General features: G+C 42.8%; 1 protein-coding gene across 4 annotated transcripts; it reads right to left on the bottom strand.

Moving 5' to 3' along the window:
• Nucleotides 1-24,018: 24,018 nt before the first annotated feature.
• Nucleotides 24,019-70,910, bottom strand: LOC137373756 (uncharacterized). 4 transcript variants are annotated; one of them, XM_068039070.1, is made up of 7 exons: nt 70,617-70,910; nt 70,248-70,355; nt 64,098-65,486; nt 50,401-50,552; nt 42,140-42,266; nt 35,558-35,680; nt 24,019-25,129 (listed from the first exon to the last, which is right to left on the bottom strand). In XM_068039070.1, the coding sequence occupies exons 3-7, from the start codon at nt 65,088-65,090 to the stop codon at nt 24,992-24,994; spliced, it is 1,533 nt and encodes a 510-aa protein (XP_067895171.1). In that variant the 5' UTR covers nt 65,091-65,486; nt 70,248-70,355; nt 70,617-70,910; the 3' UTR covers nt 24,019-24,991. The 4 variants fall into 4 exon arrangements, with proteins under 4 accessions (XP_067895171.1, XP_067895168.1, XP_067895169.1 ...); XM_068039067.1 differs by lacking the exon at nt 70,248-70,355 and having other exon boundaries at nt 70,448-70,910; XM_068039068.1 differs by lacking the exon at nt 70,248-70,355 and having other exon boundaries at nt 70,454-70,910.
• Nucleotides 70,911-72,089: the final 1,179 nt, after the last annotated feature.

Raw genomic sequence — 72,089 nt, 5'->3', positions numbered from 1 at the left:
GAAATCAACCGCAGCCTATCCAATCTTTCCTCATAGCTAAAATTTTCCAGTCCCAGCAACGTCCTTGTAAATTTCATTTGCACCCTCGACAGTGCAATCACATCTTTCCTGTAATATGGTGACCAGAAGTGTAAGCAGTGCTCAAGTTGTGGTCTAACTAGTGTTGTATACAGTTCTAGCATAACTTCCCTGCTCTTATATTCTATGTCGGCTAATACATGAAAAAAAGCCACATGCCTTCCCAACCACCTTATCGACTCATCCTGCTATCTTTAAGGATCTGTGGATGTACTTACACCTGTAGATACAAACATACAAATTAGGAGCAGGAGTAGGCCATTCGGCCCCTCGAGCCTCCACCATTTGATAAAATCATGGCTGATCTGATTGTGGCCTAACTACTTTTCTGTCTACCCCCTATACCCTTTGACTCCCTTGTCAATCAAGAATCTATCTAACTCAGCCTTATAAATGTTCCTTGATCCTGCCTCCACTGCTGTCTGGGGAAGAGAATTCCACAGACTAACGACCCTCAGAAAAAAATTCTCCTCATCTCCGTCTTTCATGGGAGACCCCTTATTTTTAAACTGTGTCCCCTAGTACTAGTTTCTCCCACATGGGGCAACATCCTCTCAGCATGCACCCTGTCAAGTCCCATCAGGATCTTATATGTTTCAATAAGATCACCTTTCATTGTTCTGAACTCTTAATGGATACAGGCCCAACCTGGCCAACCTTTCCTCATAAGATAACCCCTCATCCCTGGAATCAGTTACGTGAACTTTCTCTGAACTTCTAATGCAATTATATCCTTCCTTAAGTAAGGCAACCAAAACTGTACAGTGTACTCCAGATATGGTCTCATCAACGCCCTGTACAACTGTAGCAAAATTCCCAACTTTTAGACTCGGTTCTCCTTGCAATAAATGGCAACATTCTATTTGCATTCCTGATCATTTGCTGCACTTGCATACTAACTTTTTGTGATTCATGTACCAGGACACTCTGTAACGCAGAGTTCTGCAGTCTCTCACCATTTAAATAATATGCTGCTTTTCTATTCTTCCTGTCAAAATGCTCAAGTACACATTTTCCCGTATTATACTCCATCTGCCAAATTTGTGCCCACTCTATTTATATCCCTTTGCAGACTTTTTATGTCCTCTTCACAACTAAATCTCCTACCTATCATTGTGACATCAGCAAATTTAGCAACCATACGTTCTGTCCCTTCATCCAAGTCATTGAGATAGATTGTAGATAGTTGAGGCCCCAGCACTGTTCCTGTGGCACTCCACTAGTTACAGCTTGCCAACCCAAAAATGCTCCATTTATCCCTACTCTTTGCTTCCTGTTAGCTAACCACTCCTCTATCCATGTTAATATGTTAGCCCCTACATCATGAGCTCTTATATTGTATAGTAACCTTTGATGTGACACCTTATCAAATGCCTTTCGGAAATTCAAGTACACCACATCAACAGGTTCCCCTTTATCCATCTTGCTTGTTATTTCTTCAAAGAACTCTAATAAATTAGTCAAAAACGATTTACCCTTCACAAAACCATGTTGACTGTGCCTGATTGCATTAAGATTTTCTAAGTGCCCTTCTATAACCTCCTTAATAATAGATTCTAGCATTTCCCTATGACAAATGTTAAGCTAACTGGCCTATAGTTTCCTGCTTTCTGTCTCCATCCTTTTTGGAATAGAGGTGTTACATTAGCTATTTTCCAATCTGATGTGACCTTTCTAGAATCGAGAGAATTTTGGAAAATTACAACCAATGCATCTACTATCTCAGCAGCCACTCCTTTTAAGACCTTAGGACGGAGGCCATCAGGTCCTGGGGACTTGTCAGCCTTTAGTTCTAATAGTTTTCTCAGTATCCTTTCGCTGGTGGTTGTAATTGTTTTAAGTTCCTCTCATAAGATCATAAGATCATAAGAACTAGGAGCAGGAGTAGGCCGTCCGGCCCCTCGAGCCTGCTCCGCCATTCAATAAGATCATGGCTGATCTTTTCGTGGACTCAGATCCACTTACCCGCGCTCCCACCGTATCCCTTAATTCCTTTATTGTTCAAAAAGATATCTACCTTAGCTTTAAAGACGTTTACTGAAGAAGCGTCAACTACTTCACTGGGCAAGGAATTCCATAGATTAACAACCCTCTGGGTGAAGAAGTTCCTTCTTAATTCAGTCCTAATTCTGCTCCCTCTAATCTTGAGGCTATGCCCTCTTGTCCCAGCTTCACCTGCCAGTGGAAACATCCTCTCTACTTGTATCTTATCTATTCCCTTCATGATTTTATATGTTTCTATAAGATCCCCCCTCATTCTTCTGAACTCCAATGAATATAATCCCAATCTACTCAGTCTCTCCTCATAAGCCAACCCCCTCAACTCCGGAATCAACCTAGTGAACCTCCTCTGCACCCTCTCCAGTGCCAGTATATCCTTCCTCAAGTAAGAAGACCAAAACTGCACACAGTACTCCAGGTGTGGCCTCACCAGTACCTTATACAGCTGCAACATAACCTCTCTGCTTTTAAACTCAATCCTTTTAGCAATGAAGGACAAAATTCCATTTGCCTTCCTAATTACTTGCTGTACCTGCAGACCAACCTTCTGCGATTCATGCACAAGGACACCTAGGTCCCTCTGCATGCTGCAACTTTTTACCATTCAAGTAATAATCCTTTTTACTGTTACTCTTGCCGAAATGAATGACTTCACATTTGTTAACATTGTATTCCATCTGCCAGACCTTTGCCCACTCACTCAATGTATCTATGTTCCTCTGCAAAGTTTCACAGTCATCTGCACATTTTGCTCTGCCACTCATCTTAGTGTCATCTGCAAACTTTGACACCCTACACGTGGTCCCAAACTCCAAATCATCTATATAAATTGTAAATAATTGCGGTCCCAACACCGATCCCTGAGGCACACCACTAGTGACTGATTGCCACCCAGAATAGCACTCATTTATCCCCACTCTCTGCTTCCTGTCTATCCATGCTAATACTTTACCCCTAACGCCATACCTCCTTATCTTATGCAGCAGCCTCTTGTGCGGCACCTTGTCGAAGGCCTTTTGGAAATCTAGGTACACCACATCCACTAGGTCCCCATTGTCCACCTTGCTCGTAATGTCATCATAGAATTCCAAAAGATTTGTCAAGCATGACCTGCCCTTCATGAACCCATGCTGCGTCTGCCTAACGGGACAATTTCTATCGAGATGCCCTGCTATTTCTTCCTTGATAATAGACTCAAGCATCTTCCCCACTACAGAGGTTAAGCTAACTGGTCTATAATTCCCCATCTTTTGTCTACCTCCCTTTTTAAACAGTGGCGTCACATCTGCTGTTTTCCAATCTGCTGGGACTACCCCAGAGTCCAGCGAATTTTGGAAAATTACTGTCAGTGCACCTGCTATTTCTCCTGCCATCTCTTTTAGTACCCTGGAATGCATTCCATCAGGGCCAGGAGACTTATCAATCCTTAGCTCCATTAGCTTGCCCAACACTACCTCTTCCGTAATAGTGATTGTTTCCAGGTCCTCACCTACGTTCGTCTCTTTGTCAATTACTGGCATGTTATTAATGTCCTCCACTGTGAAGACCGATACAAAATACCTGTTCAATGCCTCGGCCATTTCATCATATCCCATAACTAAATTCCCCTTCTCATCCTCTAAAGGACCAATGTTTACTTTAGCCACTCTTTTTCATTTTATATATTTATAGAAACTTTTGCTATCTGTCTTTATATTCTGTGCTAGTTTTTTCTCATGTTCTATCTTACTTTTCTTTATAGCTCTTTTTGTAGCTTTCTGTTGACCTTTAAAGTTTTCCCAATCTTCCCAAAGCAGTTTCATGCTGCTTTTGGCCACTTTGTATGCCTTTTTCAATTTGATAGCCTCCCTTATTTCCTTGGACACCCATGGCAGATTACCCCTTTTCTTCCAGTCCTTCCTTTTCACTGGAATATACTTTTGCTGAGCTCTTTGAAAAATTGCTTTGAAAGTCCTCCACTCCTCGTCAACTGTCCCACCGTAAAATCTTTGTTTCCAGTCCACTTTAGCCAAGTCCACCCTCACTCTGTTGTAGTCCCCCTTGTTCAAGCACAGGACTCTGGTATTGGATTTTATCTTCACACTCAACATCTGTATTCTAAATTCAACCATACTGTGATCACTCCTTCCAAAAGGATCCCTAACTATGAGGTCATTAATTATTCCTGTCTCATTACACAGGACTAGATCTAGGATAGCTTGCTCCCTCGTCGGTTCCATTACATACTGTTCAAGAAAACTATCACGGATACACTCAACGAATTCCTCCTCAGGGTTACCCTGACTGATTTACATGATTTACAATATTTCTGGGATGTTATTTGTGTCTTCTACGGTGAAGACAGATACATAATATCTGTTCAACGCTTCTGCCATTTCCTTATTTCCCATTATTAATTCCCCAGTCTCACTGTCTAACGTGCCAATACTCACTTTAGTTACTAATTTCTTTTTAAAATACTTGGAGAAACTCTTCCTATCTGTTCTTATATTTCTAGCTAGCTTTCTCTCATACTCTAATTTCTCTCTCTTTTTTTAGTCATTCTTAGCTGGTTTTAAAATTCTGTCCAATCTTCTGATCTATCACAAGTCTTCGCAGAATTGTCGTATTTTTCTTTCAATTTGATACTACCTTTAACTTCCTTAGCTAACCACGGATGGTGCATTCTTCTCCTAGAGTCTTTCTTTCTCACTGGAATGTATCTTTGCTGAGTGATATTGGGATGCTCGCGTAAAGTGCAGTGATTGAAACTACAAGAACTCAACCTGAAGAGTTGTAAAAAAAATGGACTTGTCCTACAAAAAAAGTAGACAATGTACTTCGAATATGGCTGCTGAAGGTCAAAAGACCTGACCTTTGTATATTCAAACTGTCTACTGTCTGGTACAAGCAAAGGAATGCATTCTAATCTAAGAGTTGTCAATTCCACTCATCCTGAACCCATCAAGAGACACTTTTGAATTGAATGGGTTCTTGTGAAACAAGGAAGGTGTGAAATAGCCACATCCTGGTCCATTGTCGGTCACCCTAGGGAAGATCTATGTCTCCCAACAAAGGCAAAAGTGTAAACCATTTTTGACCTTAAAAGTAGCTCTCTGGGGAGAGACAGAGAGACCCAGGAAAAAGTATCACCAAAACTTGTCAAGCTGAGAGCTGGGAGAAAATCCAACAAGACAAAAGGGTATCGCCCTGCTGTGAATTATACATTTCAGTTCTGCAGCAGTAAACTGGAAGTGATCCCCTGTCTTCAAACTGAACTTTCAACCAACAGAGAAATCTACAAACACCTCAGGCCTGCAAACTAAAGAGAACTTGACTTCAGAAAATTCAACAGGTTTACTGTGAACTCCTAAACCCTACCTCACTTCAAACCACTTACCCTTTTCCTCTCTATCTGCCTCTTGTATGTGTGTGTTTGTGTCTGTGTGTGGTTGCAACAATTTTGGGATAAGGAATGTTGCTCAATAAATAATTATCTTCTATTTTAAACCTACAAGAAAACCTGTCGCTCTCTGTTTATTTGACAAATAAAACACAAATGGGTTACACCCTAATTATTAAAACAAACACTTGCTGCGGTAAAGTGGGAGTTGAACCATGGGAACCAACCAAACCCCTCACCATGTGATGGTAACAGTTATGAAATATCTCCTTAAATGTCTACCACTGCATCTCTACTGTCCTACCCTTTAACCTAATTTCTGAGTTCACTTTAGCCAGCTCTCCCTTCATACCCTTGTAATTGCCTTCATTTAAGTTTAAAACACTAGTGTCAGACTGAATCTTCTCACCCTCAAACTGAATGCAAAATGTAACCATGTTATGATCACTGCTACCTAGAAGCTTCTTCACTTTGGGGTCATTAATTAATCCTGTCTCATTGTACATTACCAGGTCTAAAATAGCTTGCTCACTGGTTGGTTCTAGAATGTGCTGTTCTAAGAAATTGTCCTGAAAACACTCTATGAACTCATCTTCTAAGCTACCTTTGCCAATCCAATTCATCCAATCTATACCTAGATTAAATTCACCTATGTAAAGAGGACATAAAGAGGCTACAAAGGGATATAGATAGGTTAAGTGAGTGGGCAAAGATCTGGCAAATGGAGTATAATGTGGGAAAATGTGAAATTGTCTATTTTGGCAGGAAGAATAAAAAAGGAAGCATATTTTTTAAATGGTGAGAGATTGCAGAGCTCTGAGATGCAGAAGGATCTGGGTGTCCTTGTGCCTGAATCACAAAAGGTTAGTATGCAGGTACAGCAGGTAATTAGGAAAGCTAATAGAATGTTATTGTTTATTGCAAGGGAAATTGAATACAAAAGTAGGGTATTGGTGAGACCACATCTGGAGTACTGTGTACAGTATTGGTCTCCTTATTTAAAGAAGGATGTAAATGCATTGGAAACAGTTCAGTGAAGGTATACTAGACTAATACCTGGAATGGGCGGGTTGCCTTATGAGGAAAGGTTGGACAGGCGAGGCTTGTATCCGCTGGAGTTTAGAAGAGTAAGAGGCGACTTGATTGAAGCATATAAGATCCTGAGGGGTCTTGACAGGGTGGATGTGGAAAGGACTGTGGGGCAGCACAGTGGCACAGCGGTTAGCACCGCAGCCTCACAGCTCCAGCGACCTGGGTTCAGTTCTGGGTACTGCCTGTGTGGAGTTTGCAAGTTCTCCCTGTGACTGCGTGGGTTTCCACTGGGTGCTCTGGTTTCCTCCACAGCCAAAGACTGGCAGGTTGATAGGTAAATTGGCCATTGTAAATTGCCTCTAGTGTAGGTAGGTGGTAGGAGAATGGTGAGGATGTGGTTGGGATTAATGTAGGATTAGTATAAATGGGTGGTTGTTGGTCAGCACAGACTCGGTGGGCCGAAGGGCCTGTATCTGACTATAACTCTATGATATTTCCCCGTGTGGGAGAATCTAGAACTAAGGTCACTGTTAAAAAATAAGGGGTCGCCTAATTGAGACGAGGAGACATTTTTTCTCTCAGAGTCATGAGTTTTTGGAACTCTTTTCCTCAAAAGGCATTGGAAGCAGAGTCTTTGAATATTTTTAAGGCAGAGGTAGATTCTTAATAAGCAAGGAAGTGAAAGGTTATTGGGGGTCGATGGGAATGTGGAGTTGAGGTTACAATCAGATCAGCCATGATCTTGTTGAATGGAGGAGTAGGCTTGAGGGGCCGAGTGGCCTACTACTGCTCCTAATATGTATGTTCATATGTTCTTATGATTATGCAGTACCTTTCTTACAAGCTCCCATATTTCTTCCTGTATGCTGCATCCTACAGTGTAGTTAGTTAGGGGACCTATAAACTACTCCCACAATTGACTTCTTACCTTCGCTATTTCTTATCTCTACCCAAACTGATTCTATATCTTGATCTTTAGAACTAAGGTAATTTCTCACTAATGCACTAATATACTAATGTCATCCTTAATTAAAAGAGCTACCCAACCACCTTTTTCTAGCTTCCTGTCCTTCCAAAATGTCAAGTACTGTTGAATATTAGGTCCCAGCTGTAATGAGTTCTTTTATGTTGTCTAATGCAACATAAATGAGAGGCGTGGAGTCCAGTTGGTTGAAGATCTCAAACAGGTTTATTCATCAGCTAAACTATTATACAATACAGAACTAACTATTTACAGAACTTGCCTCTAGGTGTTACAGTTGCAGAGTGACTCTGACTCTGAGTCACATGACTGTGTCCTGGTACTTAGCTCATTAGCATACTAAGATCTTAAAGGGACATCACTCTTAAAGGCAATCATATAACATCCCCTTTCTTCCCAAAGATAATTCTCATATGCTAAAAGTAAAAACACATAACATTAGATAACATCAAAATTATTTACACAGGTACAGAGATTGTGAAATTTAGAAATATAGAGGCTTAAAAGTCCATATATTGTCTTGATGGTTTGACAACTCTTGCTTGGGGAATTTGCATCTCATCTGTTGTTTTTTTTTCTGAATTTTCTCCCTCTCTGCATTTAGTTTCTGTTGCTCTGCCTTTAGCTTGCTAACATACTCTATTGCTTTTCTCATGATGACCACCGTTGAGGCCTTGTCATTCTTGGAAGGTTTCGGCACCTCATCTCGAAGAGTCAATAGATAATGCTTCAACTCATTCCTCCTCTGCCTTTTCAGGACATTGCGTGTCCTTTGCCTCTCCTTATCCTCTGCATTTGAAGGCTTGGGACTCAAGGTCCAGGACTTGTTGGGGAAGGAGTACTTGGTCTCATGGAGATACCTGTCCATTTTGGCTCTTTGTAGTGCTGAAGGTTTTCTAGAGAGCAGAAGTGAAGGTGCAGCATAGTTGTGCTGTTGCTGGGTTTCCAGATTGCACCGTTTGATGCTGGCCGGAGTCTGTGAGCAAGTTCCGGTCCTTGGAGATTTCCCCTTGGCAATGCTGTCGTGGGTAGTTACGATGTTGAGGTCCTTACACGCTAGTAGTCCTGCCATTTTGGTTCGCTCGTGCCTACTAGGTAGAATGTTTATGGTTTCCAAACTGACTTGCCACAGCTGCATTGCATTGTTAGAGTGCCACTGCAAGGGATAGGTGACCCGTTTTATGCCGATAACTTGGCAGTTGTCGGTTGTATCATTGATTTTCAATGACTCTGGTACATATCTTTCAGGATTCAGACTGGTAGGATATTTGCACTAATGCCAGTGTCAATCTTGACCCTGAATATATGTTTGCCAGCATGTGATGTTAATACTGGCAAAAGCTTCCAGTTGTTTGACTTCATCAACATGATGTGTCAGGTTCACAATGTGGAATGCCTTCTCGTCTTTTGACTGAGAATTGCTTCCCTCTGAGTCTTGTCTCAGGTCTGTTTCACTTTGGGTCTCGTATATTGGCTTGCATTCATGCAGGTCTCATGCACTTTCCTTGCTGCTGTTGCCCTGTATTCTGTTTGCTCGTGTTCGACCGTGACTTCTGGCTGTGTCTTTTGGGCCAGATTTGTCGCATAGTTGGGCCCAGTGTCCTTTTGCAATGCATGCCTTTCACAGGTCTAGAAATGCGGGACAACTTTGCCGTGAGTGGGACCAACCACACTTACCACACAGCTTACTTGCTCTTTTCGACCTGGTTATCATGCTGATACTATTGGATGCCCCTAGTGTTTGCAGATGCTGTGGTCCAGCTACTATAGCTTCGTATTTCCTGCCATCTTCTAGTAGTGCATCAATGCTGTAACCTTTCTTTTTCTCCAAGAGGTCTTTCTGAAACATTTCAATGGGCGTTGATACAATCACCAACTCCATTATTCAGTCCAACAGCTCAGTTTCTGAGAAGTTGCCCTTACTATGGCACCTGCTGATGAACTGGACTATTGATTCCCTGGCTGTTGTCTGTAGGACATCAATTCCAGGTGGTGAATTATAAAATTCACTTGATATCGGAGTTGATCTTCTAGCACTTTCCATATCTTTGTGGGATCTTTCTGGTCCTCTTCAGATAAGCCAGAGGTCTTGATTTTGTGCAATCCCTCATTTCCAACTGCTGTTAGTATTTTTAAATCCTGTTTTTCTGCTTCTGCAATTACTTGGTCTGTAAAGCATAATTGCATTCTTTGTTGGAACAATCGGAACTCAGATAGGATATCCATGGCCTCCAGTTCATGCTGGGAAATTTGGTATCCATCTTTCTGCTGTTCTTTTGCTTAAAACTTGCTTTAAGACTTGTTCTATGACTCTGCACTATTTCCCCTTTAAGAAACTGTCTGTTGTTTAGACTAGCTGCTTTGATTGACAGGGGCAGGTGTTTGCTAGTGTTTATCTTGCTTCTAGCACTTAAGTTTGTGTGTTTATACAGCTGTTCAATAGGCAGTGCAGTTGCTTTTTTAAGGAGTTTTTTTAACAGCACTTAAGCCTGTTCTGTTTACACAGCTGTTCACTAGGCAGTTCAATAGCCATTTTTAAAGAGTTTGTTTATGTTCTTTCATGCTCCAGTAGTTTTAATGTTTTTTTTACAGTGGCTTCATGAATGGAAGCTCTTCTTCACACCCGAGTAGTTTAATGTTTTTTCTTAAACTTTGGCTGCATGGATGAAGGTCTGCAGAGATCAGGATTTTCCTGCGTTTTTTCGAATGGATGCCTCCCGTAATAGTGCCAACCTTGATCAGCCTGGGAGAGGCGTTGGGTCTTCCCTTTTTTTTAAACACAGAGCTTTTGAAAGGAGATCAATTTTTAAGCACATCAAGGATTTTTTTAAGGTGGCCACTGCTGGCACTGCAGCCCAGCCGACCACATAGGAAGAGATGGAGCTGGGATTTAAGATGAGTTTTGGTTGTCTTGCCGGGGGTAATCAGTCGCGCCCCGGCGAGGCAAGGGTGGTCACTGGGGGAAGGGGGGCATGTTGGGTCCTGGGGCCGGTTGGGGAAGCGGGAGGGGGCGGCCCTCCATCGGGCACCCTGTGCCCGATTATTAGGGCCCACCCCCGGGGCGCTGAGAAGCTGCCTGCTTTTCCCAGGCATCTTTTCCCAGCTCCAGGGTGCCCATTTGCCAAGCATAAAATCTGCATGGAGGCGGGCGAAGGCCCTTAAGTGCTCGTTAAATGGTAACTTAAGGGGTTTGATTGGCCTGGGACAGGCGGACAGTTTTTCGCCCCTCCCCGCCCTATGTAAAGTGGGGGGGGGGGGGCGGAGGCAGGAGTCGGTCGGGAAAGCCTCCCGGTGCATCCCGCTCCATTTTATGCCACCATCCGGCTTGTTGGGGTGGCATAAAATTCCAGCCCATGTCATAGGCAGCAGACAGGTCGAGAAGGATGAGGAGGAACAATTTACCAAGGTCACAGTCACATAGGATGTCATTTGTGTGTTTGATAGGGGCCATTTCAGTACTGTGACCACAGTGCACTGGTGGTAAAGGGAGTGGATGGTCACAAACTCAGGCAGTGATTGACAGTCTAATGGGGATTATACTACCTACATCTCTTCCCAGGCGCTATCTGACCTGCTGAGTATTGCCAGTACTTTCTGTTTTTAATCAAGAAAACCTCTCTGCCCTGGATAGTTTTGAGCTCCTTCAGTATTGTTACAGCTGCACCTGTCCAAACAAGTGGTAAATATTCCATCACCACACTCCTGATGAGCCTTGCAGATCCTAATGGATAGCGGGAGATGACATTGGACACAGAGGATAACAGTGTCTTATCGCACTCTCTTTTTTGCTTGCAGGAGAAACGGGCATACAATGTCCAGGAGAGGGCCAAATGGGGGGAGCCCAAACGGGGGAAGGGTGCAGTTCTTCTACCACATCACATCAATAGAGCAGGCAACAAGGGAGATAGCCAGGATAGTGGAAGAGGAGGCAGTCCGGTATAAGATTTTAGGGGTTTATGCCCCTTTCTAAGGCAGGAACAGACTTGGCAGCAAAGCTTTCTTGTGAATTGACTTTATTGAGACAAAGTTAGGACAAGTTTATTAAGTTTTCAGATAAACTATGGTCACAAACTCAGGCAGTGATTAACAGTCTAACCGGGATTATACTACCTATATCAAGAACTGGACGGTAGGGCACATGATTGGTTTCTCTTGCACCTTTTGGTTTTCAAGCTTTCTCTCTCTCTCTCTCTCTCTCTCATCTTGTTTGTTCACAGAGTCTCTCAGCCATACAGAGACAAAAACAAGTCATCTTTTATCCTGGCTGCCATCCAATTAATCCTTCCCTTTCCCCAATCGTCTTTAGTCTTGTGGTAAAGCATGCTTTCCTTAACCAACTAAGAATGATTTGTTGGCTGTTGTTAGCTTATACATTTAAGTAAGTAATACTCTTTGTATTCACTACTGTATCTCCATGCTTTTGCATTCCATGGTTCCTTATCTTGTTGGGAGACACATCTGCATACAGTTCTCACGCAAGCTGTTTCTCACCGACTGCCTTCAAGGTCTCACCCTTATTGCTGCAAGTAAATGTTTTAAAATTTGACATAATTGCCTAGAATCCCTCTACCTTGGCATCTTTTCTATACTGTGTCCTATTTCCTAAGTTTTCCCACTTTAACATACTACAAAGAAAAGTTCTAATAAAGTTAAATGTTAGTTTAAAATAATACATTAGTTGTTAGTTTATAGTAGATAGATTTAAACAATTAGTATTCTGGTTCGTAACCTAATAATCTTATGCAGGCGTAGTGAGTTGGGAGCTCATGGTGGACCTGGTGATTATAGAGGGCAATGTGGTTATTAAATGGGAGCAGGACACTCCACCTCATCTGATAGTGTGCGTTGCGCTGAGTAACATGGGGTAGACTCAGCACTGCAGCAGTTTCTACTCTTGAAAGCTAGCTCAAATCATCTCTTTTTGTACAGATATCTAAAGCATGACAGTTTCTTCCCCTCCCTCCGCAGGCCCAGAGCAGCATGAAGGAAATGAAGAAGCACTGTCACACCTTACAAGTGCACCATCCACCAGCACAGATATTCTCATCTCGGTGGGGCCTCTCATGCATGTAGATAGGGTTACACAGGGTGACGATCACAGCACTAGTGTGCAGGAGGAGCTGCCAGAGGCAGAGGCAGCTGTGGGCAGTTCCCCTCAGAGGAGGAGGGAGGACAGGCACAGCCCTGCTCAGCAAAGCAAAGATGCAGGGCCTCAGGAGTCATAAGAAAAAAGGCTCTAACTTGAACAGCAGCAGAAGATGTGGTCCCACTTGTCGGAGTTTCCTGACGTAGTGCGGGGTCTTGGACAGAGGACAGAGGAGTCCATCCAACTCATGTGCGCCACAATGTCTCAGAGCTATGAGCGCATGAGCTTCTTCATAGGGAGAGGGGCCAAAGGCTTGGAGGGCCAAATGCACCAACACTTGGAGTGCATGCAGGAACTCCTCACTGACATCCACAGGAAGCATGAGATACTGTGTAGCATGGACAGATGAGCACAAATGTCGGTGATCATCAGCCTGGAGACTCGCAGTCTCCTGTGACATTAGTTCTCGATCATCTCCAGGTAGCTCCGTCTTCGGTGGTAGATGCTGTGTTGAGGGTTTGGTCTCCATTACCTTCCTGCCCCTCTCTCCTCTCCCATGCTCTCCTGCTGCTTAGGGTTCCGCCCTTCCTGTGGAGGGCATTGCCCCTCATCGCCACTGGGTCCAAAATCTGACACGTGCCCCCATTGTCAGTTACAGCCTTTCTTCTGGACAGGTGGCCACCCTATTGTTATTGACAGCCTTTCCTCCTGCTCTTCTGCCCCACAATGCGGGGGGAGGGGGCAGTGGGGGGGGGGTGTGTGGTGGCTCACTGCATTCAATGCCTGAGCACTGAGTGCCCACCCTGCCTTCCATCTGTGCAGTGCCAAAGGCACATCCTCTCCAAATGCCAAGTTCCCCTTTGCCCCTCTGACCCTCATAGGGCTGGGGTAATTCCCTGGTGCAGTCATGACTGTCTCCCCACTCTGCACCTGCCTCTCTTCACCTTGTCAGCAATGGACAGCGCATGAAACCTGGGCACCCCCCTTCAAAATTTGAACCTCCACCTCTAACAAGCTCTTAATAAGCTGTTCAGCAACTTCAATTAGCCTCATTCAGGAGGCAAACAGGGTCACTGGTCCGCCCTCCCTCTGCAATGGTGAATATTGCTGCCGCCGGTGACAGTGTCTTGAAACTGACACACCGGCCAGCACTGGTATTTTCAGGCTGCACAATTATGGGGTTATGGGCAAAACGTTTGTGTGTGAGACTAAATTGGTCAGCTCCTTCAAAGAGTCGGCACAGATCCAACAGACCAGATCAAAGATCTGCAGTCGTGCCACATTCAGTCCTGAATGGTGGTGGACAATTAAACAACTAACCGGAGGAGCAACCACCACAAACATCCCCATCCTCAATGAAAGAGGAGTCCAGCATGTCAGTGCAAAAGACAAGGCTAGAGCATTTGCAACCATCTTCAGCCAGGCTTGCCAAGTGCATGATCTAATTCGGCCTCTTCCTGAGGTCCCCAGTATCGCAGATGTCAGTCTTCAGCCAATTCGATTCACTCCACGTGACGATGTCAAGAAACGGCTGAAGGCACTGGATACTGCAAAGGCTATGGTCCCTGACAACATCCCAGCTGTAGTACTGAAAATGTGTGCTCCAGAGCTCGCCGCAACTTGAGCCAAGCTGTTCCAGTACAGCTATAACCCTGGCACCCACCCAACAATGAGGAAAATTGCCCAGGTACGTCCTGTACAGAGAAAGCAGGACAAATCCAACCCGGCCAATTACTGGCCCTCAGTCTGCTCTCGATCATCAGCAAAGTGATGGCAGGTGTCGTGGATGGTGCTATCAAGCAGCACTTACACAGCAATAACCTGCTCGCTGATAATCAGTTTGGGTTCCATCAAGACCACTCAGCTCCTGACCTCATTATAGCCTTGGTCAAAACATGAACAATAGAGCTGAATTCTAGAGGGGAGGTGAGAGTGACTGCCCTTGACCAATGTATGGCATTAAGGAACCCTAGCAAAACTGGAGTCAATGGGAATCAAGTTGAAAGCTGGTTGGAGTCACACCTAGCACAAAGGAAAATGGTTGTGGCTGTTGGAGGCCAATCATCTCAGCCTCAGGACATCGCTGCAGGAGTTCCTCAGGGCAGTGTCCTCGGCCCAACCATCTTCAGCTGCTTCATCAATGACCTCCCCTTCATCGCAAGTGCCAGGCAATGAACATCTCCAACAAAGAGAGAATCTACCCATCTGCCCTTGACATTCAACTGCATTATCATTGCTGAATCCACCACCATCAACATCCTGGGAGCCACCATTGAACAGAAACTTAACTGGACCATGCATATAAATGCTGTGCTGCAAGATCAGGTCAGAGGCTAGGAATTCTGCGGTGAGTAACTCAACACCTGACTCCCTAAAGCCTGTCCACCATCTACAAGGCACAAGTCAGGAGTGTGATGGAATACTCTCTACTTGCCTGGATCAATGCAGCTGTAACAACACTCAAGAAACTCAACACCATCCAGGACAAAGCAGTCCACTTGATCAGCACCCCATCCACCACCTTAAATGCTCACTCCCTCCACCACTAGCGCACAGTGGCAGCATTGTGTACCATCTACAAGATGCACTGCAGCAACTTGCCAAGGCTCCTTTGAAAGCACCTTCTGAACCCAAGATCTCTACCACCTAGAAGGATAAGGTCACCAGATGTATGGGAACACCACCACCTCCAAGTTCCCCTCCAAGCCACACACACTGACCTGACTTGTAACTATATCGCTGTTCCTTCACTGTCCCTGGGTCAAAAGCCTGGTACTCCCTGCCTAACAGCACTGTGGGAGTACCTGCACCACATGGACTGCAATGGTTCAAGGCGACTGCACGCCACCACATTCTCTAGGGAAAATAGGGCTAGGGAACAAATGCTGGCCTTGCCAGCAATGCTCACATCCCATGAAAGAATTACAAATAAACATAACCAGCCAAACAACCTCCTTCTGTGTTGTAAGATACTAATTTATCATGGTGGGATTTGATCTCTGTATTGCTAGTCCAATACCAGAACCACTATATTATCGTATCCTAGTCTGTTCCATCAATTTAACTGAATGTGCAATGGCATGAAGTCGTAGATGTGGAGTTAAAACTATACATCCCCATAGGAAAAGTTTATTTTTCTCAAGTTCCCTGGGGAAGATCATAAGATAATCAAAACTGGCAGCTGGTGGCCTTCATCTGCTCTTACTCAATAAATGGTTATCCAGGAGAGGTTGGGTCGGGTGGGACAAGCAGGGCTGGGAGAATTTCCTGCATAAAGGAACTACATGGGCAAATAGAGACCACTGGCCTCGAGGTTGTCAGGCCTTAAAGATCATTTCATCCCAAGAACAAGTCATCCATCAATCGAGCAATGCTCAGTGCAGCAGGATTAGTGCTCAACATCATACCTTCTCTGTGGCAAGATAGCTGTATCTTTCATGTTTCTTGCTTAAGGGAAGGACATATGAAAGTAACATTATTAACTGGGAACAGAGTTAATTTCTTGTGTGGATTAAATGCTTCAGCTAGGCAATAATCAAACAAGCAGAGGTAGGAAACAAAGGATAATGGTTGACGGTTGTTTTTGCAATTGAAAGACTGTTACCAGTGGGGATCCACAGAGCTCAGTACTCAGTCCCTTGCTTTTTGTAGTTCATATTAATAATTTAGACTCAAATGTGGGGGTCATGATACAAAAATTGGCCTTGTAGTTGACAGTGAGGAGGAAAGCTTTAGACTGCAGGAAGATATAGATGGTGTGGTCAGATGGCAGAAAAGTGGAAAATGGAATTCAATCTGGAGAAGTATGAAGTAATGCATTTTGGGAGGTGCAACAAGGCAAGGGAATACACAATAAAGGGGAGGATACTGAGTACTGTGTAGGAACAGAAGGATCTTAGAGTGAATTGGCACAAGTACTGGGGAAAGGGGGGCCTGTATCATTGGGATGGTCTTCACCTGAACTGTGCTGGGACCAGTGTACTGGCAAGTCATATAAATAGGGCAGTCGAGAGGGTTTAAACTAAATAGTGGGGGAAGGGATCAAGTGATGGGAGATGTGGTGAATTAAAGGGAAAGGATAGGCAATAGTACAAGGTAGTGACATAGATAATGATAACCAAAGTGTGACAGGAAGGGACAGAGCGTACAAACTTAAGAGTGCACCAGCAGAGAAGGCCAGAATTTACAGAAGTGGTAAAAAGACAGAATTAAAGGCTCTGTATCAGAATGCATGTAGAATTGGTAGCAAAACAGATGAATTGACAGCTCAAATAGAAACAAATAGGCATGACCTGATAGCCATTACAGAGACGTGGCTGCAAGGTGACCACGGCTGGTGTTGTATGATTGCCTTTAAGAGGGATGTCCCTTTAAGATATTAGTATACTAATGAGCTAAGTACCAGGACATAGTCATGTGACTCAGCCAGAGTCACTCTGCAACTGTAACACCTAGAGGCAAGTTCTGTAAATCGTTAGCTCTTTACTGTATAATTGTTTAGCTGTTGAATAAACCTGTTTGAGATCTTCAACCAACTGGACTCCACACATCTCATTTATGTAGCATCAGACAACATAAAAGAACTCATTATACGGTGGCAGCTGTGGTGAGAAAACAAAGTCTAGGTTTGAAGACCACAGGGAAAGCAGCTCTGAAAATGACTTTCCTACAGCCATCGGAGAGAAAGTTCAACAAATACTGGCTCAAACAGCAAAAAAAAGGAACTTACCTCAAGCTATAGAAGAACAGAGCTCAGAACAACAGGCTGCAAGTAAATCAGGTGAGTCACTGTGCTGACGGTCAAGGGATACTGCTTTTAAAAAAACAGTGACGTTGCTGGGACTAAGAGCTGTCGGCCCGCTGATTGGCTGGCAGCTCAATGAAACGGGACTTCCTCCCTCAAGTGGGTGGAAGTCCCGCCTCGGAACAATTAAAGCCTGGGGACCTGTAAAATGCGGGACGGATCCTCAGGCGAGGCGGAAGTGGGTTCGCCACCGACTTTTACGTCGGTGGTCAGCTCCCGTCTGCCCAACGTAAAATCCAACCCATGGTTGACCATGCCATCCTCCTCCAATGCCTCCACTCTGGTTTCCAGCTGGTTGGGACTGCCCTTGCCCAGTTTCATCTTTATCCATCGAGTCGTAGCCAATCACCTGCAAAGGCTTCTCTTCCCACCCCCGCACTGTTACCTCTGAAGTCTATCCTGGGCTTCCTCCTAGTTCTCATCTACATGATGTTCCTCAATCATAAAACACATCAGGTTCCATGTGTACACTGAAGACACCCTCTTCAACCTCACCCCCACCCCTCTCAACTCCTCCACCCTCTCTGATTTATCAAACTGCTTATCTGACATCCAGCACTGGGAAGCAGAAACTTCCTCCAATTAAATATTGGGAGGACCGAAGCCATAGTCTTCACTCCTCACTACAAACCCCTTTCCCTAGCTATCAAATCCCTGAGAGTGAACCAGACTGTTCTCAACCTTGGAGTGCTATTTGACTCTGAGATGAGTCTCTGAACACATATCTGCTCCATTACCAAGATCGCCCACCTCTGTCCCTGCCTTAGCTCAGCTGCTGCTGAAACCCTCATCCATGCCTTTATTACCTATAGATGATTATTGCAATGCTTTCCAGGCTGGACTCCAATCTTTCACCCTCTATAAAATTGAGCTCATTCAAAACGGCGGCCCTTATCCTATTCATCCATTATGCCTGTGCTCGCTGACCTACATTGGCCCCTGCTTCAGCAATGCCTCGATTTTTAAAATTCTCATCCTTTCTTTCAAATCCTCAATGGCCTCACTTCGCTTTATCTCTGTATTCTCCTTCAGCACTACAACCCATTGAGATCTCTGCACTCCTTCAATTCTGGCCTCTTGTGCACACCATTGTGGTTGTGCCTTCAGCTGCCTAGGGCCTAGGCTCTGGAATTCCCTCCCTAAGCCTCTCCCATCTCTCCTTTTAAGAAGCTCGTTAAACCCTACTTCATCAGCTGTCTAGCAGCCTTGGAACCTTTTGCTACATTAAGGGCACAATATAAATGCAAGTTGTTTGTTGTATGATCTACAGGTTGCAGTGCAGCAACTTACCATGGTTACTTCGATTCCCTCTCCCTGCCCTGTGAGTTTTATCATCAAGAAGGACAAGAGTAGCCATGTCTTGGGCACCCTATCATCTTGAAGTTCCCCTCCAAGTCATATACCATCCTGATCTGGACATACATCACTGTTCTCTCAATATTGCTAGTCAATATCAGAGAATTACCTAATGAATGCCATCACCTCAAGATGCAGTCTTGCCATTCCTGTCTACTTGTTCACAGAAATAAATAACAATGGAAAAAGACCCCAGCAACTTGCAGGGTCAATTTAACATTTGTTAGTCCTCTGCAAAAAAAAAAAAAAAATCCTAGGTCTCTTAAAGCAGCAAAGTCACAGGCTGATTTATTTAGTTCTTTATAGTAGAAACACATTTAAGAAGTAACTGAAATAAACCTTTTTATCTCAATATCTGGGAGAAATACCCACACAACCTGCTCAGTGATGCTCAGTTTGGGTTCCGCCAGGGCCATTCAGCTCCTGACCTCATTACAGCCTTGGTTCAAACATGGACAAAAGAGCTGAACTCAAGAGGTGAGGTGAGAGTGCCTGCCCTTGACATCAGGGCTGCATTTGACTGAGTATGGCATCAAGGAGCCGCAGCAAAACTGGAGTCAATGGGAATCGGGGAAAACGCTCCATCATTATTTATTTTTGTGAACATGTAGACAGGGATGGCAAGACTACTGGTTGGAGTCATACCTAGTAGAAAGGAAGTTGTTAGTGGAGGTCAATCATCTCAGCTCCAGGACATCACTGCAGGAGTTCCTCAGGGTAGTGTCCTAGGCCCAACCATCTCAGTTGCTTCATCAATGACCTTCCTGCAATCATAAGGTCAGAAGTGGGGATGTTCGCTGATGATTGCACAATGTTCAGCACCATTCACGACTTCTTAAGATACTGAAGTGGTCCATGTAGAAATGCAGTAAGACCTGGACAATATCCAGGCTTGGGCTGATAAGTGGCAAGTAACATTCTGCCACACAAGTGCCAAGCAATGACTATATCAAACAAGAGAGAATCTAATCACCTCTCCTTGACATTCAATGGTATTACAATTGCAGAATCCCACTCTATCAACATCCTCGGGGTTACCATTGACCAGAAACTGAACTGGAGTAGCCATATAAATACCGTGGCAACAAGAGCAGGTCAGAGGCTAGGAATCCTGCGGCGTATAACTCACCTCCTGTCTCCCCAAAGCCTGTCCACCATCTACAAGGCACAAGTCAGGGGTGTGATGGAATACTCTCCACTTGCCTGGATGGGTGCAGCTCCAACAACACTCAAGAAGCTCGACACCATCCAGGACCAAGCACCTCATCCACAAACATTCACTTCCTTCACCAACGATGCACAGTGGCAGCAGTGTGTACCATCTACAAGATGCACTGCAGCAATACACCAAGGCTCCTTCGACAGCACCTTCCACACACACAACCTATACCACCTAGAAGGATAAGGGCAGCAGATGCATGGGAATGCCACAACCTGCAAGTTCCCCTCCAAGCCACACAGCATCCTAACTTGGAAGTATATTGCCATTCCTTCACTGTCACTGGGTCAAAATCCTGGAACTCCCTTCCTAACAGCACTGTGGATGTACCTACCTCACATGGACTGCAGCGGTTCGAGAAGGCAGCTCACCACCACCTTCTGAAGAGCAATTAGGGATGGGCAGTAAATGCTGTCCTAGCCAGCAACGCCCACATCCCATGAACGAGTAAAAAAAAATTCAAAATTCCACTGCACATACCCATTTGTTATACTCTTAAGAATGGACATTGAAAAGGTTAGCCAAACATAATGGCCGGAATTTTAGGTCACCCCCCGTCCTGGGAGCAGGCTGGAGGCGGGCTGTACCATTCCCATCACCTTCCCACCCCTGCTGCAATTTTGTGAGTGGCAGGGGAGGTGACAAACAGCCTGCCACCCCAGGCCAATTAAGGCCCTTAAGTGGTCAATCAATTGCCACTTAAGGGCCTCCTCCCACCATCGCTGGTATATTACCAGCGGCAGGTGGGCACTTTGTCAGCTGAGGAGGCCACCCAGTTAAACTTGGCGGCCTCCTTGTGGGCTGGGAGAGGGGCTCTCCTGATCAGGCACCCTGTGCCCCATGGAATGCCTCCCCCCGCAGCAGCACAAGGCACCCCTGCTGGAGCACCTCTGCCCCCCACACCCGTGACTGACCCCACCACCACGCAGCGGCCCAGTTGATCGTCCCCAGTGAGATCCCTCACGCTTACCCCAATTCCGGGGCTTCCTTCATTCCTACTCCTCTCGGTGGGTGCAGTCCCAGCAGGCGCCACCACTCCCGGTGGTGCTGTGGAGACCGAAGAGCTGCAGGCCATCAGCTCTTGATGGCGGAGGGGTGCAAGTCCCAACAGAGGCCAATTCAGGGCCTGGGCTATGTAAAATTATGGCATGGCTTCCAGGCCCAGTGCAGGCAGGCTCACCCCTGACTTTTTGGCCTGTGGGCAGGGCCTCCGCCCTGACTAAAATACCGGCCAATGTCTTGAAGTAATAGTGACAAACTCATCAACATATAAAGACAACAGACAGGAAAAGACCTGCTGGTTCAACAAGCCTGTCCAATACTGTCATGGTGCAACATTTGTGCGCCGTTTGTGCTTGCGCATGACCTGACAGCTAATTTGGCTTTGTTTTACAATGTTCCCTTTTAACTCTAGGGTTGTACACGGCTTCCTTTTCCCCTCTCACTGTGGATTTCAGGTTTCAAAACCAACCTAAGGGCAGAACTGACTTCTGTTGTGGCACTCCTGTCAAATAATTCCTAATAAGTAGTAATTGCAACAAGTGGCAAAGTTGCTCAATGTGAAGATTTGAACAAAGCCACTAAAAAAAATTTAAAAGCTTTTTTTATTATTAAATGTACCAAATTTCAATTCCTGCTCCCATTAATCTCAGAAGTGATTTAGTTTGCTATTTTTGAAAATGTGGGTTTAAACTGCAAAAATGTAGCAGAAACAATATCTTCGATAAAGAAAAACAAAAGATGTAAATATTCTGTCAATACCCCATGTAAATGTATTAAAATTTTGTTTTTACTTGGAATTGTATTGAAGCAAGAGAATTCTCTCTCCATTTTAGAACTGCAGTCATTCCTAATTTTAACTAAATGCACGTCAAAATGTGAATGTCAACTTGAAGTATTTTCATTCTTCATTATTCCTTATCAGGCCTACGCAGGAGGATACAGTAAAATCATGGTAGTTTTAATTTTACAAGCTAGCTAAATAAAGTCACATCCAGAATACAGGATCAGATTTAACAACAACATCCAGTTACATTATGCCTTTAATGTTGAAAAATGTCCCAAGGCAGTTAGAGGAGAAAAAGCAAAGGCATCTAGCTTTGTAGGAGACTTCAGAGAAGTGTTTCAATGAGGTAGCTGATGCAGTAGAAGGAGGGAGGGATGTACAGAAAGCCAGAGTGAGAGGGGTGGAAAGCTGGTGAAGGTTGCAGTACTAGTTTGGGGCAAGGCAATGAAAGGATTTCTTGGCATGATTTTCAATTTGATCTATTGAAGGATGGAAAGCCAATGTAGGTCAGCAAGGATGAAAGTAATGGGCAGTTGGGGGGCTAGGGGAGATGGGTGGAGGTGTTTGGTGTATAGTACAGGACAAAATACAGGAGTTGTTGTTTTTGGATGATTTGTATAGATGGAGGGTGGAAGTTGAAGAAATCATTTAGAGGTAAAGAGGGCGAAAATAGGGAATTCTTCAGCAGTGTGGACAAGGGTGGAGGGGAACAGTCCTGTGGAAGCAAACAGTTCCAAATTCCATTCAAAGTCAGTTGGTGTGCCTCAATTAGTAGTGTGCCTTACAGAAAAAACAAAAAGGATTTGAGCAGATGCTGGTCTGTAAATATTTACGAAACCAGTTGTTCTCTCCTTGGTGATGTGCCCCCTTCTTGAACCGGTGCAGTCATTGTGGTGTAGTGAATGGTTAGGTAGGGAGTTCCAAGATTTTGACCAAGTGATGATTGAGGAATTGTGATATATTTCCAAAGCAAGATGGCGTGTGGCATGGAGGTGATCTTGCAGGTAGTGTTCCTATGCACCTGCTGCCCTTGTTCTTCTAAGCAGTAGAGAATTTGGAAGGTGCTGTTGAAGAAGCCTTGGCGAGTTGCTACAGTGTATCGTGTTGCTGGTACACACTACAGCCATGGTGCGTTGGTGCTGGAGGGAATGAATATGTAAAGTGGAGGATGGGGTGTCAATCAAATGGTCCGGTTTGTCCTGGATGGGTCAAGCTTCTTGAGTGTTGTAGGAACTGCACTTATCCAGGAAAGTGGAGAGTATTCCATCACACTCCTGACTTGTGCCTTGTGGATGGCGGAAAGGTTTTGGGGAGCCAGGAGATGAGTTACTTGCCGCAGAATTCCCAACCTCTGACCTGCCCTTGTAGCTGTGATATTGATATGGCTGTTTCAGTTAAACCTCTGAATTACTAGACCAGTAACATAACCACTATGCAACCATTCCCCATAATGGAATAATACGTAATTCTATTCTACATAGTGTGTCAATTTAGGAGGGCACTTTCATATGTAAATAATTCAAAATTTCTTCCCCAAATGCCGCAAATAAATGCCTAGAGGTGAAAGTGTCACTTCACTGTACATCATCACATTTCTAATGTTAGAAATAAGCCAGCAGTCCAATTGGTTCTTTAACAGACATTTCAATACCAATGTCAACAATTGAGCAGTTTAATATATGTGTTTAAGTAGAATTGTGCAGCGATGTTTTACCTACTTAGAAAGCTGTAGTAACACTGGCTACCTACTCACACCCTTATAAAGTATGTACTCATGTCAAGAATTAAAATGGAAATTTGAAAAGTACAAATATTACAGCAAAAGATAGATTAGACACAGATGGAAACAGTACATGTAGAAGTGATTCAATGACATTATACAAAAATTTCAAGTTTTTAGTACAAATTCTAGGCCAGAAATGTAATCAGTCAATATTTACAAAATTTGAGGACAGCAAGATGTCCAGGTACATCTAATGTATTTAAGCAGAATTTAGATCAGCAGGCATGGACACGGACTGAACGGCCTCCTTCTGTGCTGTAAATATGTCATTTCTGTGAAATCAGTATCAGGAGATTCAAAACTAATTCATAATGACCTACACAAACAATATAATCACAGAAAAATAACTACATGCATTGTGTAACTATTGAATCAGAATTCAGATGTTTATCAAATATGTGTATTCCAACAATAGCTATGGTTCAGGAACTTTCCCATTACATGTAGAAGCCTACTAGATCAGCACTCCTGATTTTATTTCTATTGCATGAAGTGACTTTACATGGTAATCATTGTGATTACAAACTTTTATTAGTGCAGCAGTAACACAAACCAAAATATAGGAAATGCCTGCAATTACTCACTGCTTGAAGCTCCTATATTTTGAAGCAGCTACAAAAGGTCGACACCGATAAAAGAATGAAACTGCACTTTGGTCCATTAAGGTTGGAGTTACACCACACTGTGTAAACTCAAATCCTTGAAATGTCACCTTCCCCAGAGGCAGCCTCATACCTCACAGCTTGATTGTATTCTCCTGAGTTTTTCTGCTAATTTTGCATTGATATGCACTTTTCATTGATTAAAAACATAGCAGTACATCATCTACAATCTCCACATTAAAATTGCAAATGGGTAGTCATATATTTAATGATGCCCTAAGACATTATGGGAGTACAGTAGTGTAGTGGTTATGTTATTTAACCACCCATACTGAACTAATAACTCTGCAAACATGAGACCAAATCTCACCATAGCAGTGGAGAATTTGAATCCAGTTTTAAAAAATCTGGAAATAAATATCAATAAAAGTGACCATTCAGCAGTGGATTGTTGGTGAAAACACAACCAGTTCACTGATGTCCTTTAGCCTATGTGTGACTCCAGTCCCACATCAACATTGACAATTCGCTACCCTCGGGAGTGGCCTAGTAAGTTGGTCAGTAGTATAAAACTGCTTTCGCGGTTCAAGAAAATGGTCCACCACCTATTCAGGGTAGCTAGGGATGGACAATAAAGGGCAGCTATGCAAGTGACTCCCACAACCCACGAATGAAAGTTTAAAAAAATATTAAATATAAATATAGGCAATGTTAAATTATACTTGCTTAAAATATTTGTGAATAAATTCCAAAATGCAAAGTATACTGAATGATCATGCCATATAAAAAGTTAAAAATTTAGATAAACATTTTGAAACTAATCTGTGTTAGTGAAGAACGCGAGAGAAAAATAAAAACTATGAATGTTTTAAATTTTGTATCACAAAAACAATGAATTTCTCTTGATCCTTGGGGCTTCTCGGACTCTATTTCCATTCATCTGTAGCAAATGGACAAATACGGTCTCCAATCGATGAGTAAAACTTCGAACAGTTCTTTGGGAAGTGCTTACAGAGATCTACAATCAAACAGAATAAAAACTGATGGATATAATTTAACAGGAACTTTACAACGTACAATAATGAAATGTTGACATTTACTCATTTACTACAAGTTCAACTTTAACCTTTGGAGAAGCAAAATACTGCAGAGGTTGGAAATCTGAAATAAAAACAGAAAGTGCTGGAAATACTCAGCAGATCTGGCAACATCTGTGGAGAGAGAAACAGAGTTAATGTTTCAGGTCTGTGACCTTTCTGAACTGATGAACGATCACAGACCTGAAACATTGGGCTGAATTTTACTAGTGTGCCGCAATTCACGGCTGCAAGCTTTGAAGTCGGGGGTCCGCCCGCATGGAGCGGCCGTCAATCAGCCTCCGCAACATTTCACGTGGAGGCTCATTTAAATGGAGGGGGCAGAGCGGCCGCCCCCAATGACGTAGAGGGGGTGGCTGCTCTGTCCCCATCAAGGCTGTCAGGCGCCGCTGCCATTTTTAAAGGGCGTCACGCTCTTCAGGTAGATTAAAATTTTTTTTAAAAGGTGCCGCCAAACTGAAATTAGAAATAAAATTTTAGTTAAACTTTCAATTCCGTCTACCACCCCCGCACTGAGTTCTCAATAAATAAAATAACCTATCCCGCAGAAAACTAATTTTGTAAATGATGAACTTTCACCCCCCAACTTCAGCACCTTTGACCCTCAAACTCTTCCCACCAATCCCACAACCAGTCGGAACAGTTTTCTCCGCTCCCCCACCGCCCCCCCCACCCCCCGCCCTGCAAATTTCACTTCTCCCCCCTTCCCCCACCAGTGTCACGCCTCGGACCTCCGTATGGAGATCCGAAGGTGGGGGAGTTCTGGCCACTGGCCGGAATACCGGCGTGGAATGGCTGTCACTACCAGGTAAGTGTTCATTTTAATTTCATTAGCATATTCGGGGTAGGCGGTGGCATAGTGGTATTATCACTGGACTAGTAACCCAGAGACCCAGGGTATTTCTCTGGGGACATGGTTTCAAATCCCACCACAGCAGAAGGTGGAATTTGAATTTAATTAATAAATCTGGAATTAAAAGCGAGTCTAATGATGGCCATGAAACCATTGTCGATAGTTGTAAAAACCCATCTGGTTCACTAATGTCCTTTAGGGAAGGAAATCTGCTGTCCTTACCTGGTCTGGCCTACATGTGACTCCAGACCCACAGCAATGTGGTTACCTCGTACATGCCCTCTGAAATGGCCTAGCAAGCCACTCAGTTGTACCTAACTGCTACGAAGTCAATAAAAAGGAATGAAACCTGACGGACCACCCGGCATTGACCTTGGCATCGGAAACGATAACGGCAAACCCAGCCCTGTCGACCCTGCAAAGTCCTCCTTACTAACATCTGGGGGCTTGTGCCAAAGTTGGGAGAGCTGTCCCACAGACTAGTCAAGCAACAGCCTGACATAGTCATACTCACGGAATCATACCTTACAGACAATGTCCCAGACACTGCAATCACTATCCCTGGCTATGTCCTGTTCCACCGGCAGGAAAGACCCAGCAGAGGTGGTGGCACAGTGGTATACAGTAGGGAGGGAGTTGCCCTGGGAGTCCTCAACATCATCTCCGGACCCCATGAAGTCTCATGGCACCAGGTCAAACATGGGCAAGGTAACCTCCTACTGATTACGACCTACCGCCCTCCCTCAGCTGATGACTCAGTACTCCACCATGTTGAACACCACTTGGAGGAAGCACTGAGGGTGGCAAAGGCACAAAATGTACTCTGGGTGGGGGACTTCAATGTCCATCACCAAGAGTGGCTCAGTAACACCACTACTGACCGAGCTGGCCGAGTCCTAAAGGACATAGCTGCTCGACTGGGTCTGCGGCAGGTGGTGGGGGAATCAACACGAGGGAAAAACATACTTGACCTCGTCCTCACCAATCTGCCTGCCGCAGATGCTTCTGTCCATGACTGTATTGGTAGGAGTGACCACCGCACAGTCCTTGTGGAGACTTCACATTGAGGATACCGTCCATCGTGTTGTGTGGCACTATGACCATGCTAAATGGGATAGATTTCGAACAGATCTAGCAATGCAAAACTGGGCATCCATGAGGCGCTGTGGGCAATCAACAGCAGCAGAATTGTACTCAACCACAATCTGTAACCTCGTGGCCCAGCATATCCCCCACTCTACCATTACCATCAAGCCAGGAGACCAACCCTGGTTCAATGAAGAGTGCAGGAGGGCATGCCAGGAGCAGCACCAGGCATACCTCAAAATGAGGTGTCAACCTGGTGAAGCTACAACACAGGACTATCTGCATGCCAAACTGCGTATGCAGCATACGATAGGCAGAGCTAAGCGATCCCATAACCAACGGATCAGATCTAAGCGCTGTAGTCCTGCCACATCCAGCGGTGAATGGTGGTGGACAATTAAACAACTAACTGGAGGAGGTGGCTCCACAAATATCCCCATTCTCAATGAAGGGGGAGCCCAGCACATCAGTGCGAAAGATAAGGCTGAAGCATTTGCAACAATCTTCAGCCAGAAGTGCCGAGTTGATGATCCATCTCGGCCTCCTCCTGAAGTCCCCAGCATCACAGATGCCAGACTTCAGCCAATTTGATTCACTCCTTGTGATATCAAGAAACGACTGAAGGCACTGGATACTGCAAAGGCTATGGGCCCTGACAATATTCCGGCAATAGTACTGAAGACCTGTGCTCCAGAGCTTGCTGTGTCCCCAGCCAAGCTGTTCCAGTACAGCTACAACACTGGCATCTACCCTGCAGTGGGCAAAATTACCCAGGTATGTCCTGTACACAAAAAGCAGGACAAATCCAACCCGGCCAATTACCGCCCCATCAGCCTACTCTCGATCATCAGTAAAGTGATGGAAGGTGTCATCAACAGTGCCATCAAGCGGCACTTGCTTAGCAATAACCTGCTCAGTGACGCTCAGTTTGGGTTCCGCCAGGGCCACTCAGCTCCTGACCTCATTACAACCTTGGTTCAAACATGGACGAAAGAGCTGAACTCAAGAGGTGAGGTGAGAGTGACTGCCCTTGACATCAAGGCAGCATTTGACCGAGTATGGCATCAAGGAGCCCTAGCAAAACTGAGGTCAATGGGAATCAGGGGGAAAACCCTCCACTGGCTGGAGTCATACCTAACGCAAAGGAAGATGGTTGTGGTTGTTGGAGGTCAATCATCTGAGCTCCAGGACATCACTGTAGGAGTTCCTCAGAGTAGTGTCGTAGGCCCAACCATCTTCAGCTGCTTCATCAATGACCTTCCTTCAATCATAAGGTCAGAAGTGGGGATGTTCGCGGATGATTACACAATGTTCAGCACCATTCGTGACTCCTCAGATACTGAAGCAGTCCGTGTACGAATGCAGCAAGACCTGGACAATATCCAGGCTTGGGCTGATAAGTGGCAAGTAACATTCGCGCCACACAAGTGCCAGGCAATGACCATCTCCAACAAGAGAGAATCTAACCATCTCCCCTTGACATTCAATGGCATTACCATCGCTGAATCCCCCACTATCAACATCCTCGGGGTTACCATTGACCAGAATCTGAACTGGAGTTGCCATATAAATACCGTGGCTACAAGAGCAGGTCAGAGGCTAGGAATCCTGCGGCGAGTAACTCACCACCTGACTCCTCAAAGCCTGTCCACCACCATCATCTACAAGGCACAAGTCAGGAGTGTGATGCAATACTCTCCACTTGCCTGGATGGGTGCAGCTCCAATAACACTCAAGAAGCTTGACACCATCCAGGACAAAGCAGCCCGCTTGATTGGCACCCCATCTACAAACATTCACTCCCTCCACCACCGACGCACAGTGGCAGCAGTGTGTACCATCTACAAGATGCACTGCAGCAATGCACCAAGGCTCCTTAGACAGCACCTTCCAAACTTGCGACCTCTACCAACTAGAAGGACAAGGGCAGCAAATACATGGGAACACCAACACCTGCAAGTTCCCCTCCAAGTCTCACACCATCCTGACTTGGAACTATATCGCCATTCCTTCACTGTCGCTGGGTCAAATTCCTGGAACTCCCTTCCTTACAGCACTGTGGGTTTACCTACCCCAAATGGACTGCAGCGGTTCAAGAAGGCAGATCACCACCACCTTCTCAAGGGCAATTAGGGATGGGCAATAAATGCTGGCCTGGCCAGTGACCCCCACATCCCATGAATGAATTTTTTAAAAATGTAGATTAAGGGTGCGCCACCAAGCAGCAGGGGGCTGCACCGAGGCCTTGCTGCCACCGGTAAAATGCAGCAGCGCCTTCTTGGCAGCGTGGATCGTGGTGGGTGTTTCCCAGAAGAATTTTCCAGGCCCCCTCTGCCATGACCCCCGACGTTGGAGGGCTAGTAAAATTCAGCCCATTAACTGTTTCTCCACAGATGCTGCCAGACCTGCTGAGTATTTCCAGCATTTTGGCCGGAATTTCACATCCCACTCCCACCCCGCCCCCGCAAAGGGATGGTGGCGGGGTGGGGATGTAAAATGGAGTGGGAGGCTTGCGGGGCTGGGAGGGAAACCCTTCCTGACCTGCTCCCGCCTTCATTTATTTTACACGGGGTGGCGAGAAATGGCCCACCCGCTCCCGGCTAATCAAAACCCTTAAGTAGTGAATAAATAGCCACTTAAGGTCTCCGCACTGCCACTGGAATTTTACAGTCGGTAGGCGGGTGACCAAGTCCTCAGAAAAGCCACTTGATAAAAGCAGGCAGACTTCGGATGGTCTGGGGGTGGGGTGGGGGGGGGGGTGGCGGGGTCCTCCTGATTGGGCACCCTGTGCGAGGCCCCAAAAACTCACCTGCTATCCGGTGCTCCCCAACATCTTCATTCTTTAGCTGACTTGCAGTCCCAGCAGTGGCCACCGCTCCCAGTGACGCTGCTGGGACTAAGAGCTGCTGGCCCGCTGAATGGCCAGCAGATCCATTTGGCGGGACTTCCTGCCTCAATAAGTTGGAAGTCCTGCCTTCGACCAATTAAGGGTCTGGGGACCGTAAAACCCAGTCTGGATCCCCAGGCCCGGTGGAGGCGGGATAGTCACCAACTTTTCAGTTAGCAGATGGCTCCCCTCCTGCCACCGTAAAATTCCAGCCTTTGTTTTTATTTTAACTTTTTAGATATGGCAATTCATTTTTCAAACAAATATACATTGACAGAATTCTCCCTTTCACCTCGCCCCAAAATCATCACTATTTGATTTCTTCATTCAGGAATTTCTTCCCTCCCTTCCAGGAGATGCCTCATCTAATTAGCATGAGCAAAGTCAGGAACTTACCACCTAGTATTTTACCGATGGACAGGAAATCAACTAAAAAAAACCTGGCATGTTCAGTGTTATAGGAATGCAGTTTCTAGTCCATTTAAATGAATTAGAAAAAGAAGTGCAATGAAATGTTCAATATAGCAGTGAAATAACTTACATTCATGCACTCAATACAGTCGAGGGGTTTTAACTGGAAGATGGGAAAGTCAACCAAATGAGACAGGGGCAATATCCTTCTCTATATGAGGGTAAATCCCTTTCTATATTCTCTCCTTTTCATGGATTACCTGCAAATTGGCAGGAAATCTACTCCCAGATCTCGTCTAAAATTGTTCAGGGATGTCTATTGAGTGGAAGGAAACAATGAGATAACCTATTTCTCTACCCTTCCCCACTGAATGGGGACCATGCAAGCCTCCTTTTGCCATCTCTTGTGCAGCCAAGTTTTGGAACTCAGTGGAACTCTTGTGATACCATTGCTACCACCAACCCACCCAATATCGAACAAAATTTTAAAAAGTTAGACATACTTGAATGGTTCAGACGATGTCGACAGCCAACATTTTCAGTCAAATAAATGAATATATTGCCTGTTTGTGTGGAAATTTGATGCGTGTGCTACAATGAGTACAGGATTTTAAACAGCTCAGCCTAAACTCTTTAATGTACACTTATAGCCATACAAGTCTTTTAATGTCTTTCCTGTGAGGGGCCAAAACATACAGTCTGAACAGTCAACATTAAATTCAAAGTAAAGGAAGTAAAAGACTCCAAAGTGTAAGAGGCCACACCTAACAATGTGGACCAATGTGGTGACAGTGTTGAATTCTCAGGCAGCCAGAAAGAACGTGAAGCAATCTCCTCTGTCATGGCTAAAATTAGAGGCAACTGAGACCATGATTAACAAGTTGTTCAAAAGCAGAAATAGCCTGACTGCAAGGACCAAAATGAAATAGGTCATAAAGTATCTGAATAATCAGCCTTTGAGGGCTTGGGTAAAGCCATCCTACAGAGATCAAATGAAAAATAATCTTCTCTCTGGAGGTATCAAAATTGAATGAATGTACAGATAATTGTTGCCAGAACTAAGCATTTCCAGCTTGCCTGTTTTGAATATCTTAAATTCTGGAAAAGTTGGTTTACTTTTAATGGAAGTTTATAGACCAAGGCACTTTAAATTGTGTAAGCAGCCCATCCAGACATCATTACAAAGTCATCCAAAATCTATCATGAGTACACCAGCTAAGTGATAGTGAGACAGTTAGATGTTCCTGTCTGTCTGAAATCTCTTGCTTAAGGTTTAAGCAGTGAAAAATGCACTGGCTGACTATCCTTCATTTCTTCACCCCTCCCTATCTCTGTAATATCCTTCAATGATACAACCCTCCAAGATATCTGTGTTCCCCCAATTCTGGCCTTTTGAACACCCCTGATTTTAATTGCTCCACCATTTGCTGCCTTCAACTGGCAAGGTGTTAAGCTCTGGAATTCACCCCCACTGCCTCCACCCCCCCCCCCCCCCCCCACCCCACACACCTCTCTGCCTTCTTTAAGATGCTCTTTAAAACCTAGCTCTTAGGCCAAGCTTTGATCACTTGACCTAATATCTTGTTATGTGGCTCAGTGTGAAATTTTGTTTGACAACTCTCCTGTGAAGTGCCTTAGGGGTGTTTAATGATATTAAAGGTGCTATATAAATACAAGTTGTTGTTGTGCCCTTTTAGTTGGATGGACAAAAACTGCTGACAGATGAGCAGAGGTATTCTCCTGGTATTCTGGCCACCATCATCACTAAAGAACAAGTTACTTGAGAGGTACTTCATTGGCTGTAAAGCACTCTGGGATATTCTGAGGTGGTGAAAGGCACCACATAAATCCACACTCTTTCCTTCTTTACCTTTCTTGACCTCTCCACTGTCTATCAGACTGCTTGTCCAACATCCTGTCTTGAATGAGTTGCAATTCTTTGAGTTAAATACTGGGAAGACCAAAGCCATTGTCTTCAGCCCTGCCATAAACTCTATATTGCCACCGATTCCATTCCCTTTCCAGGCCACGGTATCAGGTTGAGCTAGACCAGGGTTGTCCAACCTTTTCGCGTGGGGGGCCACATAACAATTTTTGTCTTACATAGGGGGCCGGTGAGACAAGTTTGGAAAAATAAAAGTATGAAAACTTTATCTTACTATTAATCAAAACAAGAACAAATGTGCATTTTTGTGAAGAAGCTTCAAATGAGATTAATTTATTGACTTACTTGCTCATCACTATGTTGGACACATTTAGTGAGATACCTGGCATTTTTTTTGCTTGCACAAATAATCAATGTTTGCCCGCACAATTGTAGCAATGTGGAGTATTCCAGATAGATGTCCATCTGTCAGGAGTGATCATGCTCATTCACTCACTCTCTCTGTCTGTCTCTCCCTGTGTTCACCCCTCTTCGTGTTGTTCCCCGCCGCTGTGTCATCCTTGCTGTGTTCCCCCCATCCCCCTACCCCTCTGCCTGCCCCTATCCCTCTCGGTCTCTCTCTCTGTCCTCCATCTCTCCCCCCCTCATGTGCTCCTCTCCCTCTGTCTTCTGTCTCTCTTCATCTCTCTCGCTCTCTGTCTGTCCTCCATCTCTCAGTCTCTCTCTCTCTACCCTCCCCCTGTGTCCCCCCTCCCTGGGACCTCGGTGTCCTCTCTCTCGCTGTCCTCCCCACCCACTCTGTCTCTGCCACTCTGTCCCCCCTCCTCTCTCCTTCCCCCCTCAGTTTTCCCGCCTTTCTCTCCCACTCTGTCCCCCTCCCTCTCTCCTGCTCCCACTGTCCCCCTCCCTCTCTCCTGCTACCCCTCCCACTCTGTCCCCCTCCCTCTCTCCTGCTACCGCTCCCACTCTGTCCCCCTCCCTCTCTCCTGCTACCGCTCCCACTCTGTCCCTCTCTACCTCCCTCTCTCCCGCTCCCACTCTGTCCCCTTCCCCCTCTCCCGCTCCCACTCTGTCCCCCTCTCTCCCGCTCCCTCTCTCCCGCTCCCACCCTGTCCCCCTCCCTCTCCCTCTCTCCCGCTCCCACCCTGTCCCCCTCTCTCCCGCTCCCACTCTGTCCCCCTCTCTCCCGCTCCCACTCTGTCCCCCTCCCTCTCTCCCGCTCCCACTCTGTCCCCCCCTCTCTCTCACTCTGTCCACCCCTCCCTCACTCTGTCCCCCTCCCCCTCTCCCACTCTCACTCTGTCCCCCTCCCCCTCTCCCGCTCTCACTCTGTCCCCCTCCCCCGCTCTCACTCTGTCCCCCTCCCCCGCTCTCACTCTGTCCCCCTCCCCCGCTCTCACTCTCATGCTGCCCCCCTCCCTCTCTCTGACATTTGCAGAGAGCAGGAACGCTCAATAGATTGATCAGTTTAAAAAAAAAAAATCACAAGACAGTTTCACAGCTGACATTGGGAACAGCAGTTTCCTAACTTTGGACAGATTCAGTGTTTTCCAGTGGGCTTTTTAAAAAAAGTCAGAACCCTCTGGAAAACCCAGAATCTGTCTGAAGTTGGGAAACGGCTGTTCCCAATGTCAGGACATGTCAGCTGTGAAACTGACTTGCGATGTTTTTAAAAATCTGGTCTGAAAGACAACGACAATGGAAAATTTCTCATCTCCAGTCACAGACCCCTAGTGAGGATGAGGAATAGCCCTGGGTACAGTTTACACCCACAGGCCAAATGGAAACTTGTGGCGGGTCGGATCCTGGCCTGCGGGCCGTATGTTGGACAACCCTGATCTAGACTGTTCAAAACCTTGGCCTCCTATTCTGGTTCTTGTCTCCATATTACAAAAAAAATATTGAAACACTGGAGAAAGTGCAAACAAGATTTACAAGGATGATACTAGAACTGAGAGCACATAGCTATCAGGAAGGACTGAACAGGCTTGGGTTCTTTTCTCTGGTATGCCCCTGGACCCCAACACCCCACCCCCAGAAATTAAAGTTTGTGCCTTCAGTGTTTGCATCTCTTTCTTGTAGTCAAGTTTTTATTCCCCTCCAATACGGGTGAAGCAATATCATATAATCTATAGATCCCACCATGGCTGAAGCACCAGGACAAGTTATAGAAAATGGCCTTCCCTAGATTGAGGAAAACCACACTGGTCGTTGTCAGGTAGTAGAGGAAAGGGTTGGGAACAGTGAGAAAGGACAAAGCCAAGGGGAAGCAACCAATAGCTCAATTGGAAGGGGTGAAAGATAGGCATGGGTGATGGGGGCAAAAACAATTACCAGTTGATAAGAGGAAAAGGACATCCTTCTCTCAAATTCCCACCATCACTGCCCCCACCAAAATGGCATATGCTTCTTATACTGTTGCCGCCCTTCGCTACTTGCTAACCAAAAGTTCCAACAAGCCTCATCTGACACAGGACTTCTCACCTTACCTACAAGAACAATTAACATCTCACTCAGATCGAAGGAGAAGCGGCTACATTTTAGAAAGAGATACAGAATACAGGAACTGACACTATAAGAAACCTATTGCCCTGGATTCTCCCAATGATTACCTTGCTATGTCTATATGTACCTGATTTGACCTATTGCAGACAAATATGTACACAATGTTACTATGTGGAGAAAGGTGTAGACCGTATGCGAATATGTGCAAAGGTCCCAGACCCTATTACACAAGTGGGAGTTGATGACTGAGGCCTACTAACACCAGCAGATATCCTGATGAACAGAGCTCTCACATACCCTACAGCCAGCTGAGCAGACCAGGGCAAAGGGACAGGCTAAGCATCAGCTAGTCCCTTCCCACTACAGGATTCACCCACATCGGGCAAAGAAAAGTCCTAGGGGAATAGGCAAAAGAATCTATAAAAGCCATGAATAATTACCAGGGATTACATCTGCAGAAACACATAGACAGCCACTATATGTTATCTCTCTCAACATAGTTGGCAAGATTTTGACATCGTGGTTGTTAACTATAATGAACCACATTTAAAATAAAACATTTCAAAATCTTGTGCAACAATGGCCCATGGGCAAACATCAAATATCTCACAAAGAAAATACAACTCAATATACTATTGCCTGGCACAAGAATTTTAAATTTAAAATACATTAAAAAAAAAGACAAGTTTCCAAATCTAATAACTGCTATACTTCTCTTTTACCCTGGTTTGGATTAGTGCCTTGGTGCCATTTTTAGTAACTTCTGGCAGTGCTCCAATCTTCTCCAGGCCTGAACAGCAGTCCATAGTGTCCTCCGGAAACTGGAGGCCAGCTTGTCCAACATCCTATACAGCAGATACAAGGTGAAAAAGCATAAGTCAATCTGTACAAAAATAAAATTAAATGTTTAAAATCAGTACTAGTTGTAGGGCAACAGATTTAGGGTTATGATTCTAGGATAGTAACTTGCCTATAGAGTTACATTATTTTATTAAAAAAATAAAGATTTTCCACAAGAGTTTACAACTTTGGAAAAAAGAAATAAAGCAATTGTCAAATTCATATCGTCACATAGCAATATATAATATTGAGATAAATATGCTGGAAAGTAAAATACATTTTAAAAACGTTACACCGAAAGTACTTTTATCATTTTATTGGCCGACAAGGAAAACTCAGTTTCACAAATTAAGATCAATACTTTGAAGACAGCATTTCAAAGTTAAAATGAAACTGGGAATATGAACAACTTTTGAACAAACTTCAAACAGTACGAAAAAGATTGTTTAAATAATCCAACAATAGTCAAAATGTGATGAAAACATAGAATCATACAGCACAGGAGGAGGCCATTTGGCCTATTATCCCTGTGCTGACTCTCTGAAGGAGCTATCTAATTAGTCTCACACCCCCCTGCTCTTTTCCTATAGCCCTGCAAATTTTTCCCCTTCAAGTATTTATCCAACTTTCCTTTTGAAAGTTATTCTTGTATCTGCTTCCATCACCCTTTCGGGCAGTGCATTCTAGATCACAACAACCCGCTGTGTAAAAAGTGTCATCACCCCTTTGGTTCTTTTGCCAATTACCTTAAATCTATGCCCTCTGGTTACTGACCCACCTGCCAGTGGAAGCAGTTTCTTCCCAGTTACACTGTCAATGCCCCTCATAATTTTGAATACCTCTATTAAATCTCCCCTTAACCTTCTCTAGTCTTGCCACATAACCGAAGTCCCTCATCTCTAATACCATTCTAGTAAATCTCCTCTGCATCCTCTCCAAGGTCTCAATATCCTTCCTAAAGTGTGGTACCCAGAACTGAAGACAATATTCCAGCTGAGGCCTAACCAGTAATTTATAAAGTTTTAGCATTACTTCCTTGCTTTTGTACTCTATAAAGCCAAGGATTAGTAAGCACTTTTTAAACAGTTTTATCAACTTGTTCTGCCACCTTCACAGACTTGTGGATATAAATCCCCAAGTCTCTCTGTTCCTGCACCTCCTTTAAAATTGTACTATTTTGTTTATATTGCCTCTCATCTTTCCTTCCAAATCCAAAATTCTTGCATTAACCAACCATTTTAAATTCTACGTTGCCATTAACAAAGTTTCAAGACAAAATTGCAATGATTGTGTTCTCAAATAAAAGTTTCTACAAGCAGATCAGGTCTCCTGCAACACAAGTCTTATGTTGAACTTGTTAACCTTGTGCTGTGACGTCTCAGCCAACTTTGGTACTGGTGACAAAGTATTATATATAGTATTAATAACAAGCAGTTATATCCTATTGTATATTTATGAACAAAGGCTTGTTAATCTCAGTTGTTAATACAACACTTCTACAAAGGATTTTAGTGAACTACTGGCTACTAATAAAATTAAAGTGAATGAGCAGTACACAATAGTTAATTGTGGTCATTAACCTGTACTATGAGACTTCATTGAGTGAAGGCAAGGTTCTTTGACTTTTTATGGGGGTTTGCACGGCAAGTTGCTGTCAGCGGGACATCCAAATGGTGTGGCGCTTTCTACAGGGCTTCTAGGATCTGTGCGAACAGGGCAAGCAACTGTATCTCTCCTCAAGCAATCAGATTGAAGAATCGTTAATGAGCAGGGCAGAATTTGAACCGAGAAGTGCCAATTAGAATAGTGAAGTCAATGTTGAATCGAATATAGAAAGTAAAAGAAAGAGGGAGCATGAAAGATTGGATTAAGAGAGAGGGAGAGATAAATTACAAATAATTTGTTTTAAACTCTCCAACAATAATTAAAAGATGAAGGAATGAGATTTCACACTTGTAAAAGTTCATTTTCAGCACCAGAGAGATTGTTTGGCAGTAATTATGATGTACTGCATTGTTAATAGGGTACTTAGACTGGAATGGTCAAATCCTAACTTTCTGTAGTGAGATTAGTCCATATCTCTGTCAGTACAGGAACGTCATGTTGTGCAATACATTTGAATGGGGAGCCAGATGGGGAGGTGCAGTTTTTGGAGGGGCAACGTATTGCGGACAGCAACTTCAGGATTTTTGCATTTAGTTGCACTTGTGCATTAACAGATGTTGCTGTCCAATTTGTACATAAGTAATGGCGAGTGCAATTAGCCTCACCACTGGTTCCACAGCAAAGTCTAAAATCAACTGCCTAGAAATCCTTAACTCAACAGATACTGCATACAACTAGCATAATATCCACATCACTAAAACATTTTGTTATTATCTCATTGCTGTTTGTGGGACCTTTTGGGGGAAGGGGAAGACCAAGGAATGGGATCTCCATTTCACAAGATAAGTTTTTATGTAATATGCACAGAAACCTAAATCCATTTCCTGGTTTTGCATTGAGTTAGATCTCACATATCTGTAAGAGGAAATCCTGCATGAGGGGCATGCTCTCTGTTCTTGAGTACTTGAATGTTTTGGTAATGTTTTGAAAGTTGTTGGGTTGTTCACTACATAGAGTAATATGTTATCAGCATATGAAGAAATGTTCTGCACAGTCGCCCTGGTTTGTATTCGGTGGATGTCCAGATTTGCTCTGGCAAGTTTTGCCAGGGACTCTGCAGCTAGAGCAGTGAGCAGATATTATAGACTTTCGATGGAAGGGGAATGCAGTGGACTCAAGGCAATTAGTAAAATGTGAACACAGGATTTTAATTTACCTCTTGAATATATTGTTAAAAGACATTCTCTTAAGTGTCTTGAGGAGGAATGTCCACTCTTATTAGCTGAATTCCTTATTGGTGCCCAGGGAAACAATCAGAGCAGGAACATTGGTCCTACTGCAGTGTGAATTACACCAAATAACTACTTGGTATAATCCTTCAAAGCAACTTGTATAAAGCTTATTTGATTTACATGGACCAAGTGAACTCAACCTGGAAGCCAAGATCTTAGTCAATAATTAGTGGTCCGCATTGAGGACTGATATTGGTATATGTGACCAGCATTAGGTGGGGTCTTACCTTAATTACATATTAGTGTGATTGCCTATGGGAAGGCATTTGTCACAAGCACACAGTGGAGGAGTTTCAGCAGGAGAGGGATGAGCATGGAGATTGAAGCCTTGTAAAATTTGTCAAAGTAGCTATCAGGTTCTGGGACTTTCCTAGAATACGGGTTTTTCGTGGTCTGTTGGATCTAGCTGGCTGAGTTTGGTGCAGCGAGCAATTATATGCTTTCCCGGGAGTCGAGAGAGCCAGGTTACTTAGTTATTATACAGTTTCTTGTTACATGAACTGGCACTTGTGTTTATTTGTAACTACGCTGCTGTTCTCGGCATGCTCAGAATTGCATACGAGAAGTTGCTTAGTTGGTGACCCTCTTAATATTTGGCTCTGGTATACCACGGAAGCTTTTCAGTGCCCCGATAACAGGCCATTTAGTTCTTCTCTAGTCAATATCAGGACTGCTTCAGTGTTCTCTGGTAGTCTCATGAAAAAGTAAACTTTGATTAAATAGTGGAACATGAAAATTATATGTAAAAGGAACACTGTTTATATTATGCTTGCAATTAATCCTTGGATCCTACTTCAAAAAAGTGCAAAGAACTACTTCACAGTTACTTGTAGCTCAAATACTTATTAAATCAAATCTTAAAAGTGTGCTGTATATCAAATCACATTAAATAGCATTGTTTTAGCAATATGAACTTGTTATATTTGAATTCCTACTTCATTTGTAGATCTCTTTTGTTTCCTTTAACTCTTAATAATCAACAATAAGACCATTTATATAGAGATGCTTACAGTAACATCTTGGTTCACCTCAGGTGATAAATCTCTAGCAGTGCTGAAGAGCACCACCTAGTGGAAATAATTTTATGAAAGCGATTCAGTATTTCACTGCAACAAGAATCTGATTTTGAAAACATGTCATATTAAAATTAAGACAGTTACAAAATAAAGCAAGTATATTTAACTAAAGAAACAAAGCCAAATGCCTGAAAATTGATTTTTCAGTGAACATGTGTAGATTAAATAGGATGTGCAGGTCAAATGTTGAATTACAATTCAATGCATTGGGTTAAATTAAAGCTACTTTTCATTCCGTCTACAGTATACTTTTAATTCAAAGTTGGCCAATTCAAAATATCAGACAGCTCATATGTTTTAGGACAGCATTCTTATTTTGCTGCTTTCTTTGTATTGCCTGCCTTCTCACTCCCACCCAACTACTGTGAGAGATTCCCATGGGTCAATCTTTGGCCCATTCTTTGTCCTCATCCACATGCTATCCAGGGCACTGTCATCTGTAGATATTGGGCCAGCATCCTACCAAACAACTCTCTAATAATCTCTTGACCTTTCAACTGATTCTGTGTTGTCAGACTGCTTGTCTGACAATCAAACTTGGGTAGCCTGCAGTTTCCTCCTTCTAAACATTGCAAAAGCTGAGCCATTGTCTTTGCCCCGACCACAGATACTCAACTCTCATCAACCCCAACTCCCTCCCGAGCTATTGTCCCAGTGTAAACTAGACTAGGTAGAACTGCAATGTCTTACTAATTCTCAGATGAGCTTCCAACCCCATAACCTCTCCATCAGGATGACTACCTGCTTCTAATCCATATTTTCAGCCCATTTTCATTATTTTCTCCACCCATCTTCCACTATCACCTCCAGACTCAACTATTCCAGTGCCCTCCTGGTAACCTTCATTCCTCCCTATTCAGTAAAATTCTCCAAACTTTGATACCCATATTCAATCCTGCAACAATACCACTCACAAGCCCATCATCCCTGTCCTCACTTACCCACATTGCCTCCCAATGTTCTGGCATCTTAGATTTAAAATTCTCAATTCTGTATTTAAATTACTCCATGGCCTTATCCTTCCCAATCTCCAAATTCCTCAAATCCTACAATCTGGCTATTTCTCTGCCTATTGTGCACTGCTTCACCCCTGCATCCCCCCCCACCCCACCACTTTAACCCACCTTTGGTAGCTGAACCTTGCTGTCATATCCAGCTGTCCCAGAATTAGTCTTTGCTGATCACACAAACTAATGCCTTTGTTTGTGCTGAATCCTGTCCACAACAGGCAAAGATAGATGGAGCAACCGCACTGGCCAATCATTGGGGATGGCATGAGCCCTGTCCCATTTTGAGGCACAGGCTCACATTAACATGCCACTCATGGTTGCCAAATTTCCAGGATTCTTCTGGAGTCTCCAGGAAATAAAGGTTAATCTCCAGGACACTGCTGGAAAAAAATCATAGGGACATTAAAAATGCTGCTTTAAAAAAGTGCCAATTCCAAGTTAAATCTCACAAACTAGCTCCAATCCTCTTATATTCAATACCTGTAAGACTGGCTTTAGATTGTCCCTCATTCCCTAGTTATGGCAATCAGCTCTGCAAGAAAACTTAGCACAGTCAATATGTTAGCTTTGACCTTCAGGTCAACTTTTCAATTTGAGCACATTTTAATCTCCATGTAACTGGGTTTACTTCTTTAGCTATGGCAGCACTTGACTGTACCAGTATGTGTGTGTATCCTCAATAACTAGCAATTGAGAAACAATAACATATACAAGTGATGAGATCTCATGTGCATGATAATAGTCATCTTTATGAATGAAATAAAGTGGGAAGTTCTTTGTTTCCCTGCGCAGGGAGATATTGACTCCCTGTCAATGATGGCACTTTTACCTCTGGGTTCAAGCCCTATTCCAGAGACATGAGAACACAGTCTCCATTGCCAGGTGCTGTCTTTTGGATGAGACATTAAATCAAGGCCCCCTTTGACATAAAAGATCCCAGGACATTGTTTGAAGGGAATGGGATTTCTCCTGGTCTTCTAATACCATTTGTCCCTCAACAAATGCCACTAAAACAGATTATCTGGTCATTTATCTCATTACTACTTGTGGGAATTGACTGCTAAGTTTGCCTACATTACCACAGTGACTACATTTCAAAGTGCTTAACTGACTTGGAAGCACTTCGGGATATCTTGTGGATGTGAAAGTTGCAATAGAAATACAAGTTTTATGTTCTTAGTGTTTATTCCTTTAATACATATTTATTGGTTACAAGCATAGAGATCAACGTAATACACAGAAGTCAAATCAGGTATCACCATTGTTTTCTCTAAATTTGAAAATCGCTGGTGGGAGGATTCATTCAACCACTCTGAAACCATATGTTACTGTTATCATAAGTCACAGAGATGGTAATTCAAACTCTAGACCCTCCCTGAATGCACTGAAAGTATTTAAATTAGGACTAAATTGAAAGAAATTTTGTGAACCTTATTGGATAATGGTACAATATATAAATGAGTTGCACAGAATGACCTTGCCTTTTGATTTTGGTCAATTCCCAGTGTGGATAGCAGCTTTTCTCGGGAGTCCGATACATTCCAGCAAGATCTTGAGGACACTTTATTTAAATCCTGAAGGACTTCCCATGCACTTGCAAATTCAGGACTGAAACAGAACAATAACACTAAGAAACACACAGAATAGCTTGTAGACTTAAATATAGTATATAGCAGTTACATATTTAACATCTATAATAACAAACTGAGTGTGTGTGCGCACGTGTGTATGTGTGTTCAATATTCAGCCTGTACAGTGAGTAGATGGGGGGGGGGGCGGGGGGGGAAGAAGAGGGAGGAGCATTAGGTTGTTCAAACAGTCCTCCTCAATTAAAATTGCTGGAGAAATGTTGATAGAATGTCACATTGCATGGAGATGTTTATGTCTTGACAGTGCCCGATTCCCAATGGATTGGAGAATTGAAAACTGTGCAATCCTCAATGGGTTTGAGAACTAAACAGTCAGTAATCCCTAGTGGGTTTAACTGCAGTCTCCTTTTATGGGTTGAATGGGAATTACTCAGGTTGATGCTAGGTGTAGTAATGTGCTGCTGTAAAAACTTCAAAAGGTCTATGATAAAAAGCCGAGTTAGAAATAAATGCAAGATTTACTCTCAACATTGCAAAACAAGAGTAGAAGCTGCAGAGACAGCAGAAAGGACAGGGAAAACACAAAGACAGAGACCGAAAGACATACAAAACAGGGAGTGAGATACCATGAGAGAAAAGATCAGGAGCAGAAAAAAGAACAGGGTGATATTCTAGGAGCTGGAGAGAACTTTGTTAAGAGTTTCTGTAGGAATCCAATTCACTATTAAGTGAAGTCAGCACAGTTGTTTAAATGAGTTTTAATCATAGAATTGTTACAGCACAGAAGGTGGCCATTCGACCCATCGTTCCCGTGCTGGCCCTCCTAAGGAGCAATTCACGTACTGTCATTCCCCAGCCCTCTCCCCATATCCCTGCACATTCCTCTTCAGATATTTAGAATATTTAGAAATGTAGAAAAATCTGCCATAATATCGTAGCGTTTTACCCATCCCATAAAGCGATGCTTTGTATATTAAGGCAGTGTTTTTCTTATTCCATTCAATGTGGTACCCTATACTTTGAGGCCATGTTTTAGACAGTGAGCTTTCAAGTGCATGACTTTCACAGGCACTTATAAAATTGGGTTGGTCCAGTCTTTGAAGAGAGTAGGCTACAGGTCAAGAATCAACGAACCCTAGCTTGGTATTCTTCCAATGCTGCAACTTATTATAACAACACATCAATTAGAAGATAATCTTACACAGGGTGCATGATGGCAATTCAAATTTCTGAGCACCAACCTTAAACCTATTTTTTGATATATAGCACTGTTCTTTCATTGGCACTGGGTCAAAATTCTGGACTTCCACCAATGTGGAAGCACCTTCAGCACAAATACTGCAGCAATTCAAGTAGAAAGCCCACCATTACTATTTCAGGGATGGGCAATAAATGGGGTCTTGCCAGCATTGCTCATAATCACAAGAACAAAAAATAAAAAAGTATATTTGAGCAAAACTCCCACAGCCAAAGACTTGAAGGTTGATAGGTAAATTGGCCGTTGTAAATTGCCCCTAGTGTAGGTAGGTGGTAGGAGAATGGTGGGGATGTGGTAGAGAATATGGGGTTAATCTAGGATTAGTATAAATGGGTGGCTGTTGGTCAGCACAGACTCGGTGGGCCGAAGGGCCTGTTTCAGTGCTGTATTTCTAAGTAAGTAAAACTGTCTCAGTCATGGGAGCAGAGTGGGTGAGTGATTAAACATGGTGGTATAATGTTCTGCATTGCTCAATTTATTTTTGTTGCACCTGCACTGATAAGCAGATCAGATACTTCACACACCAGATAAGATGCACAATTTAGAATGCTACAGCCCCGCTGTCATTTGGCAGTTTGAGAATTTCAGGCCTAGGGAAGCTTTTCACTTAATTTGTTCTCATCTGGTTGGATGTCATGTCTTCCAGACAGATGGTATGTAACAGCATTTAACAGTAATATGAACATCAGTAATAGCTTGCCTCCGATTAGCAGACAAATAATGAAATTGCTATATCCAGACAGGATTGATTCATCAAACTTCCACCTCCCTCTTACCAAAAGGAGCTTTCATGGACACAACACATAGGAGAATAGAGTGTGCTTATTTATAATTATGGGCCAAAAAAAAGCACACACAAGTGGTTTAACAGCAGATTTTTTTTTTTAAATTAGGAGTAAGCCAGCAGAAATGCCTTCAATATACTTTAGCTACAGTATAACCTTATTTACCAAACTGTTTTGGAGAACATGCAAGTCAATGTACAGGAGTTCAGATGAATTGTATTTCACTGTACAGACTTAGGTCATAGAACAGGAGGATGGTGATGGAATTTGGGATGGGAGTCACCAATTTTAAATTTTATTTTAGGCTTCACAGCAAGTTACATTCACAGCGGCCCACGAAATCATGTCAGATGCTGCCCAAATGCCCTCATTTATGCCTCATCCAATCCAACTGCTTTTCTGGACAATAGAATTTTAAAAAATATCTGATTTGACGATAAAGGGATAAGTTCCAGCAGAAAGAAACTGTCAGTCTCTCGTGATCCTTTGCCCAAGGATACCTGTAGTAGTAAGCATGCAAGAAGAACTCTCTCTGCCCCTTCTCTCCCTCCCTTTTCACTTGTTTCTCACTCATCCTTGTGTTTATTTCTCTTACTGTTCCTCCATTTTGTTTCTCTCCTCCCTCCCTTTCATTTTACATTTTCTCTCTTTCTTTCTTCGAGCTCCTGGGGCTAAAGAGCTGATCATGTTTAGCTTCCTTGGTATTATTGCAGGTGTCTCTGGTGCTGGACACTCGGGGCCTTCTGCATGTGCTTTCTTTTCTCTATGGGCTTCTCTATGTTTCCATCAAACTTATGGTTACGGGATGCTGGTATTCAAGGATCTTGGCCTTGCTCTCATCCCTGTACTCAGTGCTGTCACCCATACTCTCTTCCTGCTGTGTCCCTGTCCCATTTCTGCCCTTCACAGCTCCCTTTTTCTGGTTCTCCCTCTCTTGCACAGCTTGGTATTTCTCCTTACACTTTCTCCTGGACTCTCTCATTCCATTTCCCACCTTCCTCTCAAGCCTTGGCTAAACACAATCTGGAAGTTTTGCTGAGTGGTCTCTTTGTAACAATGTTCGATTGATTGTGTTTCATTTCACAATCTGTCTAAGCCTCTGAGACAATCGTATTGCTGGTTTGTAAGTATCTATCTTGTACTGAAGCTGCGACGTTCTTTTCTAGAATCATCTACTTCCCAGAATCCAAGGCCTGAAAATAAACAGAAACTACATAAATATGAACACACAGAAAAATGGACAGTAAAAGACGAGTTGGATCATCTGACTGTCGCATTGAACCATGTTGCAACTAGGCAACATGACCCCCCAATGCTCCACACATGCCAGCAGACACAAAGGCCAGAATGTTCAATCCCCTTTGGGGACGAGAACGAGAGTGGGCACGCTTTGAAAATAGCGCTCCCAGATGGTGTGTCAGTGTGCCAATGCCTCTGGGACACACTGCTATTTTCAAAGCAAGGGGAGGGATGGGGTGGGGAGCCGAGAATCTGCTCACCTCCAATTAACTACACTTAAAGCTCCTCGAGTAGCTTGTTAATGGGCTCGGGATGGCCAGAAGGCAATTTTCAAACTGCAGATTGTCAAACCCGAACAGTCTGGTGCATGTTAGTGCGCAGCTGTTGGGTGCATTGCAGGGAGCCATCAAATAATGTTTTCTCTGATGAATAAGTTTTGGCACTAAGGTCTTTTTTGTTTCAGATCGGGTTCAGTACCTGTTTGGCCACTTCTCTGTGCCATGAGGTTGCTGGCCCTCTGAAGTCTGCCTCCTCTATTCTGTAAGGCAGCGGTAAGCCCCATCATGGCTGCCATCTGCTTTTGAGGATTGAGCTCAGTAGGCAGTTCCTACCTCCTGGCAGAGCTCGGCACCACTGACTGCACGCCGGGCTTGCCTCCGGCCCAATTAGGGCATCTGCATATGAAGGTAAGGCATGGGGTTGGGACCTGGAAATTATCTGGGCGTCAGGTTTCCGATCCTGGATTGAAAAATCAGGCATGTAGTCTTCCGGGAGAAGCAAAAAAAAACCCCAGATAAAAATCCCTAGGTTAAGTCGAGGGAAAACCAATTCTGGAAAAATTTCTCACCAACCCCCAAAAAGGTGATCAAAAATGAGTTCCAAGAGATGATAATGGCAACAAAGTATATTCCCAAATACCCTACCTACTTTTTATACAGCGAAAGAGCGAGTCCTGGTACTGAGACACACTACCTGGCTTGAAGCAACTAGCAAAACCCAAGACTTGTACACAGTCTCACTCTTTCCCTCTGTTGCCGAGATACTGTAACTTCCTCAGCTGACAGTGAAGCTGCTACCGTCTCAGAATGCACTTCCCCTTTCCTTAAATTCGTTATATTTCATTTTCCCTATCGCCAAATCACTATAAACTTACCTTCTTCCTACTCCTCCTCCACTTCCATAAAATTCCCTCAATAGAAAATTACTAGCTTCACTTCCAACTATGTTGTATCTTTTCTGTCCATCATCCCCTTTCCCCACCGCCCCTCAGAAATAGCCTGCAGTCCACACGCACGCACAGTTGTAGAACTGCTCAAAATATTTTCCTATTGTCTATTCTGGTCAAAATCTGCTTTCTTAGGATATTGAGGAAGGTTGGGTCAGGCAGCTATTATATTTTTAAAATCAACAAAAAAGAAATTAGATTAACCACAGAGTTTAGCTTACAAAGCCGCATTCCAAATGAGATTCAAGGTTGCTGAAGGAAGTGGGGTGGAGATAACAAATGGGCTTACCATAATCTTCCAATCTTCCCTCGAGATGCAAAAGATGCAGGGGGAATGAGGAAACACTTTTTTATGCAGCAAGTGGTAATGACCTGGAACTCGTTGCCTACAAGGCGGCTTAAGAGAAATAGACTTGCACACCTACGGGGATGGAGACAGGAGTGGGACTGACAACATAGCTATGAGGAGAGCTGACATGGACTTAATGGGCAGAATGGCCTCCTTCTGTGCTGTAAATGACTGAGATATGGGGGAGGCGCCAGTGAATGGAAAATGTGACACCCTTATTCAAGAAAGGGTGCAAGGATAGTCCTAGTAACTACAGGCTGGTCAGTTTAACATCAGTGGTGAGTAAGATTTTAGAAACAATCATCAGGGGGAAAAAAATCAACAGGCACTTGGAGAGGTTTGAGTTAATTAAGGAGAGAGAGCACAGATTTGTAAAGAGCAGATGGTGCTTGACCAATCTCATGGAATTTTTTGATGAAGTAACAGAGAAGGTTGAAGAAGGCAATGCAACGGATGTTGTCTATTTAGATTTTAAGAAGGTACCACATAAATGGCTGGTTAACAAAATTGAGGCTCATGGAATAGGAGGGTCAGTGTCACCTTGGATAAAAAAAATTGGCTCAAGGACAGAAAACAGCGAGTTGTGGGAAATAGTTATTTTTTTAGACTGGAGGATGGTAGACAGTGGTGATCCCCAAAGATCAGTGCTGGGACCACTGCTTTTTTGATATATATGACTTGGATATTGGAACAGAGAGTAACATTTTAAAATTTTCCAATGATACCAAACTTGGCAGACAGTGAAGATGATAGAAATCAACTCTGCAACAGGACTTGGATAGGCTAGTAGAATGGGCAGACAAGTGGCAAATGCAATTTAATAAAGAAGTGTGAGGTGATGCATTTTTGCATGTGCTGGGACAGAGGGGCTTGGGGGTGCATGTGCATAGGTTTTTGAAGGTTGCAAGACATATTGAGAGAGTGGTCAGCAAAGCGTATGGGATCTTGGGCTTCATAAATTGAAGTATTGAGTACAAAAGCCGGTAAGTTATGCTGAACCTTTATAAAGCTCTGGTTAGGTCCCAATTAGAGTACTGCATCCAGTTTTGGTCACCACACTTTATGAAGGATGCGAGGGCCCTTGAGAGGGTACAGAGATTTACCAGAGTGATTCCAGGAATGAGGGATTTTAGCTACAAGGTTAGGTTGGAGAAACTGGGGTTGTTCTCCTTGGAGCACAGGAGATTGCTTGGAGATTTGACAGAGGTGTACAAGATTATGACAGGCCTAGATAAGATAGACAAAGAAAAACTGTTCCCATTAGCTGATAGTACAAGGACAAGGGGATGGGAGGAACAACTTTTTTTACGCATCGAGTTGTAATGACCTGGAACTCTCTGCCTATGAGGGTGGTGGAAGCAAAGACAATGATTTCAAAAGGAAATTTGATGGGCCCTTGAAGGAAATAAAGTTGCAGGGCCATGGGATAAAATGGGGGATTGGAACTGACTGAATTGCTCTATGGAGATCCAGCATAGATTCGATGGGCCGAATGGCCTCCTTCTGTGCCATAAGTGACTGAATGATGGAATGAATGAGATCAATTTTCCTTTGACTCAGAGCGAAGAGGTTTGAGCCGAAGGCTGGCTTGAAGTTGCAGTTTTAGACACTCAGATGTCTCAGATGGAGTAATCCTCGCAGCCTCCTAATACAACAGAACTATTAATTGCCAATGGGTTTTAAAGACCAATCATGAAAGTTCACAGGCTATAGTTTGGACACTTCTAGACCTATAGCTGAAAGTCTGTTGATTGAACAGAAATGGTATCTCTACTGGGGTATTTCTGTAGATCATTAAACTACAGTTCTTTAATCATCTGTTGCTAACGACCTACAGGGAAATGATCGATCTTTTGCTAGCCCTCTGTAGGCAGCTGTCAACAGGTAATTAAAGTGCTTCAGTTTAAAAATCTACACAAGCAGCTCTGTATAGATACCACTCTCATCAATTTGAGAGATGGCAGATTGGATTTCAGCAATGTTATGACTCCAGTATTGTACTTTTCCTAACAAGTCGGGAAACAATTTAGAGTTAGCCACTAACTTGCCCTCAGTTTGTGAGAAGTAAACTCCAATTTTCAAAATCTGCATTAGACAAATGGGACTTTTTGTGACTAAGCTAATTACAGAAAGAGCAACAGAGCATAGCAGGAGACCATTCGGCCCATCGAGTTTCCCATTCAGTTAATTAATACTTTTGTTTGAGTGGCTTTGTTGAACAGGAATTTAATATCATTGGATAGTAATTGTTGTCCCTTACTTTGTTAGATTGATTTTTACAGCCACTTGATGAGTCACCATTGTGTGCCTGAAATGCAGCATAGTTGTCTAGCTGACCAAGAAAGATGCTGATCCATGCTAGATTACGTACACAAATTTTGGAGTGCTGTTTCGGACAACCTCTGTTTCAATGATGAATGTACGATTTACACTAAGCCAAGCAGTTACCACTGTGACGAAAACATGCTATGTCGAATTATGATTTTTTTAATCCACCGGCTGCAAACCTGAATATTAAACTGGTGGAGATGAACCACTCAAACCTTGCAAGCTTCGAACTTTGCTGATCATGAGCACCGAGGCATATTCCCTGCTGCAGACTGTAGTGTTCAGTGGTTTAATTGATCTGTGTTTGATTGTGTTAGTCTGTTCACTGATCAATGCTCACGGTGCTTAATGCCTTAAGTCTGATGGGGGAGCTAGTGGGTAGAGATCTCCCTTGAAGGAATTCAGCCACATTGCTGTCTCCTGGAGAACCACCTAATCAGCATCCACATCTTCAAACTGGAAGCCTCAGGAACACCAAATTCAGCCTGAAGCCAGCTGAGTCACCAACCTCCACAGACTGTATACTGCTTTTATTTCTCTAGACTCTAATTCAACAATTAATCCTTCCCCACTGTAACCTATTTGTGTATATATGTGTGTGTGTGTTTGTGAGAGAGAGAGAGAGAGAGAGAGAAAAAAGTTGGAGTGTATTTTACGATTTTCCTTAGATCGGTTCAAGTACAATAAAACTAACCTCTTTCTTTGTTAAACTCATGAAAACCTGCCCGATTGGCTCTTTTTATGATCACGGCGTGTAAACAAGTAAACACCAAATTGGAAAGTATATCCACTTAAAAAAGAAATAAATCTGTGTGGTCAAACAAGGAGAGGGGAAAGAGGGGAGCCCTTCAACCCCTCCTCACCTGATCATAACACGGCTGTATCATCTACTTTGTATACTGTGAGAGACGACAGAAATTTTGTTTCACAGTTGTTTTAACAGAACTCATTTGCTGTAATACCAAATACCTGGTTAATGTCTTTGCTCCATTTGCATCACTTTCTTTTCCATTTATCTCGAGAAGTTTCTCAAGTGTTGGGATGTCTTCAAAGGAATGTCTCATGGGTTCAGATGGAAAAGAGTTCTGGAAAATGTTTTCCAAGAGATTCCAAGTAACAGCCTAAAGAAATTAAAATATTTCATACTCAGTATTCTTTGAAGTTTCAGTTTACAAGATCACAAGATAATTCTCAATGAGGAAGTCCATTCAACCCATCCTAACTCATTCACGTGTTACCATGGGTCAGTTGGTAGTACTCTCGCCTCAGTCACAAGGTTGTGGGTTCAACTCCCAGTCCAAGACTTGAGCATGAAATCAAGGCTGACATTCCAGTGCAGAATTGAGGGATTGCTGCACTGTTGGAGGTGCCATCTTTTGGATGAGACGTTAAACTAAGGTTCCTTCTGCTCTCTCAGGTTGATGTAAAAGATCCCACAACACTATTTGAAGAAAAGCAGGGGAGTTATCCCTGGTGTCCTGACAAATATTCATCCCTCAACCAACATCGCATAAAACAGATTATCTGGTCGTTATTATATTGCTGTTTGTGGGAGGCTGTTGTGTGCAAATTGGCTGCCACACTTCCTACATTACAACAGTATTTCAAAAGTACTTCAATGGTTGTGAAGTGCTTTGAGACATCCAGTGGTCATGAAAACTGCTATATGAATGCAAGAGTTTCTTTCATTATGATCCTGAAGTTTCTCCCTTGCAGGATCCATTTAAAGTTATTTCAACCCTACCACTCCATCTGAAAGTCCGTTAATAACATTTTGTGTGAAGAAGAATTTCCTGATATCAGTCCTAATACCTTTCATTAGTTTCAACCTTTGTCCCTTTATCCTACTCCTATAATTTATTTTCAAGGAACATTCCAATAATTATGCTTCAGATCACCTCTCAGACACCTTCTTTACAGGCTGAAAAAAAATCAAGTTTCTTCCGTCTTCCCTTACAACTTGGACATTTGATATTAGGGAGTAGCCTAATGGTTCTTCTCTGCGCTCCCTCCATCACTCGATTATTTATTCTGTGCCTCAGCAACCAGAACTGGTCTGAATATTCGAGATGTGCCCTGGCCAGAGAACTATACAGTTTGTTCATCACAGTGGAAGGATTGAGAGAGATGATGGAGAGGTTGAACTGGGTGTCATCAGCACCCCTGTCAAACCTCCATTTGCTGGGACTACCCTTGCCTGCTTCAATTCATACTTATCCAATTGTAACCAGAACATCTCTAACTTCTCTAGCTTTCCCTCCAGCACCACTATCACTGGAATCCCCAAGGATCTATTCTCAGCTCTTCCTCACCTATATGTTGATCCTTGGATATGTGGTGACAACTTTCCCATGTATGCTGATGATGCCCAGCTCTATCTCCCCATCATCTTTCCTGACCCCTTCAACTAACTTATCTGACATTCAGACTACAATGAGCCACAATATTTTCCAACTGAGCATTAGGAAATCTCTCCTGCCTGCCACTGTCAGGCTGAACCTGATTGCTTTCAACCTTGGTATCCTATTTAACCTCAAGCTGAACTTCAGACTCCAGAACCTCTGCATCATAAAGACAGTCCACCTCCATTCCATAACATATTCGCCTTCATCCCTAACTCAGCCAATCTGCTGCTGAAGCCACCATCTGCACCTATGTCGTCTCCAGAGGCAGCTATTTAAATTCTCCCCGGCTGACTTTCCATCCTCCACACTCAAACTTTTACTCATCCAAAACTCTGCTGCTTATATTCTACCCAAGTGCTGTTTGCCATCATCCTGGCCTCCACTAAGCTACATTGGTTCCCGTCCTCCAATGCCTCCAATTTAAAATTCTTCAGTTTTCAAGTCATTGCACAACATCACCTTTAACCTCCTTCAGCTCAACAATCCCCTTCCCCTGACTACAACAGAAAATTTTGGACATTTTGGCAGCATCTGCGGAGAGAGAATCAGAGTTAGTGTTTCAGGTCTGTGATGCATCCCCTGTCTTGAGCTTCTTGTGAATCCCCACCTCTCTTCGCCCTACCATTGGTGGCTATACCTTCAGCACCTAGATCCCACACCTTGAAATTCCCTTCCTAAATGTCTTTGCGTTTTTGCCTCCCTCTCCTCCTTTAAAACCCATTTCTTTGACCAAAGTTTTAGTTACTCCTCCTAAAATTTCTAATTTTGGTTGAGCCACTGATGTGTCTTGAATCGCTTTTTTATGTTCATGGTGCCATATACAAGAACAATTTGCATTTATAAAGTGCCTTTAACATAGTAAAATATTCCACACTGCTTCACAGGAGCTTTATTAAGCAAAATTTGACAATATAAATACAAATTGTTGTGTTTGTCACATTTTGGGATTTCTGTCCATGTTTCCATTACAAGGACTTGGATATGATTGTTAAAGGTGCAGATTTTAAATTGAAAGGACCAATGGTAGGGCGAAGAGAGGTGGGGATTCCCAAGAAGCTCAAGACAGGGGATGGGTCACAGACCTGAAATGCTATCTTTGATTCTCTCTCCCTTCCTCGACTTCTCTGTCTTCATCTCGGAGGACAGGTTATCTACTAATATTCATTATAAGACCACCGACTTCCACAGCTACCTCAACTACACTTCTTCACGCCCTGCCTCCTGTAAGGACTCCATTCAATTCTCCTAGTTTTTCCGTCTCCAACACATCTGCTCTGATGATACTACTTTCCATGACAGCGCTTCTGATAAGTCTTCCTTTTTCCTCAATTGAGGATTCCCCCCACTGTGGTTGACAGGGCCCTCAACCATGTCCGGCCTGTTTCCTGTACGTCTACCCTCACCCCTTCCTCTCCCTCTCAGAACCGTGACAGGGTTCCGCTTGTCCTCACTTTCCACCCCACCAGCCTCCACTTCCAAAGGATCATCCTCCGCCATTTCCGCCACCTCCAGCGTAATGTCACTACCAAACACATCTTCCCCTCTCTTCCCATCAGCATTCCAAAGGGATCGTTCCCTCCGCGACACCCTGGTCCATTCCTCCATTATCCCCACCACCTCGTCCCCTTCCCCTGCAATCGCAGGAGGTGTAATACCTGCCCATTTACCTCCTCTCTCCTCACTATCCAAGGCCCCAAACACTCCTTTCAGGTGAAGCAGTGATTTACGTATACTTCTTTCAATTTAGTATACTGCATTCGCTGCTCACAATGTGGTCTCCTCTACATTGGTGAGACCAAACGCAGACTGGGTGACCACTTTGCAGAACACCTCCGCTCAGTCCGAAAGCATGACCCCGAGCTTCTGGTTGCTGGCCATTTCAACACTCCCTCCTACTCTAATATAAAAGCAAAATACTGCGGATGCTGGAAATCTGAAATAAAAACAAGAAATGCTGGAACCACTCAGCAGGTCTGGCAGCATCTGTGGAAAGAGAAGCAGAGTTAAAGTTTTGGGTCAGTGACCCTTCTTCGGAACTGACAAATATTAAAAATGTCACAGGTTATAAGCAAGTGAGGTGGGGGTGGGGCAAGAGATAACAAAGGAGAAGGTGCAGATTGGACAAGGCCACATAGCTGACCAAAAGGTCATGGAGTAAAGGCAAACAATATGTTAATAGTGTGTTGAAAGACAAAGCATTAGTACAGAATAGGTGTTAACGGACTGAATATTGAACAGCAGCAAGTGCAAACATGAAAAAAAAACAGTGGGTAAGCAAACTGAACAAACTAAGATGAAATGAAATAAATGCAAAAAAAAGGTTGTAAAAAATGTAAAAAAGAAAAAAAGAAAAAAGAAAAAGCAACTAAAAATGAAAGTAAAATGGGGGGCTGTCATGCTCTGAAATTATTGAACTCAATGCAGGCTGTAGTGTGCCTAATCGGTAGATGAGATGCTGTTCCTCGAGCTTGCGTTGATGTTCACTGGAACACTGCAGCAATCCCAGGACAGAGATGTGAGCATGAGAGCAGGGGGGAGTGTTGAAATGGCAAGCAACCGGAAGCTCAGGGTCCTGCTTGTGGACCGAGCGGAGATGTTCCGCAAAACGGTCACCCAGTCTGCGCTTGGTCTCCCCAATGTAGAGGAGACCACATTGTGAGCAGCGAATACAGTATACTACATTGAAAGAAGTACAAGTAAATCGCTGCTTCACCTGAAAGGAGTGTTTGGGGCCTGGGATAGTGACGAGAGAGGAGGTAAATGGACAGGTATTACACCTCCTGCGATTGCAGGGGAAGGTGCCATGGGACGGGGATGAGGTGGTGGGGCTAATGGAGGAGTGGACCAGGGTGTCGCGGAGGGAATGATCCCTTCGGAATGCTGACAGGGGAAGGGAGGGGAAGATGTGTTTGGTAGTGGCATCACGCTGGAGGTGGCGGAAATGGCGGAGGATGATCTTTTGGATATGGAGGCTGATGGGGTGGAAAGTGAGGACAAGGGGAACCCTGTCACGGTTCTGGGAGGGAGGGGAAGGGTTGAGGGCAGAGGTACGGGAAATGGGCCGGACATGGTTGAGGGCCCTGTCAACAACAGTGGGGGGGGGAATCCTCGGTTGAGGAAAAAGGAAGTCATACCAGAAGCACCGTCATGGAAGGTACCATCATCAGAGCAGATGCGTCGAAGACGGAGAAACTGGGAGAATGGAATGGAGTCCTTACAGGAGGTAGGATGTGAAGAAGTGTAGTCGAGGTAGCTGTGGGAGTCGGTGAGCTTATAATGGATATACTCTCATGCTCACATCTCTGTCCTGGGATTGCTGCAGTGTTCCAGTGAACATCAATGCAAGCTCAAGGACCAGCATCTCATTTACTGATTAGGTAAGCTACAGCCTGCTGGACTGAACATTGAGTTCAATCATTTCAGAGCATGACGGGCCCCCCTTTTTATTTTTAGTTATTTTTTCTGTGTTTATTTTATTTGAGTTTCTTTAGTTTGTTTCTACTGTGCCTACCCACTGTTTTTTTTCATGTTTGTGCTTGTGACTAGGCAGCTCAGTTTTCTGTCCATTAACACCCTCTCTGTAGTAATGCTTTGTCTTTCAGCACACTATTAACATACCATTTGCCTTTGCTCCATGACCTTCTGGTCAGTTATTCTCTGTGACCTTGTTATCTTTTGCCCCACCCCCGCTTTACTTGCTTAAAACTTTTACATTTCTAATATCTGTCAGTTCTGATGAAGGGTCACTGACCTGAAACGTTAACTCTGCTTCTCTCTCCACAGATGCTGCCAGACCTGCTGAGTATTTCCAGCATTTCTTGTTTGAGTTTCAGATTTCCCGTATCTGCAGTATTTTGCTTTTATAAAAGGGAGAGGGGTTCACTAGACTAATTCCTGGGATAAGGGAATTGTGTTATGAAGAGAGATTGAGTAAACTAGGCCTATATTCTCTAGAGTTTAGAAGAATGAGAGGTGATCACATTGAAACATAAAATTGATAAGGTGCTTGATAGACTAGATGCTCTGAAACTAGGGGTTCCACTCAGAATAAGGGTCCGGCCATTTAGGCCTGAGATGAGGAGAAATTTCTTCACTCAAAGGTTGTGAATCTTTGGAATTCTCTATTGCTGAGAGCTTTGGTTGCTCAGTTGTTGAGTATATTCAAGTCAGAGATCAATAGATTTTTGGATATTAAGGGAATCAAAGGAAATGGGTACAGTGTGGGAAGGTGCAGCTGAGGTAGAAGATCAGCCATAATCTTACCAGGGATAGGCACCAACATGTTGCACCACAGACACTTGACAAAATTATTGACTCAGCTAAGGACATGGGGGCAATTAATCTGTATATAAAGCATATAGCCAACCTAATGCCATCAAAACACAGTCTGATTAAATCACATTTCTCCTTGCAATAAAGCAGCTAAGCATATAAACATCAATGGAGAGCAGTACAACAGTATTAGTTAACTAGAAAGCAAAACAGTATGCAATGCCAATACAAATTACTTTTGTTGACAGAATAGAGCTAGCTACACCATGTGCTAATGTTGCATTAGCATGTAGCCAGCCAGCTAAACCATTACACAATAAAAACCAGGACAGTAAGAAGTAACTTTAATAACTTGTCATTCAACCAGTAAAACAGCAAATAATTCTCCACACTGGAAGAGATTAGTTAGCAAGCTAATAATAATACATTGATGTAAATCAGAAATAGCAGTGGGCCAATACTGAGCCCTGGGGCAACCCATTAAGCACTTTGCCACCTTCCCAACCTCACCACCACGAACCCAAATATTTACCAACCCCGGTTATTTGCTATACTCCAATTTTTTTTAATCCAGTCCCAAGTTTTGCCACCGTTCCCACAGTTTTGAGCTTTCAGTTTAATTAATTTTGCGTGGAATTTAAAGTACGCATCATAGCATTTACAATAGTCAATGAGAATTGTCACATTCAAAGCATTTTAATACCGAGGTGGACTAAATTCAAAGTCTGACTTTGACATTTCTAATGGGTGAGCATTAAAAGTCAGCGATTCATACTAGATGGATTGAAATTGACCTGCAACGGAGCCTGCTTTAAACAGAGAAGGAGGCAGAAATGTTAACACTAACAATGAAGTGAGCTCATTTGTTTAATTTAGGCAGTGGGCCCTTACCTGGTACATCTACGCAATGCAAATTTATATTTATTTTTGCCACGATAATTAGGCTTTCAAGGGCTATAAAGGCTCTTGTTAAGCATCTTGAGACACATCACTGGTCAAAACTAGTTCTGCGCAACGAGCTATTGGAAAATTGGCAACAGGTTTTACATCAAAATCAATTTTATTAACAGATCATCCACTGTGTATAACAGACTGGCAATTCACTATTAACCCATTTTGTGCTACTGGCAATCACCAATTTTAGCTCATAACCTTCTCTTTGGCATTGATTTCTTTATAATTGACAGTCTGCTCCATAATATTCCTTCTTGCTCCATGTTCTAGGACCTTGCCCAATGCCCCGATGATCCTGACTCTTTCTAATTACTTTCGCTCCTGGTAATTTTAAATGTCTTTTGGCTTGGAGCCAGCTATTTAAAATTGCCATGGACCTCAAAATTTTTACTATGGACACTGGTGTCCTGGTACAGACACATAGCCGACCCCTAACTGAGTTTTGGGACAGTGGGGCTGCATATTACTAAACCAGGCATTGAAACTGTTACCTATGACAATCACAAGCAATATGCAACCCATTACCTAATCTCAGATATTTTTAACTGGATAGCTCTCACACAAAGCTGGCACACGTATGATGAGCCATATGGCCTCCTTCTGTGCTGTATGATTCTATTCTCTTATTCATCAGCAAAGTGATGGGATAAGTCATCAACAGTGCTATCAAGTGGCACTTACTCACCAATGCTCAGTATTGGTTTTGTAAGGACCACACTGCAGTACAGCAATGATCTAAACATGCACACAAGACCTGAATTCCAGATATGAGGCGAGTGACTGCCCTTGATATCCAGGCAGCATTGGACAGAGTGTAGTACCAACCTTAGTATAACTCAAGTCAGTGGGATTAGAGGGAAAACTTTCAGTGGCTGGAGTCATAGTTGGCACAAAAGATGATGATTGTGATTCTTAAGAGGTTAATCATCTCAGCCCTGGACATTGCTGCAGGATTTCTTCAAGGCAGTGTCTTAGGCCAAACTATCTTTATCTGCTTCCGCAATAACCCTCCTCCATAAGGTCAGAAGTGGGATATTCGCTAATGATCGTACAATGTTTGGTTCCATTCTCAGTCCATGCCTGCATGCAGCCAAGACCTGGTCAACATCCAGGCTTTGGGTGTTCAGTGGCAAGTAACATTTGTGCCACACAAGTGCCAGGCAATGACCACCTCCATCACTTACAAAGGCACATGGTCAGGAATGTGATGGGATGTTCTTCACTTGCTTGGATGGGTGCAGCTGCTGCACAAGAAGTTCAACACTATCCAAAACAAAGTTGTCTGCTTGATTGGCATCCCCATCCACCAGCTTAAACATCCACTCCCCCCTTTACCATCTTACTGTGGCTGCAATGTATACTATCTACAATTGCACGTGCATTGCCCTTCCTTTATTGTCACTGGGTCAAAATCCTGGAACACTACCTAATAGCATAGTTGGAGTACTTTCACAAAATTGACTGTAATGGTTCATGAAGGTGGTTTACCACAAGCACCTTTCTAAAAGGTAACAAATGCTGGCTTTACCTGTGGTGCCCATAATAGAAAATGAATTTAAAAAAATTATATTCTGAATATTAAATTCATTTCCACCATCTAGAACTAGCCAAAGTTCTGTTATTTGCAAATCATTGTTGATCCCTTCTGCCACAACAGCCTCCAGTTCCGGCATTTGACTTTTACTGCTTCTAGTATATTCATACATACATCTCACTGTCAATTTGCCTTGTTTCACATCTCTGTGTCTGCATTTTATTAATCTTAGGTTCATGCATATCTCTTAGGGTTTCTTTGTCTCCCCTATTACCAGTCTTATCTCTACCGATCTAGTTCAAATGATTTTCAATTCCTGCATTAATTTTCCTTGCAAGTCTTTTTCTCCCAATTGGTTTAATTGCATCGCATCTCTCCTGTACCAGCCACACAATAGGAAGTCTGGGATATTGTTTGGTTGAGCTCTTGCATTCGGTAGCAAATATTTCAATATTGATGGATGGCCATTTATCCAATCTAAATTATGAGAAATGCAGTCATATCCAGTATGTTTTTGTATAACTTCAAAAGGTTTTAGATCATATTTATGGGTAAGCTTTCTGGAGAAAGCAGTCAGTGTTTCAGTTTTGTATACAGATGGCATTTAAGTTCTGTGCCAATCAGTGCAAGCTGCTTTCAAATGGTAGTCTGTTCTCCATTGCAAGAAGGTAGTTTATGTCCTAGAGATTATGTTCAGAGAGACAGTGTTGGCTTTTGTATATAAAACACTTGTTTGTTCACAGCTAGAGCCTTGTCCTGGTAACAGTGTATATTCCATCTGCCTTTTGAAAAGAAGAGAATCCAATAGCTGGTGTAGAGCAAGGGTTCAGTATTACAAATATCCAAGGACTGTATCATTGACCTAGGTACTGGGCAGGCTTGGGCATGCTCCTAATCATAGGAAATGGTGATCTGCTTACAGGTGTGGCTGGTGATGACAAAATACCTAGCCATAAAGCCCAAAAGGGTTACACTGTTCAAAACAAAATGAAAGCTGTGTAAACCTTTATCAGTTGCACATTAACTATTTTCTGTGAACTATAAAAAAAAAATTTAAGAGAATCAAACAAAATTAAAGATGTCATACAAGAGCCCTGTGTGTTTATAGCAATTATAAGTTCTGTGTTTTTAAATAAACTATAAAAGTTTCCTTGCTCATGACATTAATAATTGTACTGTAGTTATTCCTCAAATATATACCAATACCTAGACTTTTTCTACATTCTATTATGAACTGGTATTCAGTCACAATACTGTAGGTTTTCAGGCCAAAATGACAGTCTTATCTTTATTACTTTCCAAACTTTAACCCACAAGCTGAGCAATACTGCTAAAAATATCTTACAAAATCATCAGTAGCCAACACCAATTGAACTTTAGCAATAAATACGTTTCCTCGATACGAATGCTGACAGATTTACAAGGGAGTAGTTGCTTTCCTCCTACAATTTATGAAGTCTAGAAGACTTTAATATGTGAAGATATTTTATTTGTAAAGCCATTAGTGTTGATCTCACTAGAAACACTACTGGATAACCTTCTGTATAATTATCAGTCTGTGCCTGTGGAAAAATGATAGCAAACAGGGTGACAAACTTTGAAACAAGGGTCAAAGAGGTCAGCTATATGTATTCGATTGACAGCTGTATTTTGTTGTGGGAATACATGAGATTTGAACTCAATTAACCCAGTTATCCTAGGTGGAAAAGGTCCAACATAGCATTTAAAGCAGAAAGGTTGAATGATAGCTTCATGTCCAAATTTGAGTATATTTTGGGCAACTCTCTCAACTCAATTCTTTTTGCCTCACAGCAGTGTGGTGGTAGTCTCATGGAGCAGCATGGGACATTGTAAATTCTCACTCAGAAGAGTTACAGCATGAAGACTAGTCCAGGCCTGGTGTTATCAATAGAATTAGCAAAGCATTGCACCTTCTGTCATTTTTGTACCAAGGAGGGAGTTTGAGTTCTAGAATAATATTGCAAGCTGTTGTATTGTCCCATGCTGCTGCCGGTGTGTTTTTATTAATAAACCCATCCCATGGTTTATAACTGAAACCACACTTGAGCGTTTATCCTTCCACTATCTGAAGTCCAGGAAATTATGAGAACTTGTGTCATGTCCAGTGAGGTAAAAACATTAATAAGGATTACTATTCAATCCCTGGGTAATAATACAATGTTGTACTGTATATTTAAGTTCACACTTTGATTTGTCGGGAGCAAAGCCTCACTTGATGCTGAGCAAGAGAGAAATATCTCGGGAAAACTTAAAAATAGTGGTGGCAAAAATCTTGGGATAAGAATAGCACCTACAGAGCAAAAATTGGCTATTCAAGTTTTACATTTCAATTAATTTTAGCAGCAGCATTCAGCAGTACTTAGAGTGAGTATGAGAGGCATAGATCATAAGAGTTAGCTCAAGTACAAAAAGCTGTAAAGTAACAACACAAAACTAAGGATGTGCAAGAAGATGACATTCAAAAAGAGAAAAAAGGTACAACACAACACAAGTAGGCAAAACAGGAAGGAAAAGGACAAGTAGAATCACCACACAGAAACATTATACAAGCATGAGGCAGAACAGCAGCTGGACAATTTGTGACACAACCAGTTCAGGTGAATGAAGGTGAAAGTTAATTGAACCAAAGATCTGAAAACAATTATAGAATAAATAAATAAGTACCCGATTCCAAAATTTAATGATGGATTTTTATGTGCATTTAAATTGTCAGCAGAACAGCACAATCGAAACGGTGGAACACAAGGACAGAAAATGATCCTATCACTAAGTGGAAAAATGTTAACTGCATTTTGTGTGCCTACAACCTGAATTTTGTATGGAACATAATATTGTGAAACAGGTATTGTCAAAATCTCATCGAAGCTTATAGTCATAAAAAAGTCCAACTGTATATCCAAAATATTAACCCTGGAGCTGTGCAACAGCAAGTTCAAAACTATATAACTTACTAACAGTTCTTCTGGCACATGGATGCCTGCTACAGCAAAGCCATTTATTGACTATTTTAACTTGTTTGATACTATTATGCCAAATAGTACAAGTATTGAGGTAGTGCCTGCAACCTTGCTCCACCATTCAAGATGAAGACAGTCTGTTTATGATGTTTTCTCTCTATTCACAAAATGATAGAAAGTCCACCTGAATTGGTGCCCTTGAAATGGATCAGTCGCCCAACCAAATAAAGCTGTCTTCCTCTTATTGATGTATACGTCTGCCTGGGATTTGAAGTATTTTAATTTCTCTGCTCCCTTAAGTCTAAGGGACACAGGCTTGAAAAGATATGGCAGACAACTGGTTTAGCCATCCACCACCAGATCTGGTTGGACCACATAAAACAATACTGGCTCCTGCTCTTGTCTGCTAAAACTGCTCATTATTCCAGGATCATCCTGGAATGCAAAGACAGCCCCTGGCTTCTTTACTGCAAACTGTCTTCTTAAACTCCTCTCCCTTGTCCCCTCCACCCTCACCTCCAACAATAAGTGCAAGGAGCTCATGGACTTTCTTGTCACTAAGGTTGAGACCATCAGATCAGCTGCCTCTGTTGCATCTCTCCATGCCACTAGCCCACCTGGCCAAACTACCTCCAATGTACACCCTGCCTTAGCCCTGAACTCACATCTTTCTTTCATTTCTCTCCTATCTTCCCTCATGCCCTCACTGAGCTCATCTTGTCCAAGAGACACACTTCCTGCTCCTTTGACCCTATTCTCACTAAACTGCTGACCATGCAACTTTCCCCCCGGTCCCATGCATCCAGGCAAGTGGAGAGTATTCCATCACACTCCTGACTTGTACCTTGTAGATGGTGGACAGGCTTTGAGGAGTCAGGAGGTGGGTTACTCGTCACAGAATTCTCAGCCTCTGACCTGCTGTTGTGGCCACAACCTTTGGTCAATGGGGATTCAGCAATGGTAATGCTGTTGAGGTCAGGGGGAGATGGTTTAATTCTCTCTTGTTGGAGATCGTCATTGCCTGGCACTTGTGTGGCGCAAATGTTACATGACACTTATCAACCCAAGCCTGAATGTTGTCTCAGCCCCTGCAACGAAATCTGTACCCTCCTGACATCCCTCTCCCTGACCATACACAAGTTGAACCAGGCTGTTTGCAACTTTGATGTTCTATTTGATCCCAACTATGTTTCCAACTCCACATCAGAAATTTCCTGTCTGTTGCCAAAATCCTTACCACTTCTTTGTCATCTTCTGAACTGATGATTTTAATGCTCTCTTGGCCAGCCTACTACCCTCCAACCTCCATAAACAGCTCATCCAAAACTTTGATGCTCGTATCCTATCCTAGGATATGTAGATTAAAAACAATAGCAGTCCCAGTCTAAAACTATTCTCCTTTCACCAATGTTTTTGGGAACTGGGAGGAGGTGTGTGTTGGTGTTCAAGGTGGGAATCCTCTCCCACTTTGGAACATTGTGCTAGTGGGGTGGTTTGCAACCTTGGTGTAGACCCAAATTTCCCCTTCCACAGAAACCGGCTCTGCTTTGTCACTTTTCCATATTTTCTATTCTTACTGCCCCTTCAGCTACTCTCACAATTTTGAGGAAGGATTCAGTACTCAACATGTCAACTTGTACTCTCAACAGATGCTGCCTGACCTGTTGAGCAATTCAGTGTTTTCAGTTTTTGTTTCACTTTCCCTCATTTCAGCCAATCTTTCTATATGCAGGTTTTACCATTGTTAGTCTGTGGGCCTAGGGGCTGAAGGGGCCCAGAATGTGAACTCCAAAATGGCATTTGCTCAGTGACGTTACCAAGCTCGACATCATCTATGTGCCATTTTTAGGATAAAGAAACAATCTATTTTTTCTCGCATTGCAATACATATTTTGGCAACATTGCAGCAAATTCATCAGAACAACAAGCTCTCAACTGTACAAGTTGTCATTCAACAGATACAGATATAAAATTTAACTTGATTTTTCCAGATAAACTAGAGATTACAGCCTTGTAACTCACTCCCTGACACTTTTTTGATTGGAACATTGCAAAAACTAAGGCAGGGGTTTCACCATCAGCACCCCTTTCAATACTAGTTATAAAATTCTGCCAAATACCTTACCATTTTGTTTGCTTCAGTAGATTTTTATTTGAATTTTACTAAAAAAGTGCTGATGATATCAGTACTGGCTGAAAGTTTTTTTTTCCAGTCAGATCATGTGAGTAAGCTTAATTAACAGTTAAAGTTAAGTTATTCCTCAGTTTATCACGACTAATCAAAACACAAAATTTTGAAGATGTTGGAAATCTGAAAAAAAATACCAAAAATGCTCCTAATGCTGCCTCAGGCTATTTTCCATTCTTCACAGATTCTGCCTGACTTGCTGAGTGTTTCCAGCATTTTCTGTGTTTACTTTCTACCAATAATTAATGCAATTCTCCAAAAGCTAAGTCTCAGCAACTCTCCCAAGCAATTATCTTGATGATCATTGTTTACAAAAAAAAACTTGTAATACTAACCTTCACAGCTGAACTTGCAGAGACAATCTCCTGGTTTTGAGAGGATGGAGAGCTAGTAGGGCACAGTGCTGCATTTGTACCAAAGTCTGAAAATTCAGTATCACTACAGTCAACAGTCTGAAGTGTGCCATTCGCTAACTGGTCATTACTTTCAAATGTTGTCCATTTTAATGCAGAATCAGCTAAACTGTTATCAGCAAAAACTGCAGATTGGCTTGGATTATTGCCACTAAATAGTTCCTCCTCAGCTTTCTCAAAAACATTTAACTTTAATGTGAACTTTGGAGCACATGCATTGGTAATTGATACAGAGGTTTTGAATTCACTGTCACATTTGTGATTTGTAGATTTGTGGTGTTGGACTGGAAAATGATGATTCTTGAAGCTACCATTAGGAATTTGGGAGCTTTGTTGCTGGGAACTCTTATCAGCAGAATCATCTTCTTCCCTCAAAGACAATTCATGGAAAGTACCAAAAAACTGCTGCTGTACAAGGGATGTTTTACAGTAACCTGCAAAGTCACTCCATAACTCATTGTTTTCTTCATCTTTTGATGCACACGATGCTTTGTTTGTTGAAGCATTAAGCTGCATATCCTCTCCCGTATCCACTGAATCAACTCCATTTAAGATATGCTTCATGTTGCTACTGGGATCCTCCATATAGCCTGCTAGGCTGGCATTAATTAAGTCACAGGGATCTAATGCTTCTGAACCGAAAGATTTATGAGTTTCCAGTACAGTTGTCTCTCTTTGGATTTTGACAATTTCGCCAAGATCTAGCTCGTCTATATAACTTTGGTTCACAGATGCATTTCTGACATCTAATCCACAATCATCCAAAGGAACAGAGATTTCCACATTTCCATTTATATCATTCAGTTTTATGGGCCATTCAGCCATGTTCTTGGAAATATTATTTGCGTTTTGATTTTCTTCATCCTGTTGCAAATATGCTGCTGGTGACGTTTCTTTTATAACACCAATTATCATGTTTATGGTGCATGGTTGATGACAGTATTACTGTGGCGTTATTATACAAAAAGATAATTCAGAAGTAGCTCACAAAGGACTAACTGGTTATGAAGTAAAATGGGCAATTACTTTCAGTCTCTTCTGTTTCTAGCTTTTGTGTAACTCAATACATTTCATATCTCAGTTTAAAGTTACTGATGAAACAGCTTATAAACAGAAAATAGGCCAGTCTTTGTTTCCTGTTTGCATGCTATGGAAATATTGGTATTATTTTGAGAGCTACATTTGCAAGACAAGGACATACATTTGATTTTGTTTTGCAGTTTACAGTTTTATAGATTAGGCAGTTTTCTCATCATGGATGGTGTTGTTTTCATATGACCTTCAGTGTTTGTGCCAATAGTCTCCTTCAGTCTGTAAAAAGAAATGCAATCTATAAAAAATAACAAAGTGAAACATTCTTTGCATATTTGTTAGATCAGGCATGGTATTATGCAAGTACACAAAAGGCTATTATACCCAGACCAACGTCAATTCTGGCTTATTAGACATATCTTACAGCAGTTCTCCAACACTTTCTCAAGAGCAACAAGGGATGGGCAATGAATGCAGGCATATAAAAGCCCATATCACCAAAAATGAACGTAAAGAAAGGATTAGAAAACAGGATTTGTATGAAGACTTCACATTTTGTGAACAAGTAAACACTCTCGAAGCTTCCTCCTCCTTTCCTGGTTATGTTTCCTCCCAAGAGGTGATGAATCAGGCTGTGATAAGACATATCACAATCAAGTCCAATTATCCTTAGTGGCTGCCCACAAGTTCCAGGAGGGATCTTTGTGCAACAAAACAAGAATACAAACTTGGGCTAAATTCCCTAACCTGGGATGCTGAGATAGTAATTGTCCCACCATTAGCCTGACCGAGTTACTAGTGATTGAACCCAAGGCATTCCTAGTCAATATGCTCCCCACCCTACTATTTTAGCATAAAAGAGTTAGTTTCTATTCCCTTCTTTCTTACACTGACAATAAGAAAGCAGATGAATAAATGACCAGATAATCTGTTTTTGATGGTGTTGGCTAAGACACTGAGAAGACTCCATACTTTTCTTTAATAATAATGTTGTGGGATCTTTTACATCCAGTGGTACAGAAAACAAGACCTTTATTTAACTTCTCATCTGAAAGGCAGCACCTCTGACAATGCAGCACACTCTCAATACTGCAAATGAAGTCGGCTTAAACCCCCGATCTTCTGATCAGAGGCACTGAGTTAAACTGATATCTTTTTTAAAAAGTGGAACTATTTTGGAACTTGGAAGAAAAAATGTGAATATCTAAAAATCTACTTGCATATTACTGTTGCATTTTGTCCAGTATGGTAGACCTTGGAAAATCTCAAAATTAATTTACCCAATTTTTAATTGGGGGATTTGAGTAGCAGCATATCTGATCTGAAGGCAGTTGTACCCTGACAGTGTCAAGAGTTGACCAGAACAATGATCTCCACATTGTGTTCACATGTCGCCTTTGGGCCCTTGGAATCTTGATGCATGACAAAGGCAACAGCTCAGAAACCATTTTGACTGGCGGATTAAATGGGTTTAGGGGAACTAGCAAAAATTTGTGGGGGAGGTGGTGGTGTAGTGGTAATGTCACTGGACTAATAATCTAGAGTTCAGGTTAATGCACTGGGGACATGGGTTCGAATCCCACCATAGCAGATGGTGAAATTTGAATTCAATTAATAAATCTGGAATTAAAAGCTATTCTAATGGTGACCATGGTCAACTTTTGGGTGGCGCAGTGGTTAGCACCACAGCCTCAAAGCTCCAGCGACCTGGGTTCGGTTCTGGGTACTGCCTGTGCGGAGTTTGCAAGTTCTCCCTGTGACCGCGTGGGTTTCCACCGGGTGCTCCGATTTCCTCCCACAGCCAAAGACTGGCAGGTTGATAGGTAAATTGGCCATTGTAAATTGCCCCGAGTGTAGGTAGGTGGTAGGGAAATATAGGGACAGGTGGGGATGTGGTAGGAATATGGAATTAGTGTAGGATTAGTATAAATGGGTGGTTGATGGTCAGCACAGACTCGGTGGGCCGAAGGGCCTGTTTCAGTGCTGTATCTCTAAATAAATAAATAAAATAAACAGTGGTTCCCAAATTCCAAATCAAAGAACAAACAGATAGAAGACTTTGTAATTGGCAGATACATTGTAATTTATGAGGATTTGTATTAATTGTGTGTGTTTTATCAGACAAGAGGGCAATGATTTAATCCATGGCTCAAGCTATGAAAGAGATCAAGAAGCAAGGCTGAGATTCTTTCCATGAATGTCAAGTACAACAACTTATATTTCTATAGTGCCTTTAATGTAACAAAATGTCCCAAGGCACTTTACAGGATTATAATAAAACAATGTATGACACTGAACCACAAAAGGAGAGATTAGGTCAGATGATCAAAAGTTTGGTCAAAGAGATAGGTTTTCAGGAGTGTCTTAAAGGAGGAAAGTGAGGTGGAAAGGTGTAGGGAGGGTATTCCAGAACTTGGAGCCTCAGCAACTGAAGGCACGGACACTAATGGTTGAACGATTAAAATCAGGGATGCACAAGAGACCAGAATTAGAGGAGTGCAGATAATTTGGAGGGTTGTGGGGTTGGAAGAGATTGCAGAGATATGGAGGGGCGAGGCCATGGAGGGATTTGAAAATAATGGTGAGAATTTTTAAATCAAGATGTTGCTTGGACCGGGAGCCAATGTAGGTCACTGAGCACAGTGCTGATAGGGAAACGGAACTTGGTGCGAGTCAAGACATGGGCGACGTAGTTTTGGATGCTTATGGAGAGTAGAATGTGGGAGACCAGCCAGGAGTGCACTGGAATAGTCAAGTCTAGAGGTAACGAAGGCATGATTGAGGGTTTCAGCAGCACCACCAATAGGAAGTTTAAAAAAAAGTAAAAAAGTCGTGGTGACTTTTCCCCACTATATAAAAAAAATTCAGAGTTAATTTGTGGAAAATATACCATCAGAAAATATTGCACTTTATCTGGCTCATCCCTAAATGTACTAGTTCCGATTGTCCACTCGTCAAACATCTATCAAACTCTCCTATTAAATGTTCAAACTATGTCTCCCAGTCCATACATTCATCCTCGCTGTGTAAAGTATTAAATATAAACAGTCTATTCACTTTAATTCTAAGCTTGAGGTCTCTGATGCTGGAGTCGGTGGCGATGTCAAATATATTATGGGGATTTTTGGAAGCAGCAGTAGTTTGTGAAAATTCCTTAACACCGTGGGGCAGTTTTACAAAAGAAAGCAGAGTCAATCAGATACCCATTTGGTTCAATCATCTAAGTTGACTTTACACGATGAATGAAACAATTGCCGAATAGCTGAATAGGAAAAACATCGTGCAACCACTGACCCCCTCCCCCAAAACCTCTGGATTTTTATCTACTTGCTAAATGTTCTGGAGAAGGCAATGTTTAGAAAATTGAGTTAGATGTTTCTAAAAAGTTCACCTCTGTGCAAGATTTTTCTTTTGAAAGAAATGTAATTTAAAAGTCCTCTTTAGCAACCACAAATACTTTATACTCCGACTGCCCATTTTTGCCTTAGCATATTTTTAGTTGTCAAATCTAATCATCCTTCCTCAATTTACATTTTGTGTAGGTAAACAAAGTCAAATCTTTATTTTTCAAAGTATTTACACCAGTATTTTAGCTTTAAGCATATATCCCATTTTCAAGTTGGAACTGAAGCAGATTTAAGAAATATTTTCCAATGGGACAAATTGCCTTTGCAATAATACATACGTTTTTTAAATTAAAAAGTAATGGTCGGTGTAGTGTTCTACTTAATTAAAAGAATGCAGGAGCCGGTTATAATTTAACTAAAACTCATTGAAACAAAAGTCTTCATCGATTGTCATTTCATATTCCTCTTACTGATACGATGCATTTTGACTCTTCCTAAAAAAAAAAGCCTTTTCAAAGCACCCTGCTGCAACACGTTGTCGTCAACTGGTTAAATTGGTGCTGCAGCAGGTACATCTGACCATACTAACTTCGATAACACACTTATCTATTGTTTTAACCTGTTATTACATTTTTTGGAAAGCAACAGAGGCGATCAGAAAACGGATCAAAAAATGTCAGTTCTCTTTGCACACAAAGTACGGTAAAGTCTCTCATGTGACACTCAAAGTTCATTTTCAGTGTAGCTAACTTTCACAGAAATCCCCAGACTTTTAAAGTTATCCCCCATTTATTGTTACTGATTTATCAACCCCCTACACCCCCGCCAAAAAAGACTGAACGATCACTCTTTGGTAGTCTCCAGATTTTGTTGCGTTCATATTCCAGGTACATAAAATAGTTTTCCGTTTTGTTCACCATTTTCTTATCTCTCCACAAGACGATCAAAAACAGCACAAATTGCATAGCTTAAATATAACAAAAACTAGATAATTAGCAGGTACGTGAGTTTGCAAACATTATTGCTGAATTTATTACCCTCGATTTTTAATTTGCAAAATGCTACATTCAACCTTTCACACACACCTAGTTTAAAAAGACCAAAATCTCTCAATTAGCCATGCAGCTTATTTTACTTCCAGCAATATTTTTAAACTGTGTGTTTAAAATTGTTCTATTGTTCTAATATTCACTAATAGTAATACATATAATTATAGGCGATGACTTAAAAACCCTTAAACCTGGAGATTAGGATTGTTACCAATAGTTGTACAAAACAATAAACGAATGCACTGATCAGTCTAAACAGGTTGTGCACGATATTAAAATTATGTCACACCCGGAAGTGACAATGTTTATCAATGCAAGTTCACGATCTGCGGTCAGAGGATTATTTTACAAAGATGAAAGAAAACATTTTCATACTGACGGTAGTGGGAATGATGGCAGAAGGTTAACAATATATACACCCTCGAGTTAGAATTCCCCAAAGTGACAAGTCTGTTTTCCAATGCTTTGTGCGCTCTCAGCTTGTCTAACCGATGACAAAAGCTATATTTAAAACAAGCACCGATTAACATACAATCGGTACATTTCCACCCAGTGTTCTCCCAATTAAAACAGGCCTGGCACTTCTCACTCGTTTGGAGAGAAACACGCTTATTTTGGTTTAAATGTAATTTACTGAGACGCACCTCACTCTTGAAAGATATATTTGAATAGGGTTTATGATCCATCGGGTTTGCACCATTGAATTGGCATTTTCCGGTGTCGGCGGCTCCAGTAATAAAACTTTCCCAAATCTGCTTTACAAACCCAGTACGAATGGTTATGAACACCCAGAGAGAGAGAGAGAGAGAGGGGGTTAAATACAGCGAGAGATCGGTAAACTCACACTGACCCCGCTTTAACCAGCGGCCAGCTCCGGACTCGGATCACAACGGGCGGAGCCGGCAAATCCTTCAGCCTGCAAAGCGTCCAGCAGCAGATTCCCGGAGAAAGGAAAGTGCAGCCCTTCCCGTTACGGCCTGCGTCCTGACCCCCGCCTGTCGGCTGCACCGTACCTCTGGCCTGTCAGCAATCGCTCCTTACTGCTCCCTCAGCTCCGCCCGCCGCTCCCCCTCTCAACTGCTGAAGAAACAGCTGTGACCCACAGCAACCAGCCTCAGCTCAGCCTTCCCCGCCTCCAGCCTGACAGTTTAACACACGTCACCCAGCCCAACCTTCTGAGATCCCAGAAAGCCGGGAAGATTCGAGCTGCTCCCTCCGCATCGACTGGCGTGTGACACAAGCAACGCCGGCCAATGTTAAGAGAGAAATAGATTTGTCCTTATTAAAGCAGTCTCTCTCTCTCTCTCCACAAATGCTGCCAGACTTGCCGAGTGTCTCTAGCGTTTTCTGTTTTGAGTCGCGTATCTGTCTGGTTGAATGACACTTGATCGATCGGCGCAGCAAGATACACAGGTTTACTGACTGCCCCACCCCGGGCTTATTGTCATGTGAGGTATAGGTTTGTTAGGCCCTGGTATCCCAGCCGAGGTGATTGGGTAACTCGCTCATTGTTGTGTATTTGCATTATATAAGTCTGTAGAAATAAAAAAAAATCCTTTTAATGCTGGGTGTACACAGCAGGTTAGTTAGCATCGGCAAAGAGACAAATAAAATATTAACGTATAACTCTTCCCACCAGTCTGTGGCAATGTTACATTGACACATATCACTGTACCTGGCAACCTTGTCTATACATGTATTTTGATTTTTTTTCCATAGGTACTCATTTGATTTTTTAAGAAGTTTATTTCTGAATTATGCAGCACATGTATATGTGGAAATGACTGCAAAATGTGGTCCCAACTTTACTTCCTGCCCACATGCCTCTTCAATTTCCCAGGGTTAGTTTAATTTGTATATATGCATTCAGGTTGCTTGTTTTAAAAGTTTATATGTCATATAGATATACAATATATGTACATACACGTTATGCAGCTAATGGCAGATAGCAGTCAAGGGTGAATTAATGCCTAAGTATCAGGGGAAAATGTATTAAAAACCATAATGTATGATACAATACATCAATGTGTGTTACCATTGAGACCAAGGCTGCGAAATTCATTAGCACTTCTATCCACGATAAAAGCATTTTGGGCGCTGCCAGGATAGCAGGCATTTATTGGTGTGGGCGCACATCAACTGCACATTAGAGTGGTAGCCCTTGACATGACAATGACATGAGGGTCCCACAGAGCCATGTGCGTGCAGTCAATAGTGCTCAGCACCATTGGGAATCCCACTATCCTGATGAACCCATGAGCCCTCTTCTCCTGTAGAATGCCTCTTACTAAACTAAGGCTTAGGCCATAAATCACTGAACAACTTATTTAGTATAGAACAAGTATATGAACGTAATGAGGACAAAACATTTATTTACAGTAATTTACGAGCCTCATTGTCTTTGAAAATATATCAGACATAATAAAGATGCTTCAGTTCCGAAGAAGGGTCACTGACCCGAAACGTTAACTCTGCTTCTCTTTCCA

Source organism: Heterodontus francisci, chromosome 9 (genome assembly GCF_036365525.1).
Source record: "Heterodontus francisci isolate sHetFra1 chromosome 9, sHetFra1.hap1, whole genome shotgun sequence".
Taxonomy (NCBI): Eukaryota; Metazoa; Chordata; class Chondrichthyes; order Heterodontiformes; family Heterodontidae; genus Heterodontus; species Heterodontus francisci.
The sequence above is the reverse complement of the archived record's forward strand: the minus strand, read 5'-3'. Positions and strand labels throughout refer to the sequence as shown.

Coding starts and splice junctions, on each gene's coding strand:
- LOC137373756 (XM_068039067.1), bottom strand. CDS start 65,090: ATGATAATTGGTGTTATAAAAGAAACGTCACCAGCAGCATATTTGCAA. Junction 50,553..64,097: donor CTGCAAGTTCAGCTGTGAAG/GTTAGTATTACA, acceptor TAATTTCTTTAG/GCTGTTACTTGGAATCTCTT. Junction 25,130..35,557: donor AGGCACTAATCCAAACCAGG/GTAAAAGAGAAG, acceptor GTTTGATTGTAG/ATCTCTGTAAGCACTTCCCA.